Source organism: Phyllobates terribilis, unplaced genomic scaffold, assembly GCF_046119375.1.
Source record: "Phyllobates terribilis strain yellow unplaced genomic scaffold, ASM4611937v1 Scaffold_136__1_contigs__length_4911898, whole genome shotgun sequence".
NCBI classification, from domain to species: domain Eukaryota; kingdom Metazoa; phylum Chordata; class Amphibia; order Anura; family Dendrobatidae; genus Phyllobates; species Phyllobates terribilis.
The window spans coordinates 2,845,008-2,917,096 of record NW_027362896.1 but is presented as its reverse complement, the minus strand read 5'-3'; the positions used below and the strand labels follow the sequence as shown (position 1 = coordinate 2,917,096).

Here is a 72,089-nt window from a genome sequence, read left to right as displayed (position 1 = left end):
ATGTATAATTATATGCTTAATTGTAAAACACTGGGCAAAACTGTCACTGAAAAAGACCTGGGTGTATTGGTGGACGACAAGCTCACGTTTAGTGGCCAGTGTCAGGCTGCTGCTGCAAAGGCAAATAAAATAATGGGATGCATTAAAAGAAGCATAGATGCTCATGAGGAGAACATAATTTTACCTCTATACAAGTCATTAGTGCGACCACACTTAGAATACTGTGTACAGTTCTGGTCTCCAGTGTATAAGAAAGACATAGCTGAACTAGAGCAGAGAAGAGCGACCAAGGTTATTAGGGGACTGGGGGGTCTGCAATACCAAGACAGGTTATTACACTTGGGGTTATTTACTGTGGAAAAAAGAAGGCTTAGGGGTGATCTTATTACTATGTACAAGTATATGAGGGGACAGTACAAAGACCTTTCTACTGATCTTTTTACTCTGAGGCCTGAGACGGGGACAAGGGGGCATCTTCTACGTCTGGAGGAAAGAAGGTCTAATCATAATCACAGACGGGGATTCTTTACTGCAAGAGCAGTGAGACTATGAAGCTCTCTGCCGCATGATGTTGTAATGAGTGATTCACTACTAAAATTTAAGAAGGACATGGATGCCTTTCTTGAAAAGTATAATATTACAGGTTATAAATACTAGATTCCTTGATAGGGCGTTGATCCAGGGAACTAGTCTGATTGTCGTATGGAGTCGGGAAGGAATTTTTTTCCCCAATGTGGAGCGTAGTGTTTGCCACATGGTTTTTTTTTGCCTTCCTCTGGATCAACATGTTAGGCTATGGGTTGAACTAGATGGACTTAGTCTTCCTTCAACCTTAAAAACTATGTTACTATGTTACAATTACCATCCGTTTGCATACATTTTGCACAAAACCATCCGGAAACATTGGCACATCCTACAATCTGCTTATCCCCACATCCCAGAGTTCCAATAATCATTTTTTCCGTGTTTCAATCGGGCACCCAATCTCAAGGATTCATGTCGACGAGGGCCCCAAACATACAGGGGTCAAACAACGTTTTTTACAAATTCCTAAGGGGAACCTTCCACTGCTTGCAGTGCCACCAATGCAACAACGTCCTACATGGGAACACCATTTACCATCCCCATACCGGTAAACAATACCCGGTCACAGGGTATTTTACCTGTTACACCAACTTCATAGTATACCTCATTAAATGCCCTTGTGGTCTGGCATACATTGGTGAGACGACACAACCACAAGCATAAGTCCACAATTAGATGTAAGAATCTACTACTACTCTTGCTACAACATTTCGTTACATTAGGCCATAACATATCTCAACTCAAGTTCCAGGTCATTGAACAGGTGCTTCCTCTACACGAGGAGGTGAACGTGTACACCTACTGAAGTAAGGGAGGCCTTTTGGATCCATGAACATCAAACCCTTACCCCCAGGGGGCTCAATAGGGATTATGTTTTATTATCATTCCTGTGATAATTTTAGAGAGAACTGCATAAGTTGTACCACATTGTTCTCAGCCTTGAGATTTTCACTGTTGGAAGGTACTTATATGTGTTTTGAGATACAGTATTTGCATGTCATTTAAGGGATTTTCTTTCATTATCATGGTATTTATTTTGCATTCTTTATGTTGCAGAACAGCTTCTCCTTATTTTAATCACTGATCATCATCCTCCACGGCCCACAGGCTGATCCACTTACACCTGTTCACCTCCTATCATATTTCCAGGCTTATTATTCTTTTGTCCTATAGTCCTGCACGGCTTCCATCCCTCATCACATAGTGAAATGCAAACTCCCCTGTTCTGGAACGCACTCCACCCACTCAGAACACCGTTGCTGTTGCAACGCATGACACAGCCTCTGACATGCACATCCTGCACCGTGGAACGCACGTTCGCCCTCAGTTTCTCCAGCCACGCCTCCTCCTATGCCTTCAGGCAATCGTTAGCGGCGCTCGACATGTCGTCATTTCCGGTGACGTCACTGCTATCCAGACACCGCCTCCTATCGCTTCAGTCCACTTCCAGGAACGTTACACTAGCGGTTCACCCTGACTGGTCTCCTGGGACATTAGGTCCTGCCCTCTGACCACATATACTAGACTTTCTCCTCCCTTGACATGGCGACCTTAGGAACCAGCGGGGAATACCACATTCCACGCCTGTCATACTTCCTGCTCTCACTACTGGGTATGTTTCTACATACAGTGGGTACGGAAAGTATTCAGACCCCTTTAAATTTTTCACTTTTTGTTTCATTGCAGCCATTTGGTAAATTCTAAAAAGTTCATTTTTTTCTCATTAAAGTACACTCTGCCACCCATCTTGACTGAAAAAAAACAAATGTAGAATTTTTTGCAAATTAAAAAAGAAAATCTGAAATACACGGTCATAAGTATTGAGACCCTTTGCTCAGACACTCATATTTAAGTCACATGCTGTCCATTTCCTTGTGATCCTGCTTGAGATGGTTCTACTCCTTCATTGGAGTCCAGCTGTATTTAATTAAACTGATAGGGCTTGATTTGGAAAGGCACACACCTGTCTATATAAGACCTCACAGCTCACAGTGCATGTCGGACCAAATGAGAATCATGAGCTCAAAGGAACTGCCCAAGGAGCTCAGAGACAGAATTGTGGCAAGGCACAGATCTGGCCAAGGTTATAAAAGAATTTCTGCATTACTCAAGGATTATGGAGGCCACTGTGCTCTTAGGAACCTTAAATGGAAGATGTTTGGGACCACCAGAAGTCTCCCTAGACCTGGCCGTCCAGCCAAACTGAGCAATCGTGGGAGAAGAGCCTTGGTGAGAGAGGTAAAGAAGAACCCCAAGATCACTGTGGCTGAGCTCCAGAGATGCAGTGGGGAGATGGGAGAAAGTGCCACAAAGTCAACTATCACTGCAGCCCTCCACCAGTCGGGCCATTATGGCAGAGTGGCCCGACGGAAGCCTCTCCTCAGTGCAAGACATATGAAAGCCCGCATAGAGTTTGCTCAAAACCTATGACTATGAGAAATAAGATTCTCTGGTCTGATGAGACAAAGATAGAATTTTTTGGTGATAATTCTAAGCGGTATGTGTGGAGAAAACCAGGCACTGCTCATCACCTGCCCAATACAATCCCAACAGTGCAATATGGTGGTGGCAGCATCTTGCTGTGGGGGTGTTTTTCAGCTGCAGGCACAGGATGACTGGTTGCAATTGAAGGAAACATGAATGCGGCCAAGTACAGACATATCCTGGATGAAAACCTCTTCCAGAGTGCTCTGCACCTCAGGTTTGGCCAAAGGTTCACCTTCCAACAAGACAATGACCCTAAGCACACAGCTAAAATAACAAAGGAGTGGCTTCAGAACAACTATGTGACCATTCTTGACTGGCCCAGCCAGAGCCCTGACCTAAACCCAATTGAGCATCTTTGGAGAAACCTGAAAATGGCTGTCCACCAATGTTCACCCTCCAACCTGACGGAACTGGAGAGGATCTGCAAGGAAGAATGGCAGAGGATCCCCAAATCCAGCTGTGAAAAACTTGTTGCATCATTCCCAAGAAGACTCATGGCTGTACTAGCTCAAAAGGGGGCATCTACTCAATACTGAGCAAAGGGTCTGAATACTTATGCCCGTGTGATATTTCAGTTTTTCTTTTTTAATAAATTTGCAAAAAATTTTACATTTCTGTTTTTTTTCAGTCAAGATGGGGTGCAGAGTGGACTTTAATGAGAAAAAATGAACTTTTTAGAATTTACCAAATGGCTGCAATGAAACAAAGAGTGAAAAATTTAAAGGGGTCTGAATACTTTCCGTACCCACTGTATATCTGCTGGTACCTATTGGATAATCCCTATGAGGCTGGTGTTCTTATGGCTGTTTGTCTCCCTAGATCCTGTCTATCCACTGAGACACTGTGTACTTCCTGCTTTCACCTTTAACTATATTCCTAGAAGTCTGGTAGGTCACACTTATTATACAGCCATTATGTGCACTCTATTGCAATGTTTTTGATTTTCAGATAATTATGAATTTCAGAAATACCTTATGACAGTTTGTTTCTAGTACTTTTTATGCTTTTGTCTGATATATGTAGTTTTTACTTTTATTTCTTTATGCTGCAGCACACACTGATGAAGGTCTTGAGGACCAAAACAATTGTACCTGTGTTGGACTGCAATTAAATACTTTAAAATTATGCCTGTTTGAGTGCCAAGTTTCATTTGCTTTTTGAATGGATTTTGACCCTACTTGCGCACCTATTCCACCAGTGTTGCGGTTTTCTACACTATTATCTGAGATGAATCTGTGACTTCTCTGCATTTAGTGGTCAGTACTCACCTGGGTAGTCATATGTAGGAATCTCCTCTTTACACCGCTCATCACCCCTCACATATGTCTCTGTAGTATTAATATGGGTCAGATCTTCACCCTGAAACAAATATTGTAAAAGTCACTGTAGAGTCGGAGTCTTTGCCTCCTGCCGGGCAGAGACGCCGATCACCTCACAGCCTCGGTCCCGGCGTCTTCCGGCTCCCCTGCTGCATCTGCCCGGGGTGTGCGCAGCACGCGCAGTTCCCCGGACACTGTTCTTGCCGTCCTAAAGAGTCCCCAGCCAATGGCCCGGAGGACTGCTCCTATATTAGGCACCTCCTCGAAAATGGAGGTGCCGGTGCAAGGTTGTTGTTTGCGTGCTAACACTCTCCTCAGCCCTCAGGTTCCAGTGCCCGCCAGCCTGTGTATCTGCTGTGCCCGTCTGTTTGTCTATCAGCCGTGCCCGCCTGCTTGTCTACCTGCATCACCTGTAGACAACCAACAGGAGATTAGACACATAAAATATAACTTTTATTCGAATATGCTAAAAAGGACTCAATAGTCACCACAACAACAAACACAAAAACAAGACAAAATGCCAGGGAACAGGGATAAGTCACACATCAGTCAGGAAGGATTACGGGCTCTATCTGTCCCTATTTTGTCCCGAAATTCTCTCCCTTCCTGACAGCGGAGGTTGGCACCCTAATTTTTGCTCCGTGGCGCCCCCGCTCAACGTCGGTGTCCCTAATATCCCTGGTAAATATCTATCTTTATATTTAAAAAAACACAATCGTGAATAAAAGATAGAGAAAAGTGAACGTACAGATTAAGAAGCCGACAATTCATCATAGATATGCATTTAAGGAGACCCAAGTCTGTATATTGCGACAATAATAATAGCCCTGGGAATTTTTAGAAGGTAAGATTTGTCTCAAGATAGCTGGTTTATTACATTCATACATAAACCAGCATATACTAAATAACCAAAGCTAATAAAGCTGGTTCTGTTATATATGAGACTAATCCCCAGAAGTAATGCCCACAGACCGGTATCACATGTGCATCCTGCTCTATGTCGTTCTAAGTTGTCAGAGCCAGAATGTGATAGAGACTGTAACACATACAAGCAAAACAAATGACCAATTCTAAATGCATTAAAACAATCTCAATATCATTTAGTAAGGAATAGCATTTATCATTGGTAATGCATTATGTCACATCTCATAGATATCAAAGAAATAACACATATATCATTGGTGATTCCTAATATCCTATCTCAGAAAATACAGGGACTTAGCACTTATCATAGATAGTCCCTCATATCATGTCCCAAATGCAAAAACAGTCTGATATCACAGCATATTCGAATAAAAGTTATATCTTAGGGGTCTAATCTCCTGTTGGTTGTCTAGTTTTGTAATTGGGCCCCGCTTATACATTCCTTGTTCAGGTGTTTAACCTGCATCACCTGCCTGTCTACAAGCCGTGCTCATCTGCTGTGCCTGTCGGCTTCGGCCATCAGTCCCATGGGAGTCGCCTGCTCACACACAAGGTCGGTCCCAGAGTTGCACCTGGTTCACCTTACCGGTCCCTCCTTGGTTCACGGAGTCGACTACGCCGCCGTCTGGCCAGGGTTGGTCCAGGTAGGCACTTAGTTACGCCCCTCTGGTCCCTCTTTGTGTCACAGCACAGAGGTTCCACCACCCAGATCCGTAACAGTTTGCACAGGCCATGGAATCCGGTGTCTCCCAGGCTCCTTCGTTCTCAGACCTGTACCAAGAGGTCTCTCACCAGAGATCCCAACAGGATACTATCTTGTCCTATCTGCGGACAGTCAACTCTCACTTGGACGCGCTGTTCACCCCGACTGTGTCGGCCTCTAACCAAGCGGCACCCGCTCCGACGGCACCTCAACCTAGTGCCGCTGTGGCATCTGGCTTAGGACCCCGGCTTTCTGCTCCTCCACGTTTCGGTGGTGACCCTGCCCTATGTCGGGGCTTCATTAATCAGTGCACTCTGCACTTTGAACTCCTGGCACACCAGTTCACCTCCGACTGGGCCAGGGTGGCATTCATCATGTCTCATCTCACCGGAGAGGCGTTGGCGTGGCTTAACCCTCTGTAGGAGAGAGGGGATCCTCTGGTGTCCGACCTCCAGGCCTTCCTCGCGGCTTTCTGGAAGGTGTTCGATGAGCCTGGACGAAAATCTTCGACTGCCTCCTCTCTTCTCCGACTCCGCCAAGGGAGTCTCTCTGTGGGACAGTATGCCGCGCGTTTCCGCACCCTCGCATCTGAACTTGCCTGGAACAATGAGGCTCTGGTGTCCACCTTTTGGGAGGGCCTTTCTGGACGGATCAAGGATGATCTAGCCGGTCGTGACATACCTCCCTCTCTGGACGACCTGGTGTCATTAGCTACACGGATCGACATCCGTTTTCAGGAGCGTTCTAAGGACAAGACCCGTGAGAGGAGGCCCCTGCGCCTCGCACTGGCCTTCCAAAGGCCAGTCTCGCAACCAGCATCCCCTCCGGTGTCTTCTCCAGAGTCTATGCAAATAGACCAAGTTAACATGGTCAAGTCTCAGCAGGAGATCCGCCGTGCCGAGGGGAGTTGCTTCTACTGTGGCAGTATAGAGCATCTAATCTGCACCTGTCCGGTGAGACCGGGAAACTCCAGTGTCTAGGACCGCTTGGAGAGGTCGTCCTAGGCCAAAGTTCTTCCTCTCCACCTTTGACTCTGTCCGTTTCAGTTACTAGTGATGAGACCCGCTTCTTCGAGACTGCCTATCTGGATTCCGGAGCCGCTGGGAGCCTTATTCAACAGGCCGTTGTGGAGCGATATCAGATTTCTACCATACGTCTGGCTGATCCTTTAGCGGTTTCCTCTGTGGATGGAAAGCTTTTCTCTGAGACCATCTTGTTTGTCACTGAGCCTGTAACTCTTCAGGTGGGAATGCTACATTCGGAGAGGGTCTCCTTTTACATGCTGTCCGGTCTCGCTCTTATCCCCTCTTGCTTGGCCTGCCTTGGTTACAGAGACATGAGCCCGTCCTGAATTGGAGCTCGGGTGAGGTGCTCCATTGGGGTCAGGAATGTCATAAGTCCTGTCTGGTTCCGATTCGTCCTGTTTGACCTCCGTCTACTCAAGCTAACCTACCTGGTCTGCCGGCACCCTACTGGTCATATGCAGACATCTTTGATAAAAAGGAGGCAGAGACACTACCACCTCATAGGCCGTATGATTGCCCCATCGACCTAATACCTGGTGCTTCACCTCCTGGCGGGCGAATCTACCCCTTGTCGCTGGCCGAGACCCGTGCTATGTCTGAATACATAGAAGAGAATATTGCTAGGGGATTTATCCAGAAATCCACCTCTCCGGCTGGAGCAGGATTCTTCTTCGTCAAAAAGAAAGATGGCTCTCTTCGTCCATGTATGGACTATAGGGGACTAAACCAGATTACCATCAAAAATAAGTACCCCATGCCTCTCATCTCGGAGCTGTTTGACAGTCTAAAAGGTGCGAAGATCTTCACTTAGCTCGATCTTCGTGGGGCGTACAATCTGGTCCAGATTCGCCAGGTAGACGAGTGGAAGACGGCATTCAACACTCGGGATGGTCAGTACGAGTACCGCGTGATGCCCTTCGGTCTCTGTAATGCTCCAGCAGTCTTCCAGGAGTTAGTGAATGACATCATCCGAGATCTCCTGTATTCCCGCGTGGTGGTGTGCCTGAACGATATCTTGGTGTTCTCCCCTGATCTCCCTCTCACCGGAGGGATGTTCGTCAGGTACTGCTGAGGCTCCAGAAGAATCGTCTGTATGCTAAGTAGGAGAAATGCCTCTTTGAGCAGACCTCCCTACCATTTTTGGGGTATATCATCTCTGAGACCGGACTGCGGATGGATCCCGAGAAGGTGTCAGCTGTCTTAAAGTGGCCCCGACCTGAGGGGTTTAAGGATATTCAGTGGTTTCTGGGATTCGCTAACTATTACCGCCTCTTCATTCCTTATTTCTCCTCCCGGACTGCTCCCATCTCTGCTCTCACCCGTAAAGGAGCAATTCCCAGGGAATGGACTTCCGAGGCAGAAAGTGCCTTTGTTTCTCTTAATCAAGCCTTCTCCTCCGCTCCTGTGCTACATCGTCCAGATTGCAATAAACAGTTCTTCCTGGAGGTTGACGCCACTTCCTCCGGGACCGGAGCAGTGCTCACCCAGAAATCCTCGTCCGGGCGAATGGTAACCTGCGGCTTCTTCTCCAAACTCTTTTCTTTGTCCGAGCTTAATTACTCCATAGGAAATCGAGAACTGATGGCCATCAAATTAGCGCTGGAGGAGTGGTGCTACTTGCACTCGGTGGTCATCTACACGGACCATAAAAACCTCGCTTACTTGCAGACCGCCCAAAGATTAAATCCGGGCCGGGTCAGATGGTCTTTGCTCGTTTCAGCTTCACTCTCCATTTCCACCCGGCAGACAAGAATATTAAAGCTGAAGCTCTATTCCGCTCTTTTCTGTCTACCGATCAAGAGGAGGAGCCTCTACACATCATTGACCCCTCCAGTATAATGACCGTTGCTCCGTTTGACCTGTCTCATCTACCTCCTGGTAAGACCTTTGTAGCGGCTCAGGATCGGAAGAGGGTCTTACTCTGGGGGCATTCGGCCAAACTGGCTGGTCATGCCGGCCAGAGGAAGACGCTTCTGCTCATTGCCAGATATTATTGGTGGCCCACCCTGCACAAGGATGTTTCAGATTTTGTCGTGGCCTGTTCCTCCTGTGCCTGTAACAAGATACCTAGGCACCTCCCAGCTGGTCGTCTTCTTCCTCTACCCGTGCCTTCTGCTCCTTGGCAACACATTGCTATGGACTTCATCACTGATCTTCCGGTATCTGTCGTTTCTACCGTCATATGGGTGGTCGCTGACCGCTTCTCCAAGATGGCTCACTTCATTCCTTTGCCTGGTCTTCCGTCCGCATCGGTGCTGGCTAAGGACTTCATCCGTCACATCTTTCGTCTCCAAGGCTTACCCCTCCACATTGTCTCAGACAGAGGAGTTCAGTTCACTTCTCGCTTCTGGAGAGCCACGTGCAAGCTGCTGGATGTCTCTTTGGACTTTTCTTCAGCCTATCATCCTCAGTCCAATGGAACGTATTAATCAGATCCTTACCAGTTTTCTTCGGCACTTTGTCAACGCTCATCATAGCGATTGGGTAGAACTTCTGCCTTGGGCCGAGTTTTCTTATAACAACCATGTGAGCGAGTCCGCTGCTAAGTCTCCGTTTTTTGTGTTTACGGTTGACACCCCCGAATTCCGTTTCCCATCTCTTCTTCAGTGGACAATCCTGCCGCGGAATCTCTCGTCAGTGAATTTGAGACACTTGATCCGCGCTTCTTCAGTCCTCCGAACGGATGAAGAAGCATGCTGATAAGAGACGTCTGGATCCACCTCTATTTCATCCGGGAGACAAGATCTGGCTTTCCTCCAAATATGTCCGTCTCAAGATACCATCATACAAGTTGGGCCCGGGTTTTATCGGTCCTTTCTAGATTCTGAACCAAATAAATCCAGTGGCGTACAAGCTGAAACTCCCTGCCTCCTTACGGATTCCCAATTCCTTTCATGTGTCTCTCCTCAAGCCTATTGTCCTTAATCCTTTCTCTGACGATCCAGGTACCACTCCAGCTCCAGTCTCCGCTGAGGACGTCTTTGAGGTAGAGAATATTTTGGCCATCAAGAGGGTAAGAGGAAAGAATTTCTTTCTTGTGGATTGGAAGGGGTTTGGTCCTGAGGAGAGGTCTTGGGAGCCCAGGGAGAACATTCATGCTCCTTGTCTTCTAGAAAAATTTCTTGCGAGCCTAAAGAAGATGTGGCATAGAGGAGGGGGTACTGTAGCGTCTCTGCCTCCTGCTGGGCAGAGACGCCGATCCCCTCACCACCGCGGTCCCGGTCCGGCGTCTTCCGGCTCCCCTGCTGCATCTGCATGGGGTGTGTGCACCACACGCAGTTCTCCACGCACTGTTCTTTGGGCGCACGTGCGTGAGCTCTTTCCCTCTTAAAGGGGCCACGCGATCAGTCCTAAAAAGAGTCCCCGGCCAATGGCCGGAGGACTGTTCCTATATTAGGCACCTCCTCCAAAATTGTGGTGCCTGTGCAAGGTTATTGCTTGTGTGCTAACACTCTCCTCAGCCCTCAGGTTCCAGTGCCCGCCTGCCTATCAGCCGTGCCCGCCAGCCTGTCTATCAGCCGTGCCCGCCTGCTTGTCTACCCGCATCACCTGCCTGTCTACCAGCCGTGCTCATCTGCTGTGCCTGTCGGCTTCGGCCATCAGTCCCGTGGGAGTCGCCTGCTCTCACACAAGGTCGGTCCCAGAGTGGCACCTGGTTCACCTTCCCGGTCCCTCCTTGGTTCACGGAGTCGACTAAGCCGCCATGTGGCCAGGGTCGGCACTTAGTTACGCCCCTCTGGACCCTCCTTGTATCACAGCACAGAGGTTTCACCACCCGGATCCGTAACAGTCACAGACAGATGGAGAATTCACATCTATGATCAGCTCTAATCCTGCCATCTCCACCATTCTCATTACACAAGTATAAAACATATAACACTGGTGGATAAAACAAGACTGAGCACAAGACCATCACAGGCGTCTACACATCATAGGGGAGATCTCATGACACATTCTCTCCATCTACCTGATGATCCTGAGGAACATCGGGATCTTCAGGTTTACAGTCCTGTGGAAGAAGAGGACGAGGACATCTCTCTGGTGTTGTCCTCTCACTAGATAGATCTGAAGGAAACACATACAGGGACTGAATTCATTCTTTACATACAGATAATTATAGGCCATGTGTATTTAGTTCTGTCTTATTACCTGTTGATGTCAGGGGCTGGGGAACCTCCATCTTGATGTCCCTGTACAGATATTGGTGTCCTTCTAAATACTCCCACTCCTCCATGGAGAAATAGACAGCGACATCCTGACATCTTATAGAAGCCTGACACATACAATGACACCGTTACTCCCCCGATCCCTTCACAGCGTTACTGTATAAAGTCCCAGCATTCCCAGCAGTGTCACCTCTCCAGTCAGCAGCTCAATCATCTTGTAGGTGAGTTCTAGGATCTTCTGGTCATTGATGTCCTCATGTATCAGGGGATGAGGTGGAGGCCTTGTGATTGGGCTCAGGGGTCTTCCCCATTCCTCAGACACATGAACCTGACAGCACTCACTAGAGGTCTTCTTCACTACTGTGTAATCCTGGTTATGGAGAGACACATTAATAAATCTCCCTCCAGACATTTCCAGAGTCCTCACCTCTCCAGTTCTGTCCATCTGTTATTCCCATAGACAAGAATGATGTAATGTGACGTCATCAGAATCTCTCACCTCTCCAGTAAGACGGAAAAGGATCTCTAGGGTCAGATGCAATATCCTCTCCGCCATCTTGTCCCTGTCCATATCCATGCTTAATGGATGAAGCAGAAAAATTTTCTTATTTAGAGGATTCGATTTTGTAGAGACCTTAAATAGGAAGATGATGAGCCGATGTAAATTCATAAAAATCTTGTGTAATAATACAATCACTGGAGATAATAAGGGAAACATATGAGATTTACTATTTTATACTATTTAGTTTTCTTCTTTACATCTAGTAATAAAACCTTTATATTTTAGGCCACAGACAACAAGCAGTTTCTTCCTTGGAGTCTGTAGCTGAATACCTTTCTCATAGACTCATCTTCCTTATTGCTAATTCTCGTCTTATTTACCGACACTGGAATCAGCATTAGCAATACTGCAGGAGATATTCATAACAAGTGACATGAGAAATAACTACTTCATCATGAGGACGACATCTTCATCTTCTACTATGGCTCTAGAAACATATTGGGCCAGAGTCCTGTCACCCACTACATCACCATCAGCCGTCTATATGAATGTTTCCCGTCTTCCCCGGGCTCTACCATGTTAGATCTCAGGTCTGATTCACACACAGAAATTTGAGACATTTATAAAAGCTTGTTTGTAAGAACACCAAGACAGGAGGTATTTGATGCCAAATTCTCCATATACAATGTATTTTTTCTCTCTGGATATGATAGGATTTTTTAGCATTTTCATGTAGGTTTCCATATATTACATGAAAAACACCCCAAAAAAATACAGTTGGGGATGGAGGTACTGGGGGAACATTATACAGAGTGTGGGTGGATGGCGGTACTAGGGGAACAGTATACTGTGTGTAGGGGCCAAGAAAGGGGCACTGTACTATGGGAGCAATACATGATTCCTTCACAAAAACACCCCAAATATAACATTTTTTAAGCTAAAGTGTCTAAACAGACTTTCTTTCAGATCCATAAAGGGGCACTTTTCCGTGTTTGTCATGTCAGAACTGTTGGAGGATTATTAGAGGTGATAGTTTTCCCACCAATTAGAAGGGACACCTGTGGAAATTGGTGTTTTTTTTACCAGCTACAGTTCTGATGTGATTTACTCGGTAAAGTGCCCTTGTGGTAAAGTGGACAAACGTCACGATCAATGAAATCAGCCTGAAGGAACATCGTCCTCTATTCAGCTCTATGAATCTAGGATGAAATCCACTGCAGCCACTGCAAGAAAAAGAATGAGGAAGAGCAGACGTTTGGGGAGACCACCGTGGCCAGACATTTCTCGGAGATGGTGATAAAAGTTCTGATCTCACATGGTCGGTGTTAGAAGAAACGACCGCAGCGGATTCACAATCACAACAGCTGTAAACTTCTACTGAGACGAGTTCTAGATTTACTCCCTGGAATCACTTTCTCCCAAAGGGTTAAATGACGTCTGTAACGTCAACGTCTTTCTATGAAGCTTCTTCTCTGAACTTTATTCCTCAGTTGTCTGTCGGGAAGTTTTTTCTAAAAAAATATTTTTGTGTGTTTTTTTTTCTTTTAGTTTACTGGGTTAGTAATAGACGCTTCTCCAATACTAACTCTTGGGACTGATACCAGCTGAGAATACACAACTGATGTAAACCCAAAAAATATTACCCCGGTTGCCAACATACCAGTGCAATTGGGAAGAAGACGGCAAAGTGCCAAAATTTTTCGCATCTAATGTGATTTGCAAATTCTGGGGCTGCTGCGGACTGGTATTTTTTGGCTGGAAGGGGCCAATATCCATGAACCTTGCCAGCAGGATAATATCAGTCCCCAGCTGTCTGCTTTACCTTAGCCGGTTATCAAAAATAGGGGGGGGGGGACTCCACATCATTTTTTTTAATTCATTATTTATTTAATAGGTTTAAAAAAGGTGAAATACACCCTTTAGTGCCACATGGAAGGCACTAAAGGGTGCAACTTTGTAATATTTAGGGGGAGGGAGCGGACATTAATCTAAGCATTCACTCCTATTAACAACTCTCCTTGAACAACCGTACTTTCTGAGGACAGTGGGCCGGGCATCGCATCACTTCTGTAAGACCCAATAACTAGTGATCAGTGAATGGTCTTTGGATAAGGGGTTAACCAAGTACGCTCGAGCATAACTGAGTATCTTTGGAGTGCTCGTATATCATGTTCGAGTCCCTGTGCCTGCATGATGTGCGGCTGTTAGACAGCCTCAACACATGCAGGGATTGCCTGTTTGTTAGGGAATCCTCACGTGTTGAAGCTGTTTAACAGCCGCAAATCATGCAGACACAGGGACTCGAACATGATATACGAGCACTCCGATGATACTCAGTTATGCTCGAGCGTGCTCGGTTAACCCCTTATCGGAGCACGTTCCCTCATCACTACCGATAACAAGATGCGGCCGGCCAATCACAGTAATGCTAGTAGAAAACATGGCTACAGCACTACAGTGTATGGCAGGCAATGCCCGAATGTACAGGGTGGGCCATTTATATGGATACACCTAAATTAAATGGGAATGTTTGGTGATATCAACTTCCTGTTTGTGGCACATTAGTATATGGGAGGGAGAAAACTTTTCCAGATGGGTGGTGACCATGGTGGCCATTTTGAAGTCGGCCATTTTGGATCCAACTTTATTTTTTTCAATCGGAAGAGGGTCATGTGACACATCAGACTTATTGAGAATTTCATAAGAAAAACAATGGTGAGCTTGCTTTTAACGTAACTTTATTCTTTCATGAGTTATTTACAAGTTTATGACCACTTATAAAATGTGTTCAAAGTGCTGCCCATTGTGTTGGATTGTCAGTCAACCCTCTTCTCCCACTCTTGACACACTGATAGCAACACCGCAGATGAAATGCTAGCACAGGCTTCCAGGATCCGTTGTTTCAGATGCTGCACATCTCGTATCTTGATGGTATGGTGTGGTATATGGGGTACAAAGATAATGGGGCCATTCTTCATCAATGGAAACCTCAATGCCACTGGATATCTGAAATTGCTACATGATGATGTGTTGCCCTCTTTATGCACTGAAGATGGCACGCTCCCTGAGTTTTTCCAACAAGATGGTGCACCACCACATTATGGGTGTCAGGTCCGAGCATTCCTACATGAACAGTTTCCTGGAAAGTGGATTGGCTGTCATGGGCCAGTTGAATGGCCACTAAGGTCTCCCAATCTGACCCCCTTAGACTTTTATCTTTGGGGTCATCTGAAGGCAATTGTCTATGCTGTGAAGATACAAGATGTGCAGCTTCTGAAACAGCGGATACTGGAAGCCTGTGCTAGCATTTCTTCTGCGGTGTTGCTATCAGTGTGTCAAGAGTGGGAGAAGAGGGTTGCATTGACAATCCAACACAATGGGCAGCACTTTGAGCACATTTTATAAGTGGTCATAAACTTGTAAATAACTCATGAAAGAATAAAGTTACGTTAAAACCAAGCACACCATTGTTTTTCTTATGAAATTCTCAACAAGTCTGATGTGTCACATGACCCTCTTCCCATTGAAAAAAATAAAGTTGGATCCAAAATGGCCGACTTCAAAATGGCCCCCATGGTCACCACCCATCTGGAAAAGTTTCCCCCTCCCATATACTAATGTGCCACAAACAGGAAGTTGATATCACCAACCATTCCCATTTAATTTAGGTGTATCCCTATAAATGGCCCAACCTGTATATTGGCTGCATAGCAGACACAAGACATACGAGAGGCGGTCTAGAACTCCCCCGATACTCGATCCAGTAATGGAGAGATATCACTACTATCTACATTACTGTGCTGGAGCTAGGAGAGGAATAATGGCGTTGTGTGAGGACTTCTCTGGGCTTCTGTCCTTCATCCTGCAGTCGTCTGAATGGATCTAATGTGGACGGGAACCAACTAAGCCGCATTCTGTCCACAGCTGTTACCTCACTGTTCACACCACACAGAGACCCCAAAAGAGTCTCCGTGCTGAAGGGGTTAATGCCACCTGCGCCCAGTAATGGGGGATCTCCACAACATACCTCCACCTGCAGAGCCGCCACCACATATATGGCTGCTCTGTGCGCACAGGAGCTGTGATGAGGTCACAGGAGGGGAGGAGTCAGGGGTCACATGATCAGGGGCCTCAGTGGATGCAGGACTCTGCTGTGCTGGTTGTCATGGTGCTGGATGAGCTGAAGTTTATGTGTGGGGTCAGGAGGGGTTTACAGTGTGGATGTAGCAGAGCCGCGTGTGTACGAGGTGTACGGAGCAGAGCCGTGTGTGTACGAGGTGTACGGAGCAGAGCCGCGTGTGTATGAGGTGTACGGAGCAGAGCCGCGTGTACGAGGTGTACGGAGCAGAGCCGCGTGTACGAGGTGTACGGAGCAGAGCCGCGTGTGTACGAGGTGTACGGAGCAGAGCTGCGTGTGTACGAGGTGTACGGAGCAGAGCCGCGCGTGTACGAGGTGTACGGAGCGGAGCCGCGTGTGTACGAGGTGTACGGAGCGGAGCCGCGTGTGTACGAGGTGTACAGAGCGGAGCCACGCGTGTACGAGGTGTACGGAGCAGAGCCGCGTGTGTACGAGGTGTACGGAGCAGAGCCGCGTGTGTACGAGGTGTATGGAGCAGAGCCGCACGTGTACCAGGTGTACGGAGCGGAGCCACGCGTGTACGAGGTGTACGGAGCGGAGCCGCGCGTGTACGAGGCGTACGGAGCGGAGCCGCGCGTGTACGAGGTGTACGGAGCAGAGCCGCGTGTGTACGAGGTGTACGGAGCAGAGCCGCGTGTGTACGAGGCGTAGGGAGCAGAGCCGCACGTGTACCAGGTGTACGGAGCGGAGCCACGCGTATACGAGGTGTACGGAGCGGAGCCGCGTGTGTACGAGGTGTACGGAGCGGAGCCACGCGTGTACGAGGTGTACGGAGCAGAGCCGCGTGTGTACGAGGTGTACGGAGCAGAGCCGCGTGTGTACGAGGCGTAGGGAGCAGAGCCGCACGTGTACCAGGTGTACGGTGCGGAGCCACGCGTGTACGAGGTGTACGGAGCGGAGCCGCGTGTGTACGAGGTGTGCGGAGCGGAGCCGCGTGTGTACAAGGTGTACGGAGCGGAGCCGCGTGTGTACGAGGTGTACGGAGCGGAGCCACGTGTGTACGAGGTGTACGGAGCAGAGCCACGTGTGTACGAGGTGTACGAAGCGGAGCCGCGTGTGTACGAGCTGTACGAGGTGTACGGAGCGGAGCCGCGCGTGTACGAGGTGTACGGAGCAGAGCCGCGTGTGTAAGAGGTGTACGGAGCGGAGCCGCGTGTGTACGGAGCGGAGCCGCGTGTGTACGGAGCGGAGAAGCGTGTGTACGAGGTTTACAGAGCGGAGCAACGTGTGTACGAGGTGTACGGAGCGGAGCCGCGTGTGTAAGAGGTGTACGGAGCGGAGCCGCGTGTGTACGAGGTGTACGGAGCGGAGCCGCACGTGTACGAGGCGTACGGAGCGGAGCAGCGCGCTTACGAGACGTACGGAGCGGAGCCGCGTGTGTACGAGGCGTACGGAGCGGAGCAGCGTGTGTACGAGGTGTACGGAGTGGAGCCGTGTGTACGAGGTGTGCGGAGCCGCGTGTACGAGGTGTACGGAGCAGAGTCGCGTGTGTACGAGGTGTACGGAGCGGAGCTGCATGTGTATGAGGTGTACGGAGCGGAGCCGCGTGTGTACGAGGTGTACGGAGCGGAGCCGCGTGTGTACGAGGTGTACGGAGCAGAGCTGCGTGTGCACGAGGTGTACGGAGCAGAGCCACACGTGTACAAGGTGTACGGAGCAGAGCCGCGTGTGTACGAGGCGTACGGAGCAGAGCCACACGTGTACCAGGTGTACGGAGCGGAGCCACGCGTGTACGAGGTGTACGGAGCGGAGCCACGTGTGTACGAGGTGTACGGAGCGGAGCCACGCGTGTACGAGGTGTACGGAGCAGAGCCGCGTGTGTACGAGGTGTACGGAGCAGAGCCGCGTGTGTACGAGGCGTAGGGAGCAGAGCCGCACGTGTACCAGGTGTACGGAGTGGAGCCACGCGTGTACGAGGTGTACGGAGCGGAGCCGCGTGTGTACGAGGTGTACGGAGCGGAGCCGCGCGTGTACGAGGTGTACGGAGCAGAGCCGCGTGTGTACGAGGTGTACGGAGCGGAGCCGCGTGTGTAAGAGGTGTACGGAGCGGAGCCGCGTGTGTACGAGGTGTATGGAGCGGAGCCGCACGTGTACGAGGCGTACGGAGCGGAGCAGCGCGCTTACGAGACGTACGGAGCGGAGCCGCGTGTGTACGAGGCGTACGGAGCGGAGCCGCGTGTGTACGAGGTGTACGGAGCGGAGCCGTGTGTACGAGGTGTGCGGAGCCGTGTGTACGAGGTGTACGGAGCAGAGTCGCGTGTGTAAGAGGTGTACGGAGCGGAGCCGCGTGTGTATGAGGTGTACGGAGCGGAGCCGCATGTGTACGAGGTGTACGGAGCAGAGCCGCGTGTGCACGAGGTGTACGGAGCAGAGCCACACGTGTACAAGGTGTACGGAGCAGAGCCGCGTGTGTACGAGGTGTACGGAGCAGAGCCGCGTGTGTACGAGGCATACGGAGCAGAGCCACACGTGTACCAGGTGTACGGAGCGGAGCCGTGTGTACGAGGTGTGCGGAGCCGCGTGTACGAGGTGTACGGAGCAGAGTCGCGTGTGTACGAGGTGTACGAAGCGGAGCCGCGTGTGTACGAGGTGTACGGAGCGGAGCCGCGCGTGTACGAGGTGTATGGAGCAGAGCCGCGTGTGTACGAGGTGTATGGAGCAGAGCCGCGTGTGTACGAGGTGTACGGAGCGGAGCCGCGTGTGTAAGCGGTGTACAGAGCGGAGCCGCGTGTGTACGAGGTGTACGGAGTGGACCGCGTGTGTACGAGGTGTACGGAGCGGAGCCGCGTGTGTACGAGATGTACGGAGCGGAGCCACGCGTGTACGAGGCGTATGGAGCGGAGCCGCACGTGTACGAGGCGTACGGAGCGGAGCCGCACGTGTACGAGGCGTACGGAGCGGAGCCGCGCGCTTACGAGACGTACGGAGCGGAGCCGTGCGTGTACGAGGCGTACGGAGCGGAGCCGCGTGTGTACGAGGTGTACGGAGCGGAGCCGCGTGTACGAGGTGTGCGGAGCCGCGTGTACGAGGTGTACGGAGCAGAGTCGCGTGTGTACGAGGTGTAGGGAGCGGAGCCGCGTGTGTATGAGGTGTACGGAGTGGAGCCGCGTGTGTACGAGGTGTACGGAGCAGAGCCACGTGTGTACGAGGTGTACGGAGCAGAGCCACACGTGTACAAGGTGTACGGAGCAGAGCCGCGTGTGTACGAGGTGTACGCAGCAGAGCCGCGTGTGTACGAGGCGTACGGAGCAGAGCCACACGTGTACCAGGTGTACGGAGCGGAGCCACGCGTGTACCAGGTGTACGGAGCGGAGCCGCGTGTGTACGAGGTGTACGGAGCGGAGCCGCGTGTGTACAAGGTGTACGGAGCGGAGCCGCGTGTGTACGAGGTGTACGGAGCGGAGCCACGCGTGTACGAGGTGTACGGAGCGGAGCCACGCGTGTACGAGGTGTACGAAGCGGAGCCGCGTGTGTACGAGGTGTACGGAGCGGAGCCGCGCGTGTACGAGGTGTACGGAGCAGAGCCGCGTGTGTACGAGGTGTACGGAGCGGAGCCACGTGTGTAAGAGGTGTACGGAGCGGAGCCGCGTGTGTACGAGGTGTACGGAGCGGAGCCGCGTGTGTACGAGATGTACGGAGCGGAGCCGCGTGTGTACGAGATGTACGGAGCGGAGCCGCGTGTGTACGAGATGTACGGAGCGGAGCCACGCGTGTACGAGGCGTACGGAGCGGAGCCGCACGTGTACGAGGCGTATGGAGCGGAGCCGCACGTGTACGAGGCGTAGGGAGCGGAGCCGCGCGCTTACGAGACGTACGGAGCGGAGCCGCGTGTGTACGAGGTGTACGGAGTGGAGCCACACGTGTACGAGGTGTACGGAACGGAGCCGCACGTGTACGAGGTGTACGGAGCGGAGCCGCGTGTGTACGAGGTGTACGGAGCGGAGCCGCGTGTGTACGGAGCGGAGCCGCGTGTGTACGAGGTGTATGGAGCGGAGCCACGCGTGTACGAGGTGTACGGAGCGGAGCCGCGTGTGTACGAGGTGTACGGAGCGGAGCCGCGCGTGTACGAGGTGTACGGAGCGGAGCCGCGTGTGTACGAGGTGTACGGAGCGGAGCCGCGTGTGTAAGAGGTGTACGGAGCGGAGCCGCGTGTGTACGAGGTGTACGGAGCGGAGCCGCGTGTGTAAGAGGTGTACGGAGCGGAGCCGCGTGTGTACGAGGTGTACGGAGCGGAGCCGCGCGTGTACGAGGTGTACGGAGCAGAGCCGCGTGTGTACGAGGTGTACGGAGCGGAGCCGCGTGTGTAAGAGGTGTACGGAGCGGAGCCGCGTGTGTACGAGGTGTACGGAGCAGAGCCGCGTGTGTACGAGGTGTACGGAGCGGAGCCGCATGTGTAAGAGGTGTACGGAGCGGAGCCGCGTGTGTACGAGGTGTACGGAGCGGAGCCGCGTGTGTACGAGGTGTACGGAGCGGAGCCACGCGTGTACGAGGTGTACGGAGCGGAGCCGCGTGTGTACGAGGTGTACGGAGCGGAGCCGCGCGTGTACGAGGTGTACGGAGCGGAGCCGCGCGTGTACGAGGTGTACGGAGCGGAGCCGCGCGTGTACGAGGTGTACGGAGCGGAGCCGAGTGTGTAAGAGGTGTACGAGATGTACGGAGCGGAGCCGCGTATGTACGAGGTGCACGGAGCGGAGCCGCGTGTGTACGAGGTGTACGGAGCGGAGTCGCGTGTGTACGAGATGTACGGAGCGGAGCCACGCGTGTACGAGGCGTACGGAGCGGAGCCGCACGTGTACGAGGCGTACGGAGCGAAGCCGCACGTGTACGAGGCGTACGGAGCGGAGCCGCGCGCTTACGAGACGTACGGAGCGGAGCCGCGTGTGTACGAGGTGTACGGAGCGGAGCCGTGTGTACGAGGTGTACGGAGCGGAGCCGCGTGTGTACGACGTGTACGGAGCGGAGCCGCGTGTGTACGAGATGTACGGAGCGGAGCCGCGTGTGTACGAGATGTACGGAGCGGAGCCGCGCGTGTAGGAGGTGTACTGAGCGGAGCCGCGCGTGTAGGAGGTGTACGGAGCGGAGCCGCGTGTGTAAGCGGTGTACGGAGCGGAGCCGCGTGTGTACGAGGTGTACGGAGCGGACCGCGTGTGTGCGAGGTGTACGGAGCGGAGCCGCGTGTGTACGAGATGTACGGAGCGGAGCCACGCGTGTACGAGGCGTATGGAGCGGAGCCGCACGTGTACGAGGCGTATGGAGCGGAGCCGCACGTGTACGAGGCGTACGGAGCGGAGCCGCACGTGTACGAGGCGTACGGAGCGGAGCCGCGCGCTTACGAGACGTACGGAGCGGAGCCGTGCGTGTACGAGGCGTACGGAGCGGAGCCGCGTGTGTACGAGGTGTACGGAGCGGAGCCGCGTGTACGAGGTGTGCGGAGCCGCGTGTACGAGGTGTACGGAGCAGAGTCGCGTGTGTACGAGGTGTAGGGAGCGGAGCCGCGTGTGTATGAGGTGTACGGAGTGGAGCCGCGTGTGTACGAGGTGTACGGAGCAGAGCCGCGTGTGTACGAGGTGTACGGAGCAGAGCCACACGTGTACAAGGTGTACGGAGCAGAGCCGCGTGTGTACGAGGTGTACGCAGCAGAGCCGCGTGTGTACGAGGCGTACGGAGCAGAGCCACACGTGTACCAGGTGTACGGAGCGGAGCCACGCGTGTACCAGGTGTACGGAGCGGAGCCGCGTGTGTACGATGTGCACGGAGCGGAGCCGCGTGTGTACAAGGTGTACGGAGCGGAGCCGCGTGTGTACGAGGTGTACGGAGCGGAGCCACGCGTTTACGAGGTGTACGGAGCGGAGCCACGCGTGTACGAGGTGTACGGAGCGGAGCCACGCGTGTACGAGGTGTACGAAGCGGAGCCGCGTGTGTACGAGGTGTACGGAGCGGAGCCGCGCTTGTACGAGGTGTACGGAGCAGAGCCGCGTGTGTACGAGGTGTACGGAGCGGAGCCACGAGTGAAAGAGGTGTACGGAGCGGAGCCGCGTGTGTACGAGGTGTACGGAGCGGAGCCCCGTGTGTACGAGGTGTACGGAGCGGAGCCGCGTGTGTACGAGGTGTACGGAGCGGAGCCGCGTGTGTACGAGATGTACGGAGCGGAGCCACGCGTGTACGAGGCGTACGGAGCGGAGCCGCACGTGTACGAGGCGTATGGAGCGGAGCCGCACGTGTACGAGGCGTAGGGAGCGGAGCCGCGCGCTTACGAGACGTACGGAGCGGAGCCGCGTGTGTACGAGGTGTAAGTAGTGGAGCCACACGTGCACAAGGTGTACGGAACGGAGCCACACGTGTACGAGGTGTACGGAACGGAGCCGCACGTGTACGAGATGTACGGAGCGGAGCCGCGTGTGTACGAGGTGTACGGAGCGGAGCCGCGTGTGTACGGAGCGGAGCCGCGTGTGTACGAGGTGTACGGAGCGGAGCCACGCGTGTACGAGGTGTACGGAGCGGAGCCGCGTGTGTACGAGGTGTACGGAGCGGAGCCGCGCGTGTACGAGGTGTACGGAGCAGAGCCGCGCGTGTACGAGGTGTACGGAGCAGAGCCGCGTGTGTACGAGGTGTACGGAGCGGAGCCGCGTGTGTACGAGGTGTACGGAGCGGAGCCGCGTGTGTACGAGGTGTACGGAGCGGAGCCGCGTGTGTACGAGATGTACGGAGCGGAGCCGCGTGTGTACGAGATGTACGGAGCGGAGCCGCGCGTGTAGGAGGCGTACTGAGCGGAGCCGCGCGTGTAGGAGGCGTACGGAGCGGAGCCGCACGTGTAGGAGGCGTACGGAGCGGAGCCGCACGTGTACGAGGCGTACGGAGCGGAGCCGCGCGCTTACGAGACGTACGGAGCGGAGCTGCGCGTGTACGAGGCGTACGGAGCGGAGCCGAGTGTGTACGAGGTGTACGGAGCGGAGCCGTGTGTACGAGGTGTGCGGAGCCACGCGTGTACGAGGTGTACGGAGCAGAGTCGCGTGTGTACGAGGTGTACGGAGCGGAGCCGCGTGTGTACGAGGTGTACGGAGCGGAGCCGCGTGTGTACGAGGTGTACGGAGCGGAGCCGCGTGTGTACGAGGTGTACGGAGCGGAGCCACGCGTGTACGAGGTGTACGGAGCGGAGCCGCGTGTGTACGAGGTGTACGGAGCGGAGCCGCGCGTGTACGAGGTGTACGGAGCGGAGCCGCGCGTGTACGAGGTGTACGGAGCGGAGCCGAGTGTGTAAGAGGTGTACGAGATGTACGGAGCGGAGCCGCGTATGTACGAGGTGCACGGAGCGGAGCCGCGTGTGTACGAGGTGTACGGAGCGGAGTCGCGTGTGTACGAGATGTACGGAGCGGAGCCACGCGTGTACGAGGCGTACGGAGCGGAGCCGCACGTGTACGAGGCGTACGGAGCGAAGCCGCACGTGTACGAGGCGTACGGAGCGGAGCCGCGCGCTTACGAGACGTACGGAGCGGAGCCGCGTGTGTACGAGGTGTACGGAGCGGAGCCGTGTGTACGAGGTGTGCGGAGCCGCGTGTACGAGGTGTACGGAGCAGAGTCGCGTGTGTACGAGGTGTACGGAGCGGAGCCGCTTGTGTACGAGGTGTACGGAGCAGAGCCGCGTATGCACGAGGTGTACGGAGCAGAGCCACACGTGTACGAGGTGTACGGAGCGGAGCCGCGTGTGTACGAGGTGTACGGAGTGGAGCCACACGTGTACGAGGTGTACGGAACGGAGCCGCACGTGTACGAGGTGTACGGATCGGAGCCGCGTGTGTACGAGGTGTACGGAGCGGAGCCGCGTGTGTACGAGGTGTACGGAGCGGAGCCGCATTTGTACGAGGTGTACGGAGCGGAGCCACGCGTGTACGAGGTGTACGGAGCAGAGCCGCGTGTGTACGAGGTGTACGGAGCGGAGCCGCGTGTGTACGAGGTGTACGGAGCGGAGCCGCGCGTGTACGAGGTGTACGGAGCAGAGCCGCGTGTGTACGAGGTGTACGGAGCGGAGCCGCTTGTGTAAGAGGTGTACGAGGTGTACGGAGCGGAGCCGCGTGTGTATAAGGTGTACGGAGCGGAGCCGCGTGTGTACGAGGTGTACGGAGCGGAGCCACGTGTGTACGAGACGTACGGAGCGGAGCCGCACGTGTACGAGGCGTATGGAGCGGAGCCGCACGTGTACGAGGCGTAGGGAGCGGAGCCGCGCGCTTACGAGACGTACGGAGCGGAGCCGCGTGTGTACGAGGTGTACGGAGTGGAGCCACACGTGCACAAGGTGTACGGAACGGAGCCACACGTGTACGAGGTGTACGGAACGGAGCCGCACGTGTACGAGGTGTACGGAGCGGAGCCGCGTGTGTACGAGGTGTACGGAGCGGAGCCGCGTGTGTACGGAGCGGAGCCGCGTGTGTACGAGGTGTACGGAGCGGAGCCACGCGTGTACGAGGTGTACGGAGCGGAGCCACGCGTGTACGAGGTGTACGGAGCGGAGCCGCGTGTGTACGAGGTGTACGGAGCGGAGCCGCGCGTGTACGAGGTGTACGGAGCAGAGCCGCGTGTTTACGAGGTGTACGGAGCGGAGCCGCGTGTGTAAGAGGTGTACGGAGCGGAGCCGCGTGTGTACGAGGTGTACGGAGCGGAGCCGCGTGTGTACGACGTGTACGGAGCGGAGCCGCGTGTGTACGAGATGTACGGAGCGGAGCCGCGTGTGTACGAGATGTACGGAGCGGAGCCGCGCGTGTAGGAGGCGTACTGAGCGGAGCCGCGCGTGTAGGAGGCGTACGGAGCGGAGCCGCACGTGTAGGAGGCGTACGGAGCGGAGCTGCACGTGTACGAGGCGTACGGAGCGGAGCCGCGCGCTTACGAGACGTACGGAGCGGAGCTGCGCGTGTACGAGGCGTACGGAGCGGAGCCGAGTGTGTACGAGGTGTACGGAGCGGAGCCGTGTGTACGAGGTGTGCGGAGCCACGCGTGTACGAGGTGTACGGAGCAGAGTCGCGTGTGTACGAGGTGTACAGAGCGGAGCCGCGTGTGTACGAGGTGTACGGAGCGGAGCCGCGTGTGTACGAGGTGTACGGAGCGGAGCCGCGTGTATACGAGGTGTACGGAGCGGAGCCACGCGTGTACGAGGTGTACGGAGCGGAGCCGCGCGTGTACGAGGTGTACGGAGCGGAGCCGCGCGTGTACGAGGTGTACGGAGAGGAGCCGCGCGTGTACGAGGTGTACGGAGCGGAGCCGCACGTGTACGAGGTGTACGGAGCGGAGCCGCGTGTGTAAGAGGTGTACGAGATGTACGGAGCGGAGCCGCGTATGTACGAGGTGCACGGAGCGGAGCCGCGTGTGTACGAGGTGTACGGAGCGGAGTCGCGTGTGTACGAGATGTACGGAGCGGAGCCACGCGTGTACGAGGCGTACGGAGCGGAGCCGCACGTGTACGAGGCGTACGGAGCGGAGCCGCACGTGCACGAGGCGTACGGAGCGGAGCCGCGCGCTTATGAGACGTACGGAGCGGAGCCGCGTGTGTACGAGGTGTACGGAGCGGAGCCCTGTGTACGAGGTGTGCGGAGCCGCGTGTACGAGGTGTACGGAGCAGAGTCGCGTGTGTACGAGGTGTACGGAGCAGAGCCGCGTGTGTACGAGGTGTACGGAGCGGAGCCGCTTGTGTACGAGGTGTACGGAGCAGAGCCGCGTATGCACGAGGTGTACGGAGCAGAGCCACACGTGTACGAGGTGTACGGAGCGGAGCCGCGTGTGTACGAGGTGTACGGAGTGGAGCCACACGTGTACGAGGTGTACGGAACGGAGCCGCACGTGTACGAGGTGTACGGAGCGGAGCCGCGTGTGTACGAGGTGTACGGAGCGGAGCCGCGTGTGTACGAGGTGTACGGAGCGGAGCCACGCGTGTACGAGGTGTACGGAGCGGAGCCGCGTGTGTACGAGGTGTACGGAGCGGAGCCGCGTGTGTACGAGGTGTACGGAGCGGAGCCGCGCGTGTACGAGGTGTACGGAGCAGAGCCGCGTGTGTACGAGGTGTACGGAGCGGAGCCCCTTGTGTAAGAGGTGTACGAGGTGTACGGAGCGGAGCCGCGTGTGTACAAGGTGTACGGAGCGGAGCCGCGTGTGTACGAGGTGTACGGAGCGGAGCCCCGTGTGTACGAGATGTACGGAGCGGAGCCGCGCGTGTACGAGGCGTACGGAGCGGAGCCGCACGTGTACGAGGCGTACGGAGCGGAGCCGCACGTGTACGAGGCGTACGGAGCGGAGCCGCACGTGTACGAGGCGTACGGAGCGGAGCCGCGTGTGTACGAGGTGTACGGAGCGGAGCCGCGTGTGTACGAGGTGTACGGAGCGGAGCCTCGTGTGTACGAGGTGTACGGAGCGGAGCCACGCGTGTACGAGGTGTACGGAGCGGAGCCACTTGTGTAAGAGGTGTACGAGGTGTACGGAGCGGAGCCGCGTGTGTACAAGGTGTACGGAGCGGAGCCGCGTGTGTACGAGGTGTACGGAGCGGAGCCCCGTGTGTACGAGATGTACGGAGCGGAGCCGCGCGTGTACGAGGCGTACGGAGCGGAGCCGCACGTGTACGAGGCGTACGGAGCGGAGCCGCACGTGTACGAGGCGTACGGAGCGGAGCCGCGCGTGTACGAGGCGTACGGAGCGGAACCGCGTGTGTATGAGGTTTACGGAGCGGAGCCGCGTGTGTATGAGGTGTACGGAGCGGAGCCGTGTGTACGAGGTGTGCGGAGCCGCGTGTACGAGGTGTACGGAGCAGAGTCGCGTGTGTACGAGGTGTAAGGAGCGGAGCCGCGTGTGTACGAGGTGTACGGAGCGGAGCCGCGTGTGTACGAGGTGTACGGAGCAGAGCCGCGTGTGTACGAGGTGTACGGAGCGGAGCCGCGTGTGTACGAGGTGTACGGAGCGGAGCCGCGCGTGTACGAGGTGTACGGAGCAGAGCCGCGTGTGTACGAGGTGTACGGAGCGGAGCCGCGTGTGTAAGAGGTGTACGAGGTGTACAGAGCGGAGCCGCGTGTGTACGAGGTGTACGGAGCGGAGCCGCGTGTGTACGAGGTGTACGGAGCGGAGACGCGTGTGTACGAGGCGTACGGAGCGGAGCCGCACGTGTACGAGGCGTACGGAGCGGAGCCGCACGTGTACGAGGCGTACGGAGCGGAGCCGCGCGCTTACGAGACGTACGGAGCGGAGCCGCGCGTGTACGAGGCGTACGGAGCGGAGCCGCGTGTGTATGAGGTGTACGGAACGGAGCCGTGTGTACGAGGTGTACGGAGCAGAGTCGCGTGTGTACGAGGTGTAAGGAGCGGAGCCGCGTGTGTACGAGGTGTACGGAGCAGAGCCGCGTGTGCACAAGGTGTACGGAGCAGAGCCACGCGTGTACGAAGCCGCGTGTGTACGAGGTGTACGGAGTGGAGCCACACGTGTACGAGGTGTACGGAACGGAGCCGCACGTGTACGAGGTGTACGGAGCGGAGCCGCACGTGTACGAGGTGTACTTTCATTTCAGCTCCCAACGCACATTTCGGCTGGGCTTTGATGAGAGAAAATGAAAATGAAAATTATTTTGTTGTGTATTTAATATACACTGGGTACGGAAAGTATTCAGACCCCTTTCAATTTTTCACTCTTTGCTTCATTGCAGCCATTTGGTAAATTCTAAAAAGTTCATTTTTTTTCTCATTAAAGTCCACTCTGCATCCCATCTTGACTGAAAAAAAAACAGAAATGTAGAAATTTTTGCAAATTTATTAAAAAAGAAAAACTGAAATATCACATGGTCACAATTCTTCAGACCCTTCGCTCAGTATTGAGTAGAAGCACCCTTTTGAGCTAGTACAGCCATGAGTCTTCTTGGGAATGATGCAACAAGTTTTTCACACCTGGATTTGGGGATCCTCTGCCATTCTTTTTTGCAGATCCTCTCCAGTTCCATCAGGTTGGATGGTGAACGTTGGTGGACAGCCATTTTCAGGTCTCTCCAGAGATGCTCAAATGGGTTTAGGTCAGGGCTCCGGCTGGGCCAGTCAAGAATGGTCACAGAGTTGTTCTGAAGCCACTCCTTTGTTATTTTAGCTGTACTTAGGGTCATTGTCTTGTTGGAAGATGAAGCTTTGGTCAAGTCTGAGGTCCAGAGCACTCTGCAAGAGGTTTTCATCCAGGATATCTCTGTACTTGGCCGCATTCATGTTTCCTTCAATTGCAACCAGTCATCCTGTCCCTGCATAAACACCCCCATAGCATGATGCTGCCACCACCATGTTACACTGTTGGGATTGTATTGGGCAGGTGATGAGCAGTGCCTGGTTTTCTCCACACATACCTCTTATCAAGACTTATCACCAAAAGTTCTATCTACGTCTCATCAGACCAGAGAATCTTATTTCTTATAGTCTGGGAGTCCTTCATGTGTTTTTGAGCAAACTCTATGCGGGCTTTCATATGTCTTGCACTGATGAGAAATGGAGTATGTAGAGCCAACCATGTTCGTGGTATCCATCTTTTCAGCTGCCAAGTGACCATGAACACTGCCCCCAATACATTGTGTCTGTAAACTATTCCAGCAAGATCTGCATTCAAATACCTAAATGTTGCTCCTTCCTTTTTTAACCTGCCATGTGCCCAGACAGTAGTGTACAACCGTATATAGGATATTGTCAGATTCAAGAAAAGTTGGAAAATAATCTGTAAGGTCCATTTGTTTCCTATTATCCTTTGTGAAGAATTCCAAAGTTATCACCACATAAAGTGACACACGTCAGATTTGAAAAATGATTAGGAACACAAAACTTGCTGCGGGAAGAGGTTAAATCAGAGGATTTTGAGCGTTAACTACTGTAGTCAAAAACTGTGAGTATAGACAATAACACATCTACTGAAATGATCAAACTCCGCAGTCTCCATCAGTAAGTAGTGAGTAACTAGTGGGGCTCAGTGGCTCTTGGGAATCTAAACTATCGTAAGGGACAATATTTTCTGTCAGAAATATTAGACATTCAAAGAGAACTTTTTACAATAGTGCAGTCCCGACCAGAAGAGTAGAGAAAGTATTAGTGTCCCCATTTCAGGAGAGATTGTGCAGTAATCTGAATTTCTTAGGATTGAAAACATAATGGAATTTATGACGTGGAGTGACTCCATGAAACCAGGGCTGGAGCCAACACATCTCCTGCAGGCGGGAATAAATGTATATTACAGCCATCAGCCGCGCACAGCTTAGAGATATATCATGCACAGGTGTAATGTTTTCTGTATAGTTTATCACAATCCTGTTTGAAGTTAGTTGGTTTCAAAAGAAACTAAGAAGTCAGGATAAAGGGAAACTCTGCTGTTATTGTACAGAAATTCACACTTGGCCCTCACTGCACATTTAATGTTGTAGATCATAAAAGTGAAGTTTGGCCAGAAAGACTGGACCTGGTCTTGTAGGGACCATATGAGCACATTCAGCAGCACAGAAGGGAGATTCATCCTAGAAGATATCAGGGATCTAGGAAGCCAACAGCATCATTTTTTTAAATCAAATGTTTTTTATTCATTTTTATAACATTTTCAGAGGAAGGCAGTCCTCTACCCCTCAACAGTAACAAACATTTCACAAGTAGTGTTTATGTTTCTTGGTTCTGCAAAATAAGGATATTCTTTTCCAGGTGTAGATAGCAGTATGCTGGGTCACAATAATATTTTAGCTTTTTATAGTTTATGAAAATAATATGAAAATACTTGTTTATTCTTAGGGAAGTCTAAGGTGTCACATAAAACGTGGAGTCAAACAGACCTATGCGGAATCTCTGCAATTCCCTAGACCCCAAAAACGGAGCCATCAATCCATAACTTATCTAATTTAGAGATAGAGTCTATTTTTAGGTAAATACCTTTTTCCATATTTACTATCCAATTAACTTTGTCTATAAATTCTGATGTCATAGGTTCCTGATCTGTTATCCATTTTTGGCCTGTTAACTTCCTCGCCATATACAACCCTTGGCAAAAATGATGGCAACTTTAGGGCATTAAGAAACACTAAAAAAAAATCAAGATTAAAAATGTGGTACTCAGTAAGGGTAATTTTTTTCAGACCAAGCAGAGGGAAAAAATTATGGAATCACCCTGTAAATTTTCATTTCCAAAACTAACACCTGCATCAAATTAGATCTGCTCGTTAGCCTGCATCTAAAATGCAGTGATCACACCTTGAACAGCTGTTGCACCAAGTGGACTGACATGAATCATGGCTCCAATATGAGAGATGTCAATTGAAACAAAGGAGAGGATTATCAAACTCTTAAAAGAAGGTAAATCATCATGCAATGTTGCAAAAGATGTTGGTTGTTCACAGTCAGCTGTGTCTAAAATCTGGACCAAATACAAACAACATGGGAAGATTGTTAAAGGCAAACATACTGGTAGACCAAGGAAGACATCAAAGCGTCAAGACGGGAAACTTAAAGCAATAGGTCTTCAAAACAGGAAATGCACAACAAAACAAATGAGGAATGAATGGGAGGAAACTGGAGTCAATGTCTGTGACCGAACTGTAAGAAACCGCCTAAAGGAAATGGGATTTACATACAGAAAAGCTAAACATAAGCCATCATTAACACGTAAACAGAAAAAAAACAAGGTTACAATAGGCTAAGGAAAAACAATCGTGGACTGTGGATGACTGGATGAAAGTCATATTCAGTGATGAATCACGAATCTGCATTGGGCAAGGTGATGATGCTGGAACTTTTGTTTGGTGCCGTTCCAATGAGATTTATAAATATGACTGCATGAAGAGAACATGCAAATTTCCACAGTCATTGATGATATGGGGCTGCATGTCAGGTAAAAGCATTTACATCTTCAATAAATGCCCAAGTTTACATTGATATTTTGGACAGTTTTCTTATCCCATCAATTGAAAGGATGTTTGGGGATGATGACATAATTTTTCAAGATAATAATGCATCCTGCCATAGAGCAAAAACTGTGAAAACATTACTTGAAAGAAGACACATAAGGTCAATGTCATGGCCTGCAAATAGTCTGAATCTCAATCCAATTGAAAATCTTTGGTGGAAGTTGAAGAAAATGGTCCATGACAAGGCTCCAACCTGCAAAGCTGATCTGGCAACAGCAATCAGAGAAAGTTGGAGCCAGATTAATGAACAGTACTGTTTGTCACTCATTAAGTCCATGCCTCAGAGACTGCAAGCTGTTATTAAAGCCAGAGGTGGTGCAAGAAAATACTAGTGATGTATTGGAGTGTTCTTTTGTGTGTTTGTTTTTCATGATTCCATAATTTTTTCCTCAGAATTGAGTGATTCCATAATATTTTCCCTCTGCTTGGTCTGAAAAAAATTACCCTTACTGAGCACCACATTTTTTATCTTGATTTCTTTTAGTGTTTCTTAAAGCCCTAAAGTTGCCATTTGAAATGACTTTAGTTTTGTGCCATGTCTGTGATCTGCTTTTTTTCAACATTAAACAACTGAATAAATATCCTCCGAGCCCGGTGATTCCATAATTTTTGCCAGGGGTTGTATAACATACGTGCCACCGCTATTTTGTCGTGCTCATCAATAGTCAGATCTTCAACATATCGTAGAGTACACATACGAATGGTGAAAGTTCTACATTAATTGAATAAACCCTGTTAATGACTGCTACAACTCCTTTCCAAAAGGACATTAGGTTAGGACAATTCCACATTATATGAAACATGTCTGCTGAGTGAATTTTGCACCTAGGACAAGAATTATATAAGAATTGAGGCGTCCTATATACCTGGTGTATCACATATATATATATGAGACAGTCTGTGGGATTCGCTTAAAGATAATTGTGGGGCTCTTTCCAATATATCTAACCAATGGTTTTCTTCTATAGGGAGCATCACACTCTCCCATTTTTCCACTGAACGTATAGGATGATTTGTCAATATCTTTTCCAGGACAATGTTATAAATTATTGAGATCAGTCCCTGAGAGCTATGTAAATTAGCTATTCTCTGTTTTATTATATTTTGAGGAACCCCTCCAATCTAAATTAATGCCCTCCATCTTATATGCGTGCCGAAATTGTAATATTTATAGAATTCAGAATGTAATAGCCAAAATTACTTTTGCAATTGTGAGAATTCATTAATTAAATCACCTATTAACACCTGATTAAATCTATTTAAACCCCTCGAAGTCCAGGATTTGAATCCCACCAGTTGGTATAAATTGGGGAGCCACAGAGTGTTCCATAATGAAGTGAATTGTGAAACTCCTTCTGTACCCTGTAGTTTTTTCACCGTCCCCCAAAGCTTGTGAATTAGTAGTATTCTTGGCATTCTACCCCCTAGTGTCATAAATTTATTTGCCTCCAGCGCCTCAGTTTGTCCGATTGGAGATAATGTTGCAGCAGCAAACGTTGAGCTTCCCCTCCCCAAGGGTCGTCCCATCCCCAAATATGCTGAAGCTGAGATGACACATAATAAACCCATGGATTGGGGACTGCAAGCCCTCCCATTGTCTTGTGTCTTTGCAGTATTTCCAGTTTAATTCTCGGAGTCTGTTTGTCCCACATTCATTTTCTAAACTCCTGACTGACTTTAAAGAAATACCTCTGATTTATCTATATTGGGGAGTTGTGTAGAACATACAGCAACATTAGGAGCATCCGAATAATTTTGATCAGATTAGCACGGCCCACAACCGACAACAGTAACTTGGACCAAGCCCCTAATTTACTTCTAAACTTTGTTAATATTGGGTCAAGGTTCAGCTTCTCATAATCATCTATTTTAGCCGTTATGTTAAAGCCTAAGTACTTAACTCCGATACTACCTGTAGGCCCGAGTTAGTGTAGTGGGAATCATTCTCATCTGTATTATCTAATGGAAGTATAACTGATTAGCTCCAATTTATCCCTAGACTCAAATTTTTTCCAAATGTTTCAATCGTTTTCATTGCTATAGGAAGGGACTCAGAAGCTCTAGCCAAGAACAGCAAAGTGTCATCGGCATAGAGAGCAACCTTCTCATTTCTATTCCCCCTATGGAACCCAATTATACCAGGATGCTCCCTAATAATCGCTGACAGGGGCTCAATGGCCAATGTAATGAGCAGGGGAGATGGGGAGCATCCGTGCCATGTGCCCCTACTTAACCCAAAGGTCGAGGTGAGATGTCCAGTCACTCGTATTCTGGCCACAGGCCTACCATATAGTAATTTAACCCATGATATGAAGCCAGACCCTATACCAAATGTTTCCATTCCTGCCGAAAGATATTCCCATTCAATAGAGTCAAACACCTCAGCGGCATCTAGTGAGCATACAGCCCTATCCCTATCACCATCCACCGGCAATTGAAGGTTAAGAAACAGTTGTCGAATATTGACAGCTGTGGATCTAGCAGGCATGAAGCCTGACTGGTCAGTATGGATTACTGTAGATATTACTGTATTTAATCTAGAGGCCAGAACCTTCGCTATGATCTTGGTATCTGTTGACAGCAAAGATATTGGCTTGTATGAATCGGGAAGTAAAGGATCTTTACCTGGCTTAGGTATGACTATAATCACTGCCTCCTGCGTTGAATGAGGCAAAGCCCCTTACTTAATTACATCCTGAAAAGTAGTCAGTAAGTGAGGAAGTAGGATGTTTCCAAATTTCTTATATACACTGCTCAAAAAAATAAAGGGAATGAAATATTCTCATTGAATACAATTCTGTACAAAGTTAAATGTGCTGACAACAAAATCACACAAAAATCATCAATGGAAATCAAATTTATTAACCAATGGAGGCCTGGATTTGGAGTCACCCCCAAAATTAAAGTGGAAAAACACACTACAGGCTGATCCAACTTTGATGTAATGTCCTTACAACAAGTCAAAATGAGGCTCAGTATTGTGTGTGGCTTCCACGTGCCTATATGACCTCTACAACGCCTGGGCATGCTCCTGATGAGGTTGCGGATGGTCTCCTGTGGGATCTCCTCCCAGACCTGGACTAAAGCATCCGCCAACTCCTGGACTGTCTGTGGTGCAACGTGACGTTGGTGGATGGAGTGAGACATGATGTCCCAGATGTGCTCAATCGGATTCAGGTTCGGGGAACGGGTGGGCCAGTCCATAGCTTCAATGCCTTCATCTTGCTGGAACTGCTGACACACTCCAGTCACATGAGGTCTGGCATTGTCCTGCATTAGGAGGAACCCAGGGCCAACCGCACCAGCATATGGTCTCACAAGGGGTCTGAGGATCTCATCTCGGTACCTAATGGCAGTCCGGCTACCTCTGGCGAGCACATGGAGGGCTGTGCGGCCCTCCAAAGAAATGCCACCCCACACCATTACTGACCCAAACCAAACTGGTCATGCTGAAGGATGTTGCAGGCAGCAGATCGCTCTCCACTGCATCTCCAGACTCTGTCACATCTGTCACATGTGCTCAGTGTGAACCTGCTTTCATCTGTGAAGAGCACAGGGCGCCAGTGGCGACTTTGCCAATCCTGGTGTTCTGTGGCAAATGCCAAGTGTCCTGCATGGTGTTGGGCTGTGAGCACAACCCCCATCTGTGGATGTCGGGCCCTCATACCACTCTCATGGAGTTGGTTTCTAACTGTTTGTGCAGACACATGCACATTTGTGGCCTGCTGGAGGTTATTTTGCAGGGCTCTGGTAGTGCTCCTCCTGTTCCTCCTTGCACAAAGGCGGAGGTAGCGGTCCTGCTGCTGGGTTGTTGCACTCCTACGGCCCCCTCCACATTTCCTGGTGTACTGGCCTGTCTCCTGGTAGCTCTCTGGACACTACGCTGACAGACACAGCAAACCTTCTTGCCACAGCTCGCATTGATGTGCCATCCTGGATGAGCTGCACTACCTGAGCAACTTCTGTGGGTTGTAGAGTCTGTCTCATGCTACCACGAGTGTGAAAGCACAACCAACATTCAAAAGTGGCCAAAACATCAGCCATAAAGCATTGGTACTGAGATGTGGTCTGTGGTCCCCACCTGCAGTACCACTCCTTTATTGAGGGTGTCTCACTCTATGTGCCCTCTCAACAGCAAAGAGACAGGTGGTCAGTCCCAAACAAAGAGTCCAGCGATTTCTCAAAATACTCAGTAGGGTTATTGCCCTCAGTTTTTTCAGGGACACCGACCACTCTTATGTTAGTTTGCCTGAGTCTGTTCTCTAAAACATCTGTCTTAGATAATAAGGCCAAAATCTGTTGATCATGTCTATGAGTGTACCGGATAATTTGAGGTTGTTTATCCTCCAGATCACCAATTCTGCTGCTGTGGTGCGGTCATTAACTTTTTGTAGCCTTTGCCTCATATAGGTAGATTCCTCTTTGATCTCCCCCATCTGGCTGCTGAGTGAAGATAGCGCAGATCCATACTGTGTTACAGCCATAAATACATCTTTTATCATAGGCTCAGTTATGTGCTAATCTGTGTCCTGATGGAGAGTAGCGAGTTCTGACTGAGGCTGCAGGGCGCAGGAACTTTCAGAGTCATTTTCAGCAGTATTATAAAATTTCTCTGAGCGCGCAGAGAAGCGGTTAGATTCCTCAGTAATTTGTATATGTGCCGCATTGCCGGTCTAGGCTTCCGAGCCTGGAACTCGAGCAAAGCCAGCCTAAGTGCTGCGCCTGCAGAAATCAACTTTCCCACTCTTGTAGCTGCTGAAGAAGCGCCAGCACCATCTTGGATGACTCCATCCGCTACTTATCCCCGAAGTTCTTCTGCCGCACATCCGCTCACATGTCCGGCCAGGCCATGCCCCTGAGCCACAGGGAAATTAAACCCCTTTTGGATGCAAGTCATAGACTTTTAAGGGAAAATTGAAGGGGAAATAGACAATCTTGTGATTAAAAAAAAATACAACTTCTATTTTATATGTATGGGAAGCCATGAAGGCCGACCTTAGAGGAATATTTCCAAAATAAATCTCAGCAGCTAAATCCCATACTAAGCAGCAGGAGCAATTGGTGTTTCAGGAGTTGGGAGATGTGTGATGATTACAGATCCAACGCCGGCTGATCGAAACAGGCTGAAAGCAGCTCCGGACCTGCTGAATCAGGTAACATTGCAGATGCAGGAAGGAAGAAGCGGTTTCTAAAGCTTCCGGTCCTTTCCATAGACTCTCAGAATTTATTAGATGAATCACTTAATATACAAGATCTAGAATGGGCACTGAGCTCAATGTCCAACGATAAAGCACTGGGAACAGATGGCCTTCCAGTGGAAGTATATAAGAGACATAAGGAAGTATTACTACCACTGCTATTCGAGATATACAATTCATGTTTTGAGGGGATCATTGCCCATGTCCATGCAGAAAGCCATAATTATGGTATGACCTAAACAAGGCTGTTCTTTTTTACAGTAGCGACCAAAATGATTAAGGCCAACTAATAGGCCGAAACGTCTTGTATTGTTGCCATCCACGACTGGTTTGATACTTCTATTTCTTTATTTGTTATGTTAATAATGAATTTTTGCATCTTCACCTCCCTGTGTGCGATGAATCATATTTGAACTATTGCAGCCGATGCCCATTACATCTGCACCTCAGCTGTGACAGAGTGCTCGCCAATCATCTCCTCTCTATTATTCCATCCATAGACCATACTAAGGACTAAGGGGCACTTATTACAGGTGGAAGAATGGCCATTTCGGCAAACAGGAAAGGGTTCTTTACAGTTAGAGCAGTCAGACTGTGGAACACTCTACCATAAGAGGTAGTAATGGTAAACACTACCAAATTTAAAAAAAGGGCTGGATGACTTCCTCAGTACATATAACATTGTGGGTTAAAGATAATTTAGAGACAAAAAAATTATAATTGGTGGAAAAAGGGTGAACTTGATGGACCTAGGTTATTTTTCAACCCATGTAACATCCCCATGTTTCTATATGGCGACCTCCACCCCAGGACATTCAGAACATATATCTTAGAAAATTCACCAAAATGGGGATGAAAACCATAATAACATAAAAACCTTCCCTGGATCCATCTTAAACCCATCAGCCGATAAAATGAAACCCATGAATGAAATTTCCTGAACAGAAAAAACACATTTCTTAAGTTTAGCAAAAATTTTAGGAAAAATATATATCATTGTATCGTGTTAGCCAGTAGATAGAAAAATATTAAGATTTGAGAGTACTCAGTGGTTGATACCTTTTAATGGCTAACTGAAAAGATGGTAACAAATTGCAAGCTTTCAAGACTACTCAGGTATCTTCATCAGGCATACTATAACACAATCTGAATAGCCACATATTCATACACAGCAGGGCACAGGAATAATGCAATAGATAAGACAAGTGACATGAAGCAGAACTATCAGTATTGAAGAGGGAGAAGCAGTTGTGGCCGTAAATATTACCACTGTTCATAGATAAGGATTGTGAAAGTTTTCCTGTGATTGAGGTCTGGTCCATGATTGTGATGGTCCCAAAATGTTCTGAGGAGCACATTCCTTAGTTGATGTAGAAAGACATAAATCCATGCGATATACATACATTTATTGCTGCTCTGAGTGTGTCACGCCAGATGTGGGAAAGACTAAGTGAACACAGAGGGAAGAAGGAAAAGGAGCCCAGACACTAGGGAAAGGGGAAAGTGGAGACCTCCTAGTCTGGTCTAGGGTCACCCTGTCTCAACTACCGTCACTATATTCAACAATTGAGCTACTATATTGGCTCCTCGCCAATCACCGCACGTGTGCCTCACCCTGGCTTTCCCTGGCGTATGGCAAAGGCTAGGGAAGGGAGGAGATGAGCACTAGTCGATCTCAATAAACTCTATAGAAAACAAGGGTAGACAAACATGGGGGAGATTGCTTAGCTTTAGACGAACTCCAGACAAGTGGGCACTCAGCCTCAAGCTCCAGAGATGATGCAGTACTGCTCTTGCTAAGCCTTCACAAGTAGAAATGAATATAGCCGGCACCTCCCTCTCAGACACACCAGATATTTATACACCCAGGCCAGAGAGCTAATTAGTCAGAGGGAGGTAGCCGCTAGGTCCTAGAGACAGCCTCTCCTCTAAGAAGAGGTCTGTAATGCCAAACATAGAGATCTCCTGCAACCAACTGCAGGGTGACTATCTGTCACCTCTGATACACCCGTGACAGTGTGTCAAAGATTGTCATAAGATTGTACTCCCAAATTTTTTTTGTCTCTCTGACATTTGAAGTTACATTTTAATACAAGTAATTTCATGTCCACGGTGCTGTGATCAGGGATAAAAAATGTTTGGCCACAGGTAGATCTATTCTTTTTTTTTTATTGGGTGGCGATGAGAATTCATCCTTGTTCTAAGTTTTTGCCCTGTCTTCCCTACACACAGACACCCAGTTGAACATTTGGTACATATAATTAAGTACACTATATTAGATATAATGCAGCTGAAAGCACCTGGGATCTTGTGGTGCTGATGGGGGTTGGGAATCTTTATCTTGTCAGTGGTCATTATAAATAGACATGTTTTACATTTTTTTCTGGCTGCAGAGAAAAGTTCCTGTAGCTGTTGGAGAGGACTGCCTAAATCACAGAAGTGGGGGGTCTGGAAATATAGATTGTAATCGGGCATCTTTTTGTAATAATGGTTGTAATTTCCATGAAGCTCCCATTAGCACCTCCAGATTTGGATTTTAGGTGACTACGAGAGGCACCCGGTTGCTTTCTTGTTTAGTTTTGAAATGTAGATGATTCCTTGATATTCTGGTGGCTCTTGCAATCTGGTTTTCAATTGTTGTTTGGTGGTAGCCCTGGTTCAAAAAGGTGTTTCTGAGGCCACCAAGGTGTTTGCCTCTGTCCATAGGGTTGGAACATATCCAACTGTATCGGATGGCCTGGCTGTAGCCAATAGAGGTTATGTGTTTTGTATGGAAACTGACCCATTTAGGGGATGTTGGACGGTCAATTGGCTTCTGGTACATGGACGTCTCTATTTCATTGTTATGTAACTTAATGATGGTGTCCAAAAAGTTAATTTCAGTACAGAAGTAGTTGAGTGTTAAGTTGATGGTGGGATGAAGGAACTTCAAGGAACTTCTTTAGATGTTGCTCAGAATATGTCCAGATGATTAAACTATAGTCAATTAGTAGTAGGTAGTAGGCCAGAGGCCTGATGTGACATGAGGACAAGAAGTAATATTCAAGCTTGGTCATGAAAATTTGCATACTGTTAAGCCATTACACTTCCTATTTCTGTACCAGTCTCCTGTAGATATATGTGGTTATCAAATTCAAAGTAATTGTGGGTGAGGATGAATTTTGTAAGTTTCACCAAAAAGCTGAAACTATCCTTTCCGTCTGTTTGCTTTCCCTTCCAGCAGCTTTTTCCACAGTTAGGTTTCTGGGAGGTCATACTTGTTCCTTTTATTTTTGATTCTCCTTGGCTTGACTTCTTTGCCCTATATGAATGTGTTTTAGTTTCTCACCCACAGTTTTTATATCTTACTTCACACTTTCCTTTCCACTTGTTGACAGTGTGTTGCGGCCTCCCCTCTGGTTCCTCAGGAGGTACAAGAAAACCCTCAATGGCCTACTACGGAGTTAGATCTGAGGTGGTGTTTTAAGTTGTGCAGCTAGGGTCTTTTTAGTCTATACAGAAACCAGTTGGGTGTAGTTGCGGCATTTTCCTGTGTGATTTTTCCGGTGGCTATAAAGATGGGCTTTCTGGTTAAAACATTTTCCACATTCTGAACAGGAAAAAGGCTTCTCCCCTGTGTGAGTTCTCTGATGTTTGACAAGATTTGATTTCATTGCAAAACATTTCCCACATTCTGAACATGAAAATGGCTTCTCCCCTGTGTGAGTTCTCTGATGTGCAATGAGATTTGATTTATTTCCAAAACATTTCCCACATTCTGAACATGAAAAAGGCTTATCACTTATGTGAGTTTTCTGATGTGCGACAAGACTTGATTTCTTTGCAAAATATTTTCCACATTCTGAACATGAAAATGGCTTCTCCCCTGTGTGGGTTCTTTGGTGTATTACAACATCTGATTCATGGATAAAACATTTTCCACATTCTGAACATGAAAAAGGCTTCTCCCCTGTGTGAGTTCTCTGATGTTTGATAAGATGTGATCTCTCTGTAAAACATTTCCCACATTCTGAACATGAAAATGGCTTCTCCCCTGTGTGAGTTCTCTGATGTGCAATAAGAGTTGATTTAATTGCAAAACATTTCCCACATTCTGAACATGAAAATGGCTTTTCCCCTGTGTGAGTTCTCTGATGTTTGATAAGATTTGCCTTCTTTGCAAAACATTTCCCACATTCTAAACATGAAAATGGTTTCTCTCCTGTGTGAGTTCTCTGATGTTTGTTCAGATCTGATTTCCCTGTAAAACATTTTCCACATTCTGAACAGGAAAAAGGCTTCTCCCCTGTGTGGGTTCTCTGATGTACGATAATATTTGATTTCCTTGTAAAACATTTTCCACATTCTGAACAGGAAAAAGGCTTCTCCCCTGTGTGAGTTCTCAGATGTTTGGTTAGCCTTGATTTCTCTGTAAAACATTTCCGACATTCTGAACATGAAAATAGCTTCTCCCCTGTGTGACTTCTCTGGTGACTATCAAGATCTGATTTATGGTTAAAACATTTCCCCTGCTTGAAACAAAAAAATCTATTCTCTGCTGTGTACGTTTTTTGATGTTTAAGAAAAGACTTTTTGAGAAGACTATTTCCATATTCTGAATGTAAAAATGGCTTTGTTGCTTTAGGTGCAGTTTGTTTCTTAATGCCTCTTTTGTGACTTTGATTTTCCTTAGTAGTCAGCAATGAATCAGAAGACAGGACCTGTTTTAAAGAATCAGATGACAGATCTTCGCTGTGAAGGGATGATGGGATATCTGGAGTAATGGCATTCACTTCATTTGTATCCTGCGGGATCTCAAGATCATCAGATTTAAAAATTGAAGATGTCAGCTGTTCCTCTGATCTCCTGGTACAGTCATCTGCCAAGAATAAAACAAATTATTATTTTTGAATAAAATATCCTTGAGTTTTATATTTTTGAGCATTTCTACTTAAAGTGTCTGTAGAAATGGCAAGTTATGTAAAAACATTGAATGATTTACCAAGACAATGACAGTTCACAGCCTAATATAAAACCTCATAGGATGAACCAGTAGAGCGTGGTGTTCAACTGTTTGTTCATTCTGCCTCCAAAATATGGAATAAAAAGCCATCAAAAAATGTTATGTAGGGGAAAATAATACCAAGAAAAACTTCTACTCATCTCACAAAAAACAAGTCCCCACTCAGGCCCATCATCTGTCAGTGGAAAAACAGAAGTTTCCACATTATTAGTGGCTCAAAGGCTCTTGAAAAGCAACATGGCTTCCATAAACCAATCCAACAATATCCACTCTCCCAAAGTCAGATCTCCCCCTCACTTCAGAGCCTTGCAGTGCGCCCAAACCACATTTAGCATCCATGTATTCGGCATTACTATAGGGAGAAGAACCCACTTAATTTAAGGTGTGTGTCTCCTGGAGCACAATCTGGGCACTATGTGTTGGGAAATAAAATAGTATATTTGCAATTTTCACGCTCCAACATGCACTGCGTGTTAATTTCCGGAAAGTGGTTGTGCAGTCAAAATAGTCACTACTCCTATAGATTAATTCACTGAGGGTTATAATATTCAAAATGGAGTCACTTTATGAGAATTTCTACTGCTCTGGTTTTCTGCCATTTTGTCATATTAGGGCTTCTGCAAATGGTGTGACCCATCTCCTCTGAGATCTGCTGCTGAGACGTCTGCTTCTTTCACCATACCTGTCCTCATTCATTCTGCAGAGAATCTGACTTTATGGTGTAGGTAATCAAATGCCCATGTTGTCTACTATTCGTAGGGGAAACTACTCAACACATCAGGGACCATATTGCCAGCCATAAATCCACGATTTGTTGCGGCAAAACCTTGTTACCACTACCCCATCATTTCTCAAGAGCCAGGTATGCAGTATCACAACTCAGGTTCCAGGTGATCGAACAAGTACCCAGACGAGGTGGTAACCATATTAAACTCCTTAAACAACGGGAGTGGTTCTGGATACACACCCTCCAGACACTGACAGAGGGTCTCAACCATGAAATAGATTGGCTAACTTGATTATCTTTTTTTCAGACACACTAGATCAGCTCTACAACCTCTTCTATTCCTCCTCTCCAGGTGAGTTCCAGAAACCCCCTTCCCCTCTCCCCTGGCTTCCCCCTCCTATCTCCCTCTCCACCCCTTCCCCTCTCCCTTCTCCTCACCCTCTTACACACAGCTCCCATATATCATTCTAGCAAACCTAATTACATACAAGGGGCATGGCCTCACACTATTTAGTTTCATACAGGATTCCATATATTCCTTACACCACCCCCCTCCATTATTCCTTTCATCCACAGCACCAATTGACCCAACCAGCACAATTTTATTCCCCACCCAGATCAACCTCACTTTTGCCCCTCATCGATACACCATGATGACAACATAACAGAACTGAGTATGTATAATAATTCACTAGCACAGGAATAAGGCTGGAGATATACTAATAAATTTGTATATTTTATCGGTTTAAAATGGATTACACCACGAACGTGCCATAATAAGCACTTTTCTCTCCAAGTCACCCCTGGACTCTTTCCTGAGGTAATTGATTTAATTAAAAGTTACAATTCCTAATAAAATTATATGTTCTTTATTCTAACCTATTTTACCTTACCTATATTGTTTCTTTGATTCTAAAAGTCACCGGACCAAAAAGACCACTTGGACAATAGTAACTCGCTTCTTAAAAAGCCATCTACCAACATCCTCTTTTTCTTCCCGGTAGGTGTGGTACCACCAAACCCTTACCTGTAGATATAATTTTGAAATTAACTAATTTTCAATATTTTAGCTTTCTCTACCACCGAGAAAATACACCAACACAGAGGACCACTAACCATCCTTCCTTCCTCACCAGCGGGTAAGATCGGTTACTCCTGCTATCTGCACACCACATTCTAAACCATTTGTCTTCAAAAGGAAAGAAACTACTACCAAGACCTTAACTTCAACCGGACAAATTATCTGAAATACAGGAGGAAAATTACTATCCCACCACTCTACCCTCCACATTTGACCGTATCTCCGACAGGCTATATTTTATCCTTTTTATACCCCTGATTTTACTTTTGTAATGTATTTTAAACAAATACTAATACATTCGTACATTTTATCTCATTAGTATATCTCCAGTCTTATTCCAGCGCTAGTGAATTATTATACATACTTTGTACATTCATTTTTCCCCGACAGTGTGAGGATACTGTCCCACTTGCTGCAGGAATAATAGGCCTACCTGCCAGCGATACTCCTCTCTAAAAAAATTACCATAACAGAACTATCGCATATAGCCTAACGCGCATGCGCAGTCTTCACCAGACGCCATGGATATGCTACACATGTGACACGGCCATACGGGAGGACAGGCCTGCCCCAACAGACCCACTCTCTCTGCCACATCACCTGCCTGTGACGCAACTTCCAGGGGGGGGGGGGGCGAGTTTGAGCGCACGCATTTACGGTCTGGCGGTAATCACGGAAATATACATAAACCCTCCAACCGCAACAAGAGACAGATGCACAAGATGAAGGTGCGGGAGCGCCTGTTCACAGCTCCATTAAAGGTACCCACCCAGCACATTTTGAGCCGTCAGGCAAGCCACCTGGCAAGATCATATAACATGCCTCTATACTGATCTGTTTGGGGACCTGTACTCCCTATATGTCTCTGCCCTGTTACTTAATAAGCTTTATTACTTATCTGAGTGGGGACCTATATTCCTCATATGTCTCTGCCCCATACCTAACATAACTTTATACTCATCTATTTGGTGACCCATTTTCCTTATGTCTCTGCCCTATACCTAACTTCTTTACCATCTAAGCTCTATCATTCTTCTCCTTGGCCCTCCTCCGGCTCCTTTGCTCCTCCACTTAATCATTAATCTTTTTGCTTCCATTGTCCCATCTTTTTACCAATGACTAACCATGCGCCCAGAATATCAGCAATACTTATCTGCAGGACGGATGTCCTAGAAGCCGCTGAAGATTGTCGCACAATTACAAGTACATTCATGATGAGCATAGAAAAGGCTCATGTATATAATTTCTGTATATATGTAAATATATATGTGTCTTCACATTTATGTATTGTTTCTCTTTTTTCACAGCGACATTACGAATAAGACTCTGACAGGGTCGAAACATTAAAATTGATATGTGTCGCATATCCCTGCACCTTTTTAGGTCAGCGCTTAGGTCTGAATCACCATATGTGAAATAAACTGTTTGCATACCAAAAGGATTGTGCGGTGAATCACTACCTACAGATATTCATCCTGCAGACTGCGCTGGTGATGGAGGAGACGTCAGAACCAGAAGCTCTGGAAGGCGCAGGCTCTGTCCAGCCACTAATATTAGGGTTCCTGGGACCAGTAGTAGCATCCAGTCTGGCAGTATGGGTGTGTGCTGTCCAGCTGGAGTAATCTGCTCCCTGCTTCAGCCATTTGGAAAGCACCGCACCCTACTAAAGCTGGAAGCATATTGCCGGAAGCTGCCAGATACAGCCTTGTTCTCCTCTGGTTCAGTCCTCTGTGATCAGCTCCCGGCTTGTGTATTTGCTTCCTGTTGTGACCTCGGCCCGTTTACTGACTACTCGTGTCTTCTAATTTTGTATGTTCTCTGTCCTCCTGGCTCTGACCCGGCTACCTGACTATTCTTCTTCCCATCTCACTCCACAGAACAGCAGGTAACACCGTGGCCCAAGCCTAGGGGTCTCTGTGTAACTCCAGATCCATGTAAAGGGGTTAAAGAATGTTGAGCCAACCAATCCCTGGGCTCTAGAAAACAGAGGAGATGGCCACCACGAACAGGTTTGGCACTATGTTTGAACTGCCAGGTGACCATGAACAGTGCTCCCAATACATTGTGTCTGCAAACTATTCCAGCAAGATCTGCTTTCAAATAGCTAAATGTCGCTCCTTTCCTTCTTAACCTGCCATGTGCTCAGACAGTAGTGTACAACCGTATATAGGGTATTGTGCGATCAAGAGCCACCATGGGCAGCACGGTGGCTCTGTGGTTAGCACTGCAGCCTTAGAAAAATCCAGAATCCCCGGCGAAACGCGCGTCAGGGATGACTCCTGATAGTTTCATCAGACAGTATTATGCCATATTTGACCGCACTATAGAGTGCGGCATAAAACCAGATTTACCCCGTTTTAGCTGTCAGCTCTGTTAGATCTGACAGACTGTTGACATAGTTGAAATTGTCTCTCACGCTGATCATACCCACACACGTGTTGACAGCGTGGGAGAGGCCGATAGTGGCACATGCTAGCCGCATCTGATATCTAAATCGGCAGAAAGAGTGTTGGATCTCCTGCACAACCAGGAGATCGTGACTTAGTTGGATGGCTTGCTTCTCCTGCTGACCATCAATTCTTGTGCAGACAGCGTGAGAGAGACTGTCAGTGGCATAGCTGAGCCGCTTGTGCTCTTAAGCTGGCTAAGCCTGTTATATTGCCGGAGTTATTTCACTGCTGACAGCACGACTGGAGATGCGAGTGGAATTATTAAGGATCCATTACACAGATTGTGTGACAGGTGCAATAGTGTACCCTGATAACCTCTGTACAAGGGCTCATTACACTTCTATCAGACCTGCCACACTTTTGAAGTCACTTTATAATATGGGGAGTGTATCCAACGGGCTAGGAGAATTTTTTACTATTGAATTCACACTGGCAAATTGAACCTTTATTTAATAAAATCTCTCCTGGCTGAGGATACTATCATAATTCAGCACACCCTTGATATAATCTATGGCATTCATTTTGTAAGCATAAACCCAGCCATTAATTATAAGGGACACTGGCTAGGGGCTTATTTTATTAATAATTTGATTCACCATCTGACTATCAGTAATTTAGTGGATCATGACTCCATTTATATAATCATGATCCATGATACATCCCTAATGGGATGTATGATTTGCTAGGTTTTAATATTATTATTTAGTAAAGAATTTCACTTTTACTCACAACCTTTTCCCTTTCCTAATTGTTTACTTGTAATCTGGTGGTGTTCACCTTTGTGAGTACTGTCTGATGAGATCAGACAATACTTTGACTATATAATTGCAGCCTTGCAGCGCTGGGGTCCAGGGTTCAAATCCCACCAATGACAAAGGAGTTTGTATGTTCTCCCTGTGTTTGCGTGGGTTTCCTCCAGGTTGTCCGGTTTCCTCCCACACTCCAAAGACATCCTGATAGGGAATTTAGATTGTCAGCCCCAATGAGAACAGTGCCGATAAGGTCTGTAAAGCGCTGTGGAATTAATGACGGTATATAAGCGAGTAAAATAAATAAATAAGCTGGAAAATAATTAGTAAGGTCCATTTGTTTCCTATTATCCTTTGTGAAGAATTCCAAAGTTATCACCACATAAAGTGACACACGTCAGATTTGAAAAATGGGGCCTGATTAGGAACAGAAAACTGGCTGCGGAGTGTGAAGGAACCTGTGAAAAAAAATAATTTTTTTTAATCTATGTTACATCCCCAACAACAACGTATGTATAAGGGGAGAACTCCAACACTAAACCGGAGTTGGACTCATTTATGGTGGACCATTGGAGCTACTATGAGTCCTAACCAGAAGAGTAGAGAAAGTATTAGTGCTCACCATTTCAGGAGAGATTGTGCAGTAATCTGAATTCCTTAGGATCGAAAACATAATGGAATTTATGACGTGGAGTGAATCCATGAAACCAGGGCTGGAGCCAACACATCATCTGCAGGTGTGAATAAATGTATATTACAGCCGTCAGCCACGCACAGCTTAGAGATATATCATGGCACAGGTGTAATGTTTTCTGTATAGTTTATCACAATCCTGTTTGAAGTTAGTTGGTTTTAAAATAAAGTGTAAAGTCAGGATAAAGGGAAACTCTGTAGTTATTGTACAGAAATTCACACTGCACATTTAATGTTGTCGATCATAAAAGTGAAGTTTGGCCAGAAAGACTGGACCTGGTCTTGTAGGGACCATATGAGCACATTCAGCAGCACAGAAGGGAGAGAAGGTAGATTCATCCAATAAGATATCAGGGATCTAGGAAGCCAACAGCATCATTACCCTCCGCTTTCTCTTACAGGTCCATCATAATATTTTTCTTCAAGTGATTTTCTAACTTGTCAGCACATTCTACGTACGCTGTCACCTGGGCAGGTAACGGTCAGCATCTTCTAATTCCAGGGGGTAGGTGGATCTTTCAGATTGTAAGTTCCATAGAAAAGAGCTTTCACAATTTCCCCAAGTAATTAGAACATTTTTCATATGGAGGCGAATGTTATGCTCTAGTGGCAAAATGGCGATCACACGATTGTGATATGGCCGGACTACACCACTGATAAAGCAGCCATAGCCGGTGACTGAGAAGAATCTATGACTTCTCAGCATTTAGTGGCTACTACTCACCTGGGTAGTCATATGTAGGAATCTCCTCTTTACACCGCTCATCACCCCTCACATATGTGTCTGTAGTATTAATATGGGTCAGATCTTCACCCTGAAACAAATATTGTAAAAGTCACAAACAGATGGAGAAGTCCCATCTATGATCAGCTCTAATCCTGCCATCTCCACCGTTCTCATTACACAAATATAAAACATATAATACTGGTGGATAAAACAAGACTGAACACAAGACCATCACAGCCGTCTACACATCATAGGGGAGATCTCATGACACCTTCTCTCCGTCTACCTGATGATCCTGAGGAACATTGGGATCTTCTTGTTTACAGTCCTGTGGAAGAAGGGGATGGGGACATCTCTCTGGTGTTGTCCTCTTACTGGATAGATCTGGAGGAAACACATACAGGGACTGAATTCATTCTTTACATACAGATAATTATAGGTCGTGTGTATTTACTCCTGTCTATTACCTGGTGATGTGAGGGGCTGGGGAACCTCCATGATGTCCTTGTACAGATCTTTGTGTCCTTCTAAATACTCCCACTCCTCCATGGAGAAATAGACAGCGACATCCTGACACCTTATAGGAACCTGACACATACAATGATACCGTTATCCCCCCAATCCCTTAATAGTGTTACTGTATAATGTCCCAGCATTCCCAGCAGTGTCACCTCTCCAGTCAGCAGCTCAATCATCTTGTAGGTGAGTTCTAGGATCTTCTGGTCATTGATATCCTCATGTATCAGGGGGTGAGGTGGAGGCCCCGTGATTGGGCTCAGGGGTCTTCCCCATCCCTCAGACACAGGGTCCTGACAGCGCCCACTAGAGGTCTTCTTCACTACTGTGTAATCCTGGTTATGGAGAGACACATTAATAAATCTCCCTCCAGACATTTCCAGAGTCCTCACTTCTCCAGTTCTGTCCATCTGTTATTCCCATAGATAAGAATGATGTAATGTGACGTCACCTCTCCAGTAAGCCGGAAGATGATCTCTAGGGTGAGGTGTAATATCCTCTCCGCCATCTTGTCTCTGTCCATATCCATCCTTGATGGGTGATTCACAAAAATTCTGTCAATATAGAAGATGTCCACTGAGAGGATCTGATATTGTAGTGACCTAAATAGGAAGACAATGAGACGATGGAACATCATAAAGAATTCCGTGTAATAATACAATTACTGGACACAATAAGGGAAATATATCAGGAGATAGAAGGTGTAGATGTTGTATTCTCTAGTCTTGTATGGATTTGAACATAAGTTGAATTGCAGAAAAAGACATCTCCTCCATGCTCCCAATCACTGGCTAAGTTGACCACTGCTTAGCCAACTGATTAGCGGTAGCTGTAATCACAAGTACGCAGGAAATACAGAGACTGGTGGGGGACCCAAGCAGCAATGGTATTCTTATTGGTTTACAACATTCTGCTTTTTACCCTGTCATGTACTAATGAAACCTATATATTTTAGGCCACAGACAACAAGCAGTTTCTTCCTTGGAGTCTGCAACTGAATAAGTTTCTCATAGACTTATCTTCCATAACGCTAATTATCGTCTCATTTACCGACACTGGAATCGGCATTAGCAATACTGCAGGAGATATTCATTACACGTGACATGAGAAATAACTACTTCATGATGAGGACGACATCTTCTACTATAACTCCAGAAACATATTTGGCCAGAGTCCATCACTGACTACATCACCACTAGTCATCTATATGAAAGTTTTCCATCTTTCCCCAGCTGTAATCTTTTTATCAAATTAGATCTCATGTATAAAAGTTTGCTTGTAAGAACACCAACACAGGAGTGATTTGAAGCTAATGTCCCCATGTACGGTGTTTTTTTTTTCTGGATAGGTCATAGAAAATATTAAAAATCTCTGAAGTTAATCGCCTCCCTCCTTCCCTCTGTCATTTGCAATCTGAGCTGACACTCTTAGGTGGAGGATTGTACAAATTACACTGGTCAACAAATTGTAACTTTTTTTCTGTTTCCTGTTTTAAAATATGTTGTCTATGTATTTTGAGGAGCTGATTTCAGAAATGTAAATCAGAATTTCTGTAGCATGTACCATTCCCGAGATAGTTTAAGTTTATGATTATAATGATAAGGACAGTGCATAATAAATTGGCACTTATATTAAACTTTTTATTTCAGAAGTGTATTTTTTGTAGAAATAACCAATAAAAATTCATAATATGGACTCTCTTTATTATAATATACAGCACTAAGTCCTGTCCAATCATGCATTGCATTAGTTGTGCACTCTCAGGCACGTCCAGACACAACTGTCAGACTTTGGTCTATTTCCAAGTAGCATTATATAATAGCAGCAGTAACGACGCTGTAATCTTCATGAGTTTCTTCTGTTTTGAGAAAATTTCATAAAGGAGCAAAACTGTTTAATAAGTAATGAGTTGTAGAATATCGCGTCAATGTCGCAATAGTAGTGATCTCTTTTGTTATACATGTGGAGATTATACCCTTAAAGCCCATAAAAGGAGTATAACTGCAGTTGTTAAGAAGGCATAGGAGTTATATTTTGGATGCTAAATTGGTGACCAAGACAGAGCAAGGGCTACTCATATATGCTGCTCATCTTGCGCTACGAGTTTGAGGTCTTGGCTGAAGGGTGTGCGACCATAGATGCCGTTTGTCATTCCAATGATCGGGAGGGAGCAGAAGGACCATATAACCGATTGTTACTTCTGCACAATGAATGTATCCGGTTTTTCCTTCTAAGAACAGGAGGTCTATTGAATATCCCAAGCTCGCTTCTGAAATTAGACCAGTGGCGCACGATGAAAGTCTGCCAGTTCCAAAACCACCGCCGGTGTGGAGAATAGAAGAGGGCGATGAAATGATGGTTGATTCATTAGAGATGGAACCTGCTGCTGATTCAGATTTCGAACCATCAATATCAACTGCTCCACGTTTAATATCTCGAGCAAGACTCAACGATCTGGTCAGAGATTTGGGTTTATCAAAGAGTCAGGCAGAACTACTTGGATCAAGGTTGCAAGGGTGGCATCTGTTGCAGCCAGGTACAGAAATTTCAGTATTTTGCAGTCGTCATGAAGATTTAACCAAATATTTCAGTCAACCTGACTGTCTCACTTTTTGCAGTGATATTACTGGATTGTTTTCTGTCCTTGGAGTTGACCATGACCCAAGGGAATGGCGACTGTTCATTGATTCATTGGCCTTAAGTTTTAAGGCTGTCTTGCTACACAATGGTAATGTCTACTCTTCGATACCTATCGGACATGTCGATCAGTATGAAGGAGACCTATGAGAATATGCAGATGCACATTCAATACTCAAGGTACAAATGGAATATATGTGGTGATCTCAAGGTAGTTGCAATTTTATTAGGTTTACAGATGGGATACACTAAGTACTGTTGTTTCCTTTGGGAATGGGACAGTAGCGCAAGAGACTCGCAATATATCAGGAAGGACTGGCCACTACGCAATAAATTTATTCCAGGGCAGAAGAATGTTAAACACGAACCATTAATAGATGAAAAGATGATATTCCTTCCACCTTTGCACATCAAAATGGGATTAATGAAGAACTTTGTCAAAGCAATGAACAAGCAAACTGAAGTCTTTGCTTACTTGTGACAGAAGTTTCCATGCATCAGTGATGCCAAGATAAAAGAGGGTGTTTTCATTGGCCCACAAATCCGAGAGCTAGTAAATGATAGTAAGGCTAAGTGCCCACGATGCAGAAACGCTGCATATTTTTTCCACATCTCCCTGGCAGGAAAAAAGCATGCGTTTTTTAAATGCGTTTTTCCTGCCAGGTAGAAGCGTTTGTCAAGCGTTTTTGCATGCATTTCCGCATGCGGGTTATCAAGCTCTTTTCCAAGCGATTTTAGCATCACTTGGAAAAGTGCTTGACAACTTGATCACGCTATATAAATCCATGCAACCGGCATGGATTTATATAGTGTGACCAAGTAATAGTAAAAAAAAAAAAAAATAAGAATGGTAAAAAATAAAAAATAAAGATTATACTTACCTTCCGATGGCCCCCGGTCTCCTCAGCGATGCGACCGGTGTGTTGGACGGCTCGCGATGGTCTAAAAGGACCTTCCATGAGCCGCCCAACACACCGGACGCATCGCTGAGGAGACCGGGGGCCACCGGAAGGCAAGTATAATCTTTATTTTTTATTTTAAATTCTTTTTTACACAGGTACTATGGTACCCGGGTCTGCTTGAAAAACGCATAGTGGGCATGCAGCCTTTCTTTGATGGTCTTCTGCATGGTGCAGAACATGTAGCATGGTCGGCCTTCAAGAATGTCGTTTTCAACTTTCTAGGCAACTACAAGGTGCCAAACTATGCTGAACAGTTTGAAAGTTTTCTTCAGGCTTACAAGTCAATGAAGTGCAACATATCACTTAAAATACATTTCCTTCATTCACACATTAACTTTTTCCCAACAAACCTAGGCACTGTAAGTGATGAACATGGTGAAAGGTTTCATCAAGACATTTCCTAGATGGAAAATAGGTACCAGGGGAGGTGGAGGCCCTCGATGCTGGGTGACTATTGTTGGAATCTTGCCTGTGAATTATCGGACAGTGATTATAAAGAAAATCAATGGCAAAACATTTCTAAACTTGATCGCTGTTGCTGACTTTTGAATTCGGAATATCACATGCCACCACAAATTTGACAGTATTCAATGCATACATAATTGCATTTTTCTCAAAAATCTTAAGTGATAGAGCAATTCTGAAGTTATTTCTCAGCATGACAATTCCGATAAGATTCACCCAATTTCATGCTGAAAAAAAAGCCTTGCTGAACAGTGTTACCTATAGTGTGAAGTGAACCAGCCTAATCAACATGCAGGCCGTCCCTTGTGAAGTAAGAGGATTAAAGTAGACACCTCACAAGGTTTTCCAGTAAGACAAACAGCTGACAGTCTCCAAGACTTAGACAAGAAACTAATACCAGTAGGAAATTGAATGTGGCCGAACAGTGAATCAGCTTAATTAACATGCAAGAGCTTCTTGTAGGGAAAAGACTATGAGGATGTGTATTGAGCATAGACAAAGAGTGCAGATTAACCTATCTGTTCAGACAGGAAAAGGTCTATCAAGGATAAAAGGGATATCTCACACTCTTTAGAAATAGCCATGGTCACCCAGCATACACATTCCTTTCATCAGCACAGCTTCAGCAGTCAGGATGTCTCCGAATGAAAATATAAAATATTGGAATATACATAAATCCAATATTAATGAGAAATACATTTCCAGCACATGGGCTAGCCAGAGAAAAGGATACATATTTTCTCATAACTGTAGCCCCTCTGCCAATGAGCCATAAATGCACAGTGGACACATAATTGACAACAGCTATGCCATTTTTGGTCTCTAAGTAAAAATAAAATCCTTATGGAAAATATGGTGTCAATCTACAACTTCTGCGATCATCCAGAGAGGCGTTATCACATAAGTTGGGGATTCCATAAAATCATGAAGTGCTGAGACCAGCCCACAACCTGGCCCATGTATGAGAGATACACATCATGTATGCAGGAAACCCCGTTCACAAAATGGCCATTTGAAGTGCTCTCCTTCAGCTAAACTGAATCGTCTCTGCGATCGGTGTAGTAAGTTCTCTTGTTAATCCCTTTTATTTTCTGTAACTGTATATGCTGTAGGTACTGTGGGAGTATTTTATCTAGAGGCTTAATGACCGCAGTCACCGCTACGACCGGGCCTAGCCAATGCTAGCCCCTGTTTCAGCTAGATGTGTGTCCGAGGACACACATTCATACCAACATAGTAATGTAGGTTGAATAAAGAGCTAGGTGCATCCAGTTCAACCTTCCTTATCTTTTTATACATCCTACAGTCTTGTTTGCTTTTGCGGCTGCTGCTTGACATTAAGTACTGCTGCTCAGCTTACTTGTACCCAGAATACCCAAGGCCTTCTCCTGTTCTGTAGTCCCAAGTATACTCCCATATAATGTATATGCAGCAATAGAATTACTCCGACCTAGTTGCATTACTCTACATTAAACCTCATCCGCCAAGTGTTTGCCCATTCAGTCATCTTATCCAGATCGTTCTGCAATATCATAATGTCAAGATCAGATTTTAATATTCTACATAGTTTGATGTCGTCAGCAAAAACTGACACTTTACTCTCAATCCCATCCCCAAGGTCATTAATAAAGAGGTTAAAAAGAATCGGTCCTAGTACAGATCACTGCAGCACCCCACTGCTGACTATATCCTAAAATGTAGTATATCCCTCCATGTTTGTCACACAGTCATGGCTTTCATCCAGCTAGGTTTCCGTAATACCCACCACATCGTATTCTGTGACCGATATAAGAGTCTCCAGTTCATTCATTTTGTTTGCGAGACTTCTTGCATTTGCCAGCAGATATTTAATATTATTAGCACATTTATTACACTTACTCAGCTCCCTACTTTCCTTGCATATCCCAGCCCCTCCTAGATCCTCACTGACCCCTACTACCTCACTCCCATCTTGTCAGTGTGCCACAATACACGCTTGCCGACCAATCAGAGGCCATCAGATGAAGTCAGCGTACACGTGACTAGAGGCGCATGGAAGTGACATCATGCGCTCCCGTCGCTTGCACGCTGAAGCCAGCTGCCAGCTCCATAAAAATATGCAGCGCGACAGAGTGAAGGTGAGTATAATGTGTTGGGTTTTTTTTAAAATCAGTGAGTACATGGTACCCTAGGCCATAGTACTACATGCACGACTGTGGGCTGTGCATTACGCCACATGCACGACTGTGGGCTGTGCATTACGCCACATGCACGACTGTGGGCTGTGCATTACGCCACATGCACGACTGTGGGCTGTGCATTACGTCACATGCACGACTGTGGGCTGTGCATTACGCCACATGCACGACTGTGGGCTGTGCATTACGCCACATGCACGACTGTGGGCTGTGCATTACGCCACATGCACGACTGTGGGCTGTGCATTACGCCACATGCACGACTGTGGGCTGTGCATTACGCCACATGCACGACTGTGGGCTGTGCATTACGCCACATGCACGACTGTGGGCTGTGCATTACGCCACATGCACGACTGTGGGCTGTGCATTACGCCACAAGCACGACTGTGGGCTGTGCATTACGCCACATGCACGACTGTGGGCTGTGCATTACGCCACATGCACGACTGTGGGCTGTGCATTACGCCACATGCACGACTGTGGGCTGTGCATTACGCCACATGCACGACTGTGGGCTGTGCATTACGCCACATGCACGACTGTGGGCTGTGCATTACGCCACATGCACGACTATGGGCTGTGCATTACGCCACATGCACGACTATGGGCTGTGCATTACGCCACATGCACGACTATGGGCTGTGCAATACGCCACATGCACGACTATGGGCTGTGCATTACGCCACATGCACGACTATGGGCTGTGCAATACGCCACATGCACGACTATGGGCTGTGCATTACGCCACATGCACGACTATGGGCTGTGCATTACGCCACATGCACGACTATGGGCTGTGCATTACGCCACATGCACGACTATGGGCTGTGCATTACGCCACATGCACGACTATGGGCTGTGCATTACGCCACATGCACGACTATGGGCTGTGCATTACGCCACATGCACGACTATGGGCTGTGCATTACGCCACATGCACGACTATGGGCTGTGCATTACGCCACATGCACGACTATGGGCTGTGCATTACGCCACATGCACGACTATGGGCTGTGCATTACGCCACATGCACGACTATGGGCTGTGCATTACGCCACATGCACGACTATGGGCTGTGCATTACGCCACATGCACGACTATGGGCTGTGCATTACGCCACATGCACGACTATGGGCTGTGCATTACGCCACATGCACGACTATGGGCTGTGCATTACGCCACATGCACGACTATGGGCTGTGCATTACGCCACATGCACGACTATGGGCTGTGCATTACGCCACATGCACGACTATGGGCTGTGCATTACGCCACATGCACGACTATGGGCTGTGCATTACGCCACATGCACGACTATGGGCTGTGCATTACGCCACATGCACGACTATGGGCTGTGCATTACGCCACATGCACGACTATGGGCTGTGCATTACGCCACATGCACGACTATGGGCTGTGCATTACGCCACATGCACGACTATGGGCTGTGCATTACGCCACATGCACGACTATGGGCTGTGCATTACGCCACATGCACGACTATGGGCTGTGCATTACGCCACATGCACGACTATGGGCTGTGCATTACGCCACATGCACGACTATGGGCTGTGCATTACGCCACATGCACGACTATGGGCTGTGCATTACGCCACATGCACGACTATGGGCTGTGCATTACGCCACATGCACGACTATGGGCTGTGCATTACGCCACATGCACGACTATGGGCTGTGCATTACGCCACATGCACGACTATGGGCTGTGCATTACGCCACATGCACGACTATGGGCTGTGCATTACGCCACATGCACGACTATGGGCTGTGCATTACGCCACATGCACGACTATGGGCTGTGCATTACGCCACATGCACGACTATGGGCTGTGCATTACGCCACATGCACGACTATGGGCTGTGCATTACGCCACATGCACGACTATGGGCTGTGCATTACGCCACATGCACGACTATGGGCTGTGCATTACGCCACATGCACGACTATGGGCTGTGCATTACGCCACATGCACGACTATGGGCTGTGCATTACGCCACATGCACGACTATGGGCTGTGCATTACGCCACATGCACGACTATGGGCTGTGCATTACGCCACATGCACGACTATGGGCTGTGCATTACGCCACATGCACGACTATGGGCTGTGCATTACGCCACATGCACGACTATGGGCTGTGCATTACGCCACATGCACGACTATGGGCTGTGCATTACGCCACATGCACGACTATGGGCTGTGCATTACGCCACATGCACGACTATGGGCTGTGCATTACGCCACATGCACGACTATGGGCTGTGCATTACGCCACATGCACGACTATGGGCTGTGCATTACGCCACATGCACGACTATGGGCTGTGCATTACGCTACATGCACGACTATGGGCTGTGCATTACGCTACATGCACGACTATGGGCTGTGCATTACGCTACATGCACGACTATGGGCTGTGCATTACGCTACATGCACGACTATGGGCTGTGCATTACGCTACATGCACGACTATGGGCTGTGCATTACGCTACATGCACGACTATGGGCTGTGCATTACGCTACATGCACGACTATGGGCTGTGCATTACGCTACATGCACGACTATGGGCTGTGCATTACGCTACATGCACGACTATGGGCTGTGCATTACGCTACATGCACGACTATGGGCTGTGCATTACGCTACATGCACGACTATGGGCTGTGCATTACGCTACATGCACGACTATGGGCTGTGCATTACGCTACATGCACGACTATGGGCTGTGCATTACGCTACATGCACGACTATGGGCTGTGCATTACGCTACATGCACGACTATGGGCTGTGCATTACGCTACATGCACGACTATGGGCTGTGCATTACGCTACATGCACGACTATGGGCTGTGCATTACGCTATATGGAGGACTATGGGCTGTGCATTACGCTATATGGAGGACTATGGGCTGTGCATTACGCTATATGGAGGACTATGGGCTGTGCATTACGCTATATGGAGGACTATGGGCTGTGCATTACGCTATATGGAGGACTATGGGCTGTGCATTACGCTATATGGAGGACTATGGGCTGTGCATTATACTATATGGAGGACTATGGGCTGTGCATTATACTATATGGAGGACTATGGGCTGTGCATTATACTATATGGAGGACTATGGGCTGTGCATTATACTATATGGAGGACTATGGGCTGTGCATTATACTATATGGAAGACTATGGGCTGTGCATTATACTATATGGAGTACTATGGGGAGTGTATTATACTATGTGGAGTACTATGGACTGTGCATTATACTATGTGGAGTACTATGGGCTGTGCATTATACTATATGGAGGACTATGGGGAGTGTATTATACTATATGGAGGACTATGGGCTGTGCATTATACTATATGGAGGACTGTGGGCTGTGCATTATACTATATGGAAGACTATGGGCTGTGCATTATACTATATGGAAGACTATGGGCTGTGCATTATACTTCTGCTATGGGGTCCCATGACTTCTAAGTTCGTACCTGGTAAGTATAAGGCTAAGTGCCCAAGATGCAGAAATGCTGCATATTTTTTCCGCTTCTCCCTGGCAGGAAAAAGGCGTGCTGTTTTTACATGCATTTTTCCCGCCAGGTAGAAGAGTTTGTCAAGCGTTCTTCACATGCATTTCTGCATGCAGGTTATCAAGCACTTTTCCAAGCGATTTTAGCATCACTTGGAAAGTGCTTGACAACTTGTTCACACTATATAAATCCATGCAACCGGCATGGATAGTAGTGTGACCAAGTTAGTTAAAAAAAAAAAAAGAATAAGAATGGTAAAAAATAAAAAAAGATGATATTTTCCTTCCGATGTACTCCGGTGTTTCGTCTGCTCCGTCCGGTGTCTTGGGCGGCTCGCGGTGGTGTGAAGGACCTGCGATGACGTCATTGAGTGACAGGTCACATGACTCAATAACGTCATGGCAGGTCCTTCACAACAACGCGACCCATACAGCAGACCAGACGGAGGGGAGAAAACACCGGGAGGACATCGGAAGGTAAGTAGAATCTTTTTTTTTTATTTTAAATTCCTTTTTTTTAACAGGTTCTATGGTTCTATGGTCTCCTCTCCTCCAGACCTGGGTACCATCCGCACATTGAACCGTGTGATATCCGCATGTGCAGATGCAGTGATGCGGATGTCACGCGGTCCAATGCAAGTCAATGGCGGCGATTACGGCACATAGCCTTATAGAACATTTTTTTACTATACATTAAACGGGGGATATAAATACCACGATAGGGGACATATCAGGATGAAGTGGGAGGGGAGGGTCAGTCGAAATCTTTGCACCGGGGCCAATCAGACCCTAGTTACGCCACTGATTATACTGTGTGGGGGGGATTATGGCACTGTGAGAACATTATACTGTGTGAGGGCATCATACATACTCCATAAGGGGCATAATGGGGGCATTACACTGTGTGGGGGCATCATACATCCTGCATAAGGGGCAAAATGGGGGCATTACACTGTGGGGCATCATACATGCTGTATAAGGGGCATAATGGGGGCATTACACTGTGGGAGGCATCATACATCCTGCATAAGGGGCATAATGAGGGCATTACACTGTGTATGGGCATAATGGGGGCATTACACTGTGTGGGGGCATCATACATACTCCATAAGGAGCATAATGGGGGCATTACACTGTGTGGGCGCATCATACATACTGCATAAGGGGCATAATGGGGGCATTACACTGTGGGGCATCATACATCCTGTATAAGGGGCATAATAGGGGCATTACACTGTGGGAGGCATCATACATCCTGCATAAGGGGCATAATGGGGGCATTACAATGTGTGGGGGCATCATACATCCTGCATAAGGGGCAAAATGGGGGCATTACACTGTGTCGGGGCATCATACATCCTGCATAAGGGGCATAATGGGGGCTTTACACTGTGTGGGGGCATCATACATACTGCATAAGCGGCATAATGGGGGCATTACACTGTGTGGGGGCATCATACATCCTGCATAAGGGGCATAATGGGGGCATTACACTGTGTGGGGCATCATACATCCTGCATAAGGGGCATAATGGGAGCTTTACACTGTGTGGGGGCATCATACATCCTGCATAAGGGGCATAATGGGGACATTACACTGTGTGTGGGCATCATACATCCTGCATAAGGGGCATAATGGGGGCATTACAATGTGTGGGGGCATCATACATCCTGCATAAGGGGCATAATGGGGGCATTACACTGTGGGGTATCATACATAATGCATAAGGGGCATAATGGGGGCATCATACATACTGCATAAGGGGCATAATTGGGGCATCATACATCCTGCATAAGGGGCATAATGGGGACATTACACTGTGGGGAGGGGCATCATACATACTGCATAAGGGGCATAATGGGGGCATCATACATACTGCATAAGGGGCATAATGGGGGCATTACACTGTGTGGGGGCATCATACATCCTGCATAAGGGGCATAATGGGGACATTACACTGTGGGGGGGTATTATACATACTGCATAAGGGGCATAATGGGGGCATTACACTGTGTGGGGGCATCATACATACTGCATAAGGGGCATAATGGGGGCATTACACTGTGTGGGGGCATCATACATCATGCATAAGGAGCATAATGGGGGCATTACACTGTGTGGGGGCATCATACTTACTGCATAAGGGGCATAATGGGGGCATTACACTGTGGGGCATCATACATACTGCATAAGGGGCATAATGGGGGCATTACACTGTGTGGGGGCATCATACATCGTGTATAAGGGGCATAATGGGGGCATTACACTGTGTGGGGGCATCATACATCCTGCATAAGGGGCATAATGGGGGCATTACACTGTGTGGGAGCATCATACATACTGCATAAGGGGCATAATGGGGGTATTACACTGTGGGGGGGAATCATACATCCTGTATACAGGGCATAATGGGGGCATTACACTGTGTGGGGGCATCATACATCCTGCATAAGGGGCATAATGGGGGCATCATACATCCTGCAAAAGGGGCATAATGGGGGCATTACACTGTGTGGGGGCATCAAACATACTGCATAAGGGGAATAATGGGGGCATTACACTGTGTGGGGGCATCATACATACTGCATAAGGGGCATAATGGGGGCATTACACTGTGTGGGGGCATCATACATCCTGCATAAGAGGCATAATGGGGGCATTACACTGTGTGGGGGCATCATACATCCTGCATAAGGGGCATAATGGGGGCATTACACTGTGTGGGGGCATCAAACATACTGCATAAGGGGAATAATGGGGGCATTACACTGTGGGGGCATCATACATCCTGCATAAGGGGCATAATGGGGGTATTACACTGTGTGGGGGCATCATACATACTGTATAAGGGGCATAATGGGGGCATTACACTGCGTGGGGGCATCATACATCCTGCATAAGGGGCATAATGGGGGAATCACACATCCTGCATAAGGGGCATAATGGGGGCATTACACTGTGTGGGGGGCATCACACATCCTGCATAAGGGGCATAATGGAGGCATCATACATCCTGCATAAGGGGCATAATGGGGGCATTACACTGTGTGGGGGCATCATACATCCTGCATAAGGGGCATAATGGGGGCATTACACTGTGGGGGGCATAATACATCCTGCATAAGGGGCATAATGGGGACATTACACTGTGTGGGGGCATCATACATACTGCATAAGGGGCATAATGGGGCATTACACTGTGTGGGGGCATCATACATCCTGCATAAGGGGCATAATGGGGCCATCATACATCCTGCATAAGGGGCATAATGGGGCCATTACACTGTGTGGGGGCATCATACATACTGCATAAGGGGCATAATTGGGGGCATTACACTGTGTGGGGGCATCATACATCCTGCATGAGGGGCATAATGGGGTCATTAAACTGCGTGGGGGCATCATACATACTGCATGAGGGGCATAATGGGGGCATTACACTGTGTGGGGGCATCATACATACTGCATAAGCGGCATAATGGGGGCATTACACTGTGTGGGGGCGTCATACATCCTGCATAAGCGGTATAATGGGGGCATTACACTGTGTGGGGGGGCATCATACATCATGCATAAGGAGCATAATGGGGGCATTACACTGTATGGGGGCATCACACATCCTGCATAAGGGGCATAATGGGGGCATTACACTGTGGGGCATCATACATACTGCATAAGGGGCATAATGGGGGCATTACACTGTGGGGGGGAATCATACATCCTGTATACAGGGCATAATGGGGGCATTACACTGTGTGGGGGCATCATACATCCTGCATAAGGGGCATAATGGGGGCATTACACTGTGTGGGGGCATCATACATCCTGCATAAGAGGCATAATGGGGGCATTACACTGTGTGGGGGCATCATACATCCTGCATAAGGGGCATAATGGGGGCATTACACTGTGTGGGGGCATCAAACATACTGCATAAGGGGAATAATGGGGGCATTACACTGTGGGGGCATCATACATCCTGCATAAGGGGCATAATGGGGGTATTACACTGTGTGGGGGCATCATACATACTGTATAAGGGGCATAATGGGGGCATTACACTGTGGGGGCATCATACATCCTGCATAAGGGGCATAATGGGGGCATTACACTGTGTGGGGGCATCAAACATACTGCATAAGGGGAATAATGGGGGCATTACACTGTGGGGGCATCATACATCCTGCATAAGGGGCATAATGGGGGTATTACACTGTGTGGGGGCATCATACATACTGTATAAGGGGCATAATGGGGGCATTACACTGTGGGGGCATCATACATCCTGCATAAGGGGCATAATGGGGGCATTACACTGTGTGGGGGCATCATACATCCTGCATAAGGGGCATAATGGGGGCATTACACTGTGGGGGGCATAATACATCCTGCATAAGGGGCATAATGGGGACATTACACTGTGTGGGGGCATCATACATACTGCATAAGGGGCATAATGGGGCATTACACTGTGTGGGGGCATCATACATCCTGCATAAGGGGCATAATGGGGCCATCATACATCCTGCATAAGGGGCATAATGGGGCCATTACACTGTGTGGGGGCATCATACATACTGCATAAGGGGCATAATTGGGGGCATTACACTGTGTGGGGGCATCATACATCCTGCATGAGGGGCATAATGGGGTCATTAAACTGCGTGGGGGCCTCATACATACTGCATGAGGGGCATAATGGGGGCATCATACATACTGCATAAGCGGCATAATGGGGGCATTACACTGTGTGGGGGCGTCATACATCCTGCATAAGGGGTATAATGGGGGCATTACACTGTGGGGGGCATCATACATCCAGCATGAGGGGCATAATGGGGGCATTACACTGTGTGGGGGCATCATACATACTGCATAAGGGGCATAATGGGGGCATTACACTGTGGGGGGCATCATACATCCTGCATAAGGGGCATAATGGGGGCATTACACTGTGGGGGGCGTCATACATACTGCATAAGGGGCATAATGGGGGCATTACACTGTGTGGGGGCATCATACATCCTGCATAAGGGGTATAATGGGGGCATTACACTGTGGGGGGCATCATACATCCTGCATAAGGGGCATAATGGGGGCATTACACTGTGGGGGGCATCATACATACTGCATAATGGGGCCATCATACATCCTGCATAAGGGGCATAATGGGGTCATTACACCGTGTGGGGGCATCATACATACTGCATAAGGGGCATAATGGGGGCATTACACTGCGTGGGGGCATCATACATACTGCATGAGGGGCATAATGGGGGCATTACACTGTGTGGGGGCGTCATACATACTGCATAAGGGGCATAATGGGGACATTACACTGTGTGGGGGCATCATACATCCTGCATAAGGGGTATAATGGGGGCATTACACTGTGGGGGGCATCATACATCCAGCATGAGGGGCATAATGGGGGCATTACACTGTGTAGGGGCATCATACATCCGGCATAAGGGGCATAATGGGGGCATCATACATCCGGCATAAGGGGCATAATGGGGGCATTACACTGTGTGGGGGCATCATACATCCTGCATAAGGGTCATAATGGGGGCATCATAAATCCTGCATAAGGGGCATAATGGGGGCATTACACTGTGTGGGGCATCATATATACTGCATAAGGGGCATAATGGGGGCATTACACTGTGGGGGCATCATACATACTGCATAAGGGGCATAATGGGGGCATTACACTGTGTGGGGGGCATCATACATACTGCATAAGGGGCATAATGGGGGCATTACACTGTGTGGGGGCATCATACATCCTGCATAAGGGGCATAATGGGGGCATTACACTGTGTGGGGGCATCATACATACTGCATAAGGGGCATAATGGGGGCATTACACTGTGGGGGCATCATACATACTGCATAAGGGGCATAATGGGGGCATTACACTGTGTGGGGGGCATCATACATACTGCTTAAGGGGCATAGTGGGGGCATTACACTGTGGGGGCATCATACATCCTGCATAAGGGGCATAATGGGGGCATTACACTGTGGGGGCATCATACATACTGCATAAGGGGCATAATGGGGGCATTACACTGTGGGGGCATCATACATACTGCATAAGGGGCATAATGGGGGCATTACACTGTGGGGGCATCATACATCCTGCATAAGGGGCATAATGGGGCATTACACTGTGTGGGGGCATCATACATCCTGCATAAGGGGCATAATGGGGGCATTACACTGTGTGGGGGCATCATACATCCGGCATAATGGGGGCATTACACTGTGGGGCAGTAAAGGGGTCCTGTACTATGAGAACAATACGTTTCCTCCTTCCTGTCTCCATAGTTGGGTCGTATGTATCTATTACAGGAAACAGAACAAAAACCTTATGATTCTTATAAAGGGGCAACACAAGACCCAAAAAGAGTCTCGGTGCTGAAGGGGTTAATGCCCCCTGCGCCCAGTAATGGGGTCTCCACATACCTCCACCTGCAGAGCCGCCACCACATATATGGCTGCTCTGTGCGCACAGGACCTGTGATGAGGTCACAGGAGGGGAGGAGTCAGGGGTCACATGATCAGGGGCCTCAGTGGATGCAGGACTCTGCTGTGCTGGTTGTCATGGTGCTGGATGAGCTGAAGTTTATGTGTGGGGTCAGGAGGGGTTTACAATGTGTACGGAGCAGAGCCGTATGTGTACGAGGTGTACGGAGCAGAGCCGCGTGTGTACGAGGTGTACGGAGCAGAGCCGCGTGTGTACGAGGTGTACGGAGCAGAGCCGCGTGTGTACGGAGCAGAGCCGCGTGTGTACGAGGTGTACAGAGAAGAGCCGTGTGTGTACGAGGTGTACGGAGCAGAGCCGCGCGTGTACGAGGTGTACGGAGCGTAGCCGTGTGTGTACGAGGTGTATGGAGCGGAGCCGTGTGTGTACGAGGTGTACGGAGCGGAGCCGCGTGTGTACGAGGTGTACGGAGCAGAGCCGCGTGTGTACGAGGTGTACAGAGAAGAGCCGTGTGTGTACGAGGTGTACAGAGAAGAGCCGTGTGTGTACGAGGTGTACGGAGCGGAGCCGTGTGTGTACGAGGTGTACGGAGCGTAGCCGTGTGTGTACGAGGTGTATGGAGCGGAGCCGCGCGTGTACGAGGTGTACGGAGCGGAGCGGAGCCGCGCGTGTACGAGGTGTACGGAGCGGAGCCGCGCGTGTACGAGGTGTACGGAGCGGAGCCGCGCGTGTACGAGGTGTACGGAGCGGAGCCGTGTGTGTACGAGGTGTATGGAGCGGAGCCGTGTGTGTACGAGGTGTACAGAGCGTAGCCGTGTGTGTACGAGGTGTATGGAGCGGAGCCGCGTGTGTACGAGGTGTACGGAGCGGAGCCGCGTGTGTACGAGGTGTACGGAGCCGTGTATGTACGAGGCGTACGGAGCGGAGCCGGGCGTGTACGAGGCGTACGGAGCGGAGCCGGGCGTGTACGAGGCGTGCGTTGCTGAGCCGGGCGTGTACGAGGCGTACGGAGCGGAGCCGGGCGTGTACGAGGCGTGCGGAGCGGAGCCGCGTGTGTACGAGGCGTACTGAGCGGAGCCGCGCGTGTACGAGGCTTGCGGAGCGGAGCCGGGTGTGTATGAGGTGTGCGGAGCGGATGCTGCCCCTCTCCAGGAGCGATCACAGCAGCACGGCATGAGACATTCTTGTACTACACGGACTGTCCTGACAGAACACAGCTCGTCAGGACATAGCCCCGACCTCCAGCGACAGCCGGACAGTCCCATTGGATCGGGGACGGTTGGGAGGTTTCTGTATATAAGTTGTGTGTGATAATTGTAGAATTATTAATGTCTTAGCATAAAAGGATGTACCTGAGTGTTTGTGCCGGGGTCCACATGCATGGAGGGGGTTGAGGCGGTGCTGGCTGTATTATGCAGACGGAATCTGCCTGTAACAGTAGTAACCAGAAACTACTAGAAACTCTGCACCAAAATGAAGCAAATCCTTATTCTGGGACCTTCGCCTTGTACGTAACACCCCCGGATCCGGTACAAGCCGGGCAGATGTTCTCATTCATGTCATTTTCTGCTTAAGGTTCTGCGGTTTTCTGGCCAACTATAAAAAAAGAAAAAGCGTAAAACAATATTTGTTTCTGCTGCATTGACATAAGTCCAATCTTTCATTACATATAAATCTATTACACGTCGGGTCAATGCTGTAAAGGACAGTAAAGTGCCAGAAACTTGTAACTACTGATCTCTCCACAAGAAAAAGCCGACAACTCCATCAATGGGATCATTTTATAAAATTAGGTCTTTGCAAGATGAAAATGGTCTCACAAACCACATTTTTTTTTAAATGTTCATAAAAAAAACCAAACAAACAAAAATAATAACCTTACTTTGATTTTTTCCCCATTTTTCAATACTTTATGTGGTAAATTGAATATTGTCATTCCAAAGAGCAACTAGTCCCACAAAACACAAGCCCTCCGTCTATGTTAATGAAAAAACAAAGTTATATTTTTTGGGAAAAAGGGGAAGAAAAAAACAAAAAATTGGTCTTGTCAGAATAATGTAATTGCTATATATATACAGTACAGACCAAAAGTTTGGACACACCTTCTCATTTAAAGATTTTTCTGTATTTTCATGACTATGAAAATTGTACATTCACACTGAAGGCATCAAAACTATGAATTAACACATTTGGAATTATATACTTAACAAAAAAGTGTGAAACAACTGAAAATATGTCTTATATTCTAGGTTCTTCAAAGTAGCCACCTTTTGCTTTGATGACTGCTTTGCACACTCTTGGCATTCTCTTGATGAGCTTCAAGAGGTAGTCACCGGAAATGGTTTTCACTTCACAGGTGTGCCCTGTCAGGTTTAATAAGTGGGATTTCTTGCCATATAAATGGGGTTGGGACCATCAGTTGTGTTGTGCAGAAGTCAGGTGGATACACAGCTGATAGTCCTACTGAATAGACTGTTAGAATTTGTATTATGGCAAGAAAAAAGCAGCTAAGTAACGAAAAACGAGTGGCCATCATTACTTTACGAAATGAAGGTCAGTCAGTGTGAAAAATTGGGAAAACTTTGAAAGTGTCCCCAAGTGCAGATGCAAAAACCATCAAGCACTACAAAGAAACTGGCTCACATGAGGACCGCCCCAGGAAAGGAAGACCAAGAGTCACCTCTGCTTCCGAGGATAACTTTATCCGAGTCACCATCCTCAGAAATCGCAGGTTAACAGCAGCTCAGATTAGAGACCAGGTCAATGCCACACAGAGTTCTAGCAGCAGACACATTTCTTCAAGAGGAGACTTTGTGCAGCAGGCCTTCATGGTAAAATAGCTGCTAGGAAACCACTGCTAAGGACAGGCAACAAGCAGAAGAGACTTGTTTGGGCTAAAGAACACAAGTAATGGTCATTAGACCAGTGGAAATCTGTGCTTTGGTCTGTTGAGTCCATATTTGAGATCTTTGGTTCCAACCACCGTGTCTTTGTGCGACGCAGAAAAGGTGAACGGATGGACTCTACATGCCTGGTTCCCACCGTGAAGCATGGAGGAGGAGGTGTGATGGTGTGGGGGTGCTTTGCTGGTAACACTGTTGGGGATTTATTCAAAATTGAAGGCATACTGAACCAGCATGGCTACCACAGCATCTTGCAGCGGCATGCTATTCCATCCGGTTTGCGTTTAGTTGGACCATCATTTATTTTTCAACAGGATAATGACCCCAAACACACCTCCAGGCTGTGTAAGGGCTATTTGACCAAGAGGGAGAGTGATGGGGTGCTATGCAAGATGACCTGGCCTCCACAGTCACCAGACCTGAACCCAATCGAGATGGTTTGGGTGAGCTGGACCGCAGAGTGAAGGCAAAAGGGCCAACAAGTGCTAAGCATCTCTGGGAACTCCTTCAAGATTGTTGGAAGACCATTTCCGGTGACTACCTCTTGAAGCTCATCAAGAGAATGCAAGAGTGTGCAAAGCAGTCATCAAAGCAGAAGGTGGCTACTTTGAAGTACCTAGAATATAAGACATATTTTCAGTTGTTTCACACTTTTTTTGTTAAGTATATAATTCCACATGTGTTAATTCATAGTTTTGATGCCTTCAGTGTGAATGTACAATTTTCAAAATCATGAAAATACAGAAAAATCTTAAAATGAGAAGGTGTGTCCAAACTTTTGGTCTGTACTGTATATATATTTAAAATTGAATAATTTTACCCCAAAATTGTGATCTGTTATAATATTATCATTCTTCATGCGAGATTAATCATTAGTCTGTAGATAAATCCAAACATCTGGGAGATGTAGAACAATATATCTCTGATTCTCCTCTGCCAGGATAAGCGCGTCCTTTCTGTCCTTTCTGTGATGGAGAAAACGCTTGAAAGATTCAGAAAGTCCGATGAGTTTTTGGAGCTTATTGTAAAGGGCCTTAATGACGACCTGGGAAAGAAACCACCAGAAACAAAGGATCCAACCAGGTAAGTTCTAATTATCCCGTCTGATAAAATGATCAGCTTTATTTCCATGGGATTGTTCTGTAGAAGAGATGGGACCTGCAGCATTTTGACCCTGAGCTTCACTATGTATAGATGTAGCAAAGCTTAATATGACAATTCACACACCGCAGTGACAAATTGTCTCAGAAGGTTAGCTCTCATAACAGAATTAACATCACTTATAGTGGAACTAAACTTACAATTTATTTTCAGAATTGTGAAAATTATGGCAGTTTGCAAAGCACTTCATTAGTTTCTTTGGCGTCATATCCATAAAGTGATGATATTAAAGTGGCCACCAGACCCTGCTTTTCCCCAGTGCAGGAGCGTTGCTGGGGTCCTAAGAGATCAGGGACCCCAGCCCCAAAGTACATGTTTCCCCATATAACCTCCCCGCCACTTAAAAGAGGATTTATACATATATAATTACAGTATACCACTGTTACTAATCTAAAATACACTATACAAAGACCAATATTCCCAAAATTACTACTATACAAGGCCAAAATGATCCTGCTACACAATGTCCTCTACCATCACCACCACACAGTGAGTCCATATATGAAAGAAAACCCCGCAGGGTAAAAGACCATCAAAGGAGTCCAAGGAGTATAAAATCTATCATATTTATTCAGCAATAGAAGAATAGGATGATGGGGGAAGGGACACAACACATATGTGATTGTTAGATATGTAAGCGAAAAAAAGCAAGGCACGCAAGGAAGGGGCCATTCCAGGTATAATGGCTGTCTATAGTATCATCATGGGTGTACTAAAATATCCCAAAATAGACACCGCATATATTCCACTGGGGGCAACAGTCATCATATGCAGGTGCATCTCACTAAATTAGAATATCATCAAAAAGTTAATTTATTTGAGTTCTTCAATACAAAAAGTGAAACTCCTATATTATATAGAGTCATTACAGACAGAGAGATCTATTTCAAGTGTTTATTTCTGTTAATGTTGATGATTATGGCTTACAGCCAATGAAAACACTAAAGTCATTATCTCAGTAAATTAGAATAATTAACAAAAAACTCCTGCAACGGCTTCTTAAGTGTTTAAAAATGTCCCATAGTCTGTTTCAGTAGGCTCCACAATCATGGGGAAGACTGCTGACTTGACAAATGCCAAGAAGGCAGTCACTGACACCATCCATTAGATCCCAGAGTTCCAATTTTCCTTTGGAAATCAAGGTCCCAGAGTCTGGAGGAAGAATGAAGAGGTCACAATCCAAGCTGCTGGAGGTCTAGTGTGAAGTTTCCACAATCAGTGATGGTTTGGGGAGCCATGTCATCTGCTGGTGTAGGTCCACTGTGTTTTATCAAGAACAAAGTCAGCGCCGTCGTCTACGAGGAAATTTTACAGCACTTCATGCTTCCCTCTGCCGACAAGCTTTTTGGAGATGGAAATTTCATTCTCCAGCAGGACTTGGCACCTGTCCACACTGCCAAAAGTACCAATACCTGGTTTACACACAACAGTATCACTCTGCTTAATTGGTCAGCTAACTCACATGCCCTTAACCCCATAGAGAATCTATTATAGAGAAACTATGGGGTATTGTCAAGAGGAAGATGAGAGACACCAAACCCAACAATGCAGACGAGCTGAAGGCTGCTATCAAAGCAACCTGGGCTTCCATAACACCTCAGCAGGGCCACAGGCTGATCGCCTCCATGCCACGCCGCATTGATGCAGTAATTGAAGCAAAAGGAGCCCTGACCAAGTATGAGGGCATTTACTGAACATACATTTCAGTAGACCAACATTTCGGATTTTAAAAACATTTTTCAAGCTGATGTTATAAAGTATTTTAATTTACTGAGATAATGACTTTTGTGATTTCATTGGCTGTAAGCTATAATCAGTGGCGTACCGCCAATGGTGGCAGGCCACACCACTGCTATGGGGCCCGTGAGCCTCGGGGGAGCGAGGAGGATAGGTGAGTATTGGGGGGTAGGAGGTTGCGGCGGCGGAGGAGCGGGCACACGCAGTAGCGGCTGCTGTAGCTACCACGTGTGCCCGCTGCTAAAGGGACATGAATATTCCCTCTTCTCCACTTCCATGGGCGTGGAGAAGAGGGAATATTCATTCTCTTTAGTAGCGGGCACGGAGGAGCGCTGAGCCGTGGCTCCTGCTTACAGTGCCCGCTACTAAAGAGAATGCATATTCACTCTTGTCAACGCTCATAGTCCCAGCGTGGAGAGGAGTGAATATGCCGGCAGCAGCAGCTCACCTCGGCAACTAGGAGCACGCGCTGCTCAGATACCAACATGAGCTGCTGGCAGACAGAAGACAGCAGCTCTGGAGCAGAGGTGAGGAAGGAAGGTGAGTATAAGTGTTTATTTTTTGTGTGTGCAGTGATGGGGCCACACATACCAGGATTGGGGGGTGAGGAGGCTATACATACCAGGATTGCGGGATGAGGGGGCCATGCATACCAGGACTGGGGGATGAGGGGCCACACATACCAGGATTGTTGGATGAGAAGACCACACATACCATTCCTGACCCCATTTCTGGCGATTGGATATTTCCCTGGATCTCATGTATCCTGCTGCATATTGCTGTATATAACATAGGCTTACGTCATGTGAACAATGGCCAAATAGCTGTTGGCTGAGAACTCGTCCTGTATGATAAAATCTGCGATGGAGGTTCCTAATACGGCTTCCAACGAAGATGTGAAATCATCCAAATGTGTATAAGAACTAGCAAGTGATAAAGGAGACAATGGCTGGTAGGTAATAAGTCATTACCTGTCTGCCAATATCTTCTTCTGGAAGACTTCAAGATATCATGTATTACATATTACATATTATTCTGAAAGAGCACCATGTAATACCACATGTGTCCTGGAGAGGCCACTACGTCCAGCAAAACACAGCTGATTGCTGAGGGTGTTCACTGCCGGACCCCCGACTATCAACTGATCGCCTGCAAGTCCTCATTTGGGGGCAGGAGTTGTTCACACTTGGCATATTTTGTGATTCATGAGGGGAGGACAGTAGCCGGATATAGACTTTTTCTATAAAGTCAGATTAAAGGGGTTTTCAGGAATGTTTTTATGTAATATATAGGAGGTTCCCAGTGGTAGAGAAAACACACAGAGCTTTACTTTCTCCTGCTGCTCCAGCTCTGGATCTTCAGCGCTTCCTGTGCTCTATTGTGACAGGCTGCAGGGGTGATGGCTCAACTTCAGCACACATCATTGCTGCAGCCAATCACTAAGCTTAGAAGCTCTGTCAGCGTGGCCACTGAGCCAAGTGATTGGCTGCAGAGCTGCAGTCATGATGTCACCCTTGAAGCCAGTGACTAAAGATCAGCGGCAGCGGTGAAGTGCTGGAACTGGAGCAGGAGGTAGTAAAGCTTCATCTGTTCTACTTAAGTGACGATTTATATGATTTATATTTAAGTGATGAAAAATAATTCAGAAATTTGTAAAAAAAATAATAAAAATAATTTGCTTGTGTCGCCACTTTCCGAGATCCGAAAGCCGTGGCGTTTCCATGTTTCGGGAATGGGGCTGCGTGAGGGCTAGTTTTTTGCACCCCAAACTGATGGTTATATTGATATCATTTTGGGGTATATACAATGTTTTGATCGTCTGTTATTATATATTTTTTTCTTGTTGCAACGACTGAAAATCTGTAATTCTGGCATTTTATTTAATGTTCTAGTTACGCCGTATACTAAATGGATTAATTTATTTTATATTTTGATGGATCTGACTTTTACCAACGCAGCGATACCAAATATGTGTATTTTTTAAATGTTTTATATTTCTTAATTTTTAATGGGGGGAAAACTGGGATGATTTGAACTTTTATACTTTTTTCATTTTTTTTTACTTTTCACTGTATTTGTTAGTCTC

General features: G+C 48.0%; 1 protein-coding gene across 2 annotated transcripts; it reads right to left on the bottom strand.

Annotated features, from left to right (window-relative positions):
• Window positions 1–33,819: 33,819 nt before the first annotated feature.
• LOC141204960 (uncharacterized) lies at window positions 33,820–64,242 on the bottom strand. Of its 2 annotated transcripts, XM_073663995.1 has the most exons (8): window positions 64,184–64,230; window positions 51,871–51,989; window positions 48,373–48,523; window positions 48,077–48,256; window positions 47,873–47,993; window positions 47,692–47,789; window positions 47,403–47,493; window positions 33,820–40,834 (listed from the first exon to the last, which is right to left on the bottom strand). In XM_073663995.1, exons 3-8 carry the CDS (start codon window positions 48,448–48,450, stop codon window positions 39,468–39,470), a joined length of 1,935 nt encoding a protein of 644 aa, XP_073520096.1. In that variant the 5' UTR covers window positions 48,451–48,523; window positions 51,871–51,989; window positions 64,184–64,230; the 3' UTR covers window positions 33,820–39,467. The 2 variants fall into 2 exon arrangements, with proteins under 2 accessions (XP_073520096.1, XP_073520095.1); XM_073663994.1 differs by lacking the exon at window positions 51,871–51,989 and having other exon boundaries at window positions 64,184–64,242.
• Window positions 64,243–72,089: the final 7,847 nt, after the last annotated feature.

Excerpts from the sequence above, each read along its gene's own strand:
- LOC141204960 (XM_073663994.1), bottom strand. The coding sequence starts at position 64,209 with ATGTGGTGGCGGCTCTGCAGGTGGAG. Across the intron at positions 48,524-64,183 it reads TGGCGGCTCTGCAGGTGGAG|GTCACTACAATATCAGATCC; the intron begins GTATGTGGAGAC and ends CTTCCTATTTAG. Across the intron at positions 40,835-47,402 it reads TCCTACATATGACTACCCAG|ATGACTGTACCAGGAGATCA; the intron begins GTGAGTAGTAGC and ends TATTCTTGGCAG.